The following is a 72089-nucleotide window of genomic DNA, read 5'->3' on the forward strand; positions in this document are numbered from 1 at the left end:
CTTCTAAACCACCACTTCCCATTCTTCCCCCTCTCAAACCCCCAGCAATCACTCATGTGTCTCTCTCTCTGCATTTGCCTATTCCGACTATTTGATATGAATGGAATCATATAATATGTGGTCTTCTGTGTCCAATTTCTCTCACTTAGCATGTTTTCAAGGTCCATCCGTGTTGTAGCAGGTCTAAGTATTCATTTCCTTTAATGGCTGAATAATCTTCCACTGTAAGATTTAGTACATTTTGTTTATCCCCTCATTCATTGTTAAATATTTGGGATTTTTTCCACCTTCCTTCAACTATTTTAAAGCAGTCTCACACTGGTAGTGACAGAAGGAAATCTAGGAAAGACTACTTTACAGCAAAATGAACAGGTCATTAAAAAACAACCAAGTAAGGGCGCCTGGGTGGCTCAGTTGGTTAAGCGACTGCCTTCGGCTCAGGTCATGATCCTGGAGTCCCGGGATCGAGTCCCGCATCAGGCTCCCTGCTTGGCAGGGAGTCTGCTTCTCCCTCTGACCTTCCCCCTCTCATGCTCTCTCTCTCTCAAGTAAATAAATAAAATCTTTAAAAAAAAAAAAAAAAAAAAAAACAACCAAGTACATATGGAAACACAGCATTACTGAACTTGAGCGGAAGCGATAGTCACAACAGAACTGCAAAGATTCAAATACGGGAATTATCAAGTGTAGACTATAAAAAATACATTAAAATTAAAAAAAAACTTTATACAGTGAGTTGGGCTAACAAAACATATTAAATATATAATAATATAGTTAGAAAGTAGATAAAGAACAAATGGAACATTTGAATGAAGATGCATAACATTCAGGACACTAAAACAAGATAATATCAAGTACCTGAATAACATTCTACATTTTAGGGAATATATTTATTATTTTTAATTTCCTGAGATTCTACATGTGATGTTTTTCAAAATATTATTACTCCTTAATGCGTGTTTGATGTTGAGTTCCTAACCGATCATAAAATTGTTCTTAGGTGAAAGTACTAGCTGCTTTATAATATTCAGCTTCTCAAACCTATTTCTGGAATGTGTTGTGATAAAAGACAAACATGATTTGTTTATTTCATTCTATGTATGCCAGAAAGATCCATGGAAGGATGTTGAAACGGAGTGAAACCCACTAAGGCCTAGAAGCAGCTTTGAAATATTAAAATCAGTGAAGTCAGATAGCTATTAAAGCTTACCTTCATCACCAAATATAAACATGGACACAAAAACAAGTGAATGAAATTTAACAGACAAGCAAATAAGGATAATTCAGGATGTTTTTAAAATTATGACGGGGCACCTGGGTGGTTCAGTCAGTTAAGTGTGCAACTTTTGATTTTGGCTCAAGTCACGATCTCAGGGTCATGAGATCAAACCCCAATTCAGGCTCCACATTGGGCATGGAGCCTGCTTAGGATTCTTTCTCTCCCTCTCCCCCTCCCTCTGCACCCCCCCGCTACAGTCTACCCATGTGTACATGTTCTTTCTCTCTCTCAATAAATAGACAAACTTATGACAAATATCTTGAGATGATTTATTTGACTACTTCTTCCAAAATGTAATCCTGAACCTCTTCCTATTAACTGTGCACAAAAGGCCAAATCACATGAACAAAAAATGAAAACTTTAACCTATCTCTAGACTGCTTGTCTCCAGAATGCTAAATACCCAGATGATTGATATCTGCATGGTTCATATCCTAATGCATATGCACAGCCTATGGGAATTTAGGTAAGTATTAAAGGAGATTTCAGGGAAAAACTTCAATTTTCATCATCAAATTACTATAGCAAGATATTCCAAGATATGATAAAGGCTTGGGTAAAAACTGGTTATATGTTAGTCCCCTACTTAAGGAAAGAAATATCAATTAATTTCTTATCTGACCAAAAACTGTATAGAATTTATGTTAAACAGAAATTCAACAGAAATACTTGAATATGGGCAACTCCTCGTTTTGCAGGGCATTGTGTTCATTGAAACTCACGCATGCGTCCTCCCTGAAGCAAGGACTGCCTGTATTCTTAGCTCAGTATTTTGCACAAATACATGTGTGCATTCACCAAGGAGCAAAATGCAACAGTCTCACTATATATGGGCAAGTCATGGAACTCTTTGAACTATTTAACATACCCCTTGTTTTCCCAAATACCATTCTGTTTTTATAAAATATGGAGGGAAGAATGGAATTCAATTTGTACTCAGTTACACTGATTAATAAAACTGCTGTTTTTATCTGAGAATATTATTCTGGGGTCTATTTAATGTGTCCGAAAAGACACAGATTACCACATAGCACTTTCCATGAAACTTAAAATGCTCATTCCGGTGAGCTTTATTTTATACTCTGAATTCAGATAAGTATGTTCTATTCTGAAATGCTCTTTTGAAAAGGACTCTACAAGCACAAACAGATGGATTAATTACATTGAAAACTGACATGTTAAATATGAAGTTAAAGCCAAACTTATGCAAATAGAAAATTTATCATTTAATACCCAATTGAATCTAAATGAATTCTTTTTTACTGTCATCAGGTTTCAAAACATTTCAGGCATGGGATAAGAGACATTTTATCTAGCATCATATAAATCTGAGAAAATAATTTTTCCTTCCTTTCAAATTCTTGAGAAGAGTCAATTCCTATTTGTAGACTAACAATAAAAAAAAACTTTGGGATAGAGACTTTTTTTTTTTTAAAGAGGAAGTCAACGTAAGGAGGAAAACATAGACCATTCATTTCCCCAAATCAGCATTTTCTTTTCCAAACCTCATTGTCCTTATCTCCTATTGCTGGGAAAATAGCAATTACGGAGTAACAGAAGGTTCCCTTTTCTCCAGAGCACTTTCATAGGCAAAGTCACCAATTAAAAGTATTGCCAGATTTCAAACGATATCATAAGAGACAAGTCATTTTTTTCTTTCTCGTTTTTATAAATCAAAAGGAAGGAACATAACTATCTATTATATGCTGGAAATTTATTAAATTTCTCTACTTATAACTCACTTATTTGCAAAACTATAACTACAGCTACGTGTAGCAGAAGGCAGTGTCATGGTTAAGAGCACAGACATGGGGCCGGACTGCCTCAGCTCACATCCCAGCTCTGTGATTACTGCTCATATCACTTTGGGCAAGTGACTTAACTACTCCATGCCTCAGTGTTTTCATTAGCAAAATGGCATGACAGTTCACATCTACCCCTAGAGAGTTACAAAGATTCAATGTGCTGACCATGAAAAGCATTCTGATGAGCACAGTAAATGCTTGATAAATATTGCAAAAATAAAAATAAAACATAACCACAGAAGTCTGGATGATGACAACATTGTTGTAGGGGGACAGATTTCCAATTTAATTTTTAAAGAATCTTCCTATTTATTTCCCATTCTATGGCCGACCTGCCTCCTCCAAACAATTCTATTTGGGTAACAACAGGGCAGGTCCATAGTTTGCCTTCTCAGCAGGAAGTGAGCTTGAGAAGAAAGCGAGGGCACACATCAAAATCCACAGGCAGTAGTGTGAATTTGTAGATGAGCTCTTTATAAAGGCTCATTGACAATTTCAATTCGGAGACTAGTCCTTATGCACTGACCCAACTCCTCTCTCCCCACACCCAAAGAAGCAATTAATTCCTTAGGAAAGAAAAGAGCAGCATCAAAGCTGAGCCATGGTCAAGGGAAATGGAACTATTTTAAAGCCAAGTCTAGAATTGGAAGTCTTACAGAAAACCAATTAAAACAAGACTTGGAGAATTATTTAAACACATTTGTCAATAACGATCCCACATTTGCATATGCAAATTCGAGAACTCCCTTATGAACATATCAAATGTGAAAACTTCTTTCTGTTCGCAATAATGCCAGTAGTAATAGTAATGGCTGCAAATTGTTATAGAGCAGCATTTTGATAAACCCTCCATGTAGTTTATTTCATTGAATTCATAGAACTTTATGGGGCAGTAACTATTAAACCTTATGGCATAAAGATTTTAAGTGACTCATCCAATGGCCAGAGTCCAGGTTTGAAATCAGATTCTTCTGACTTCAGAGTCCATGTTCTTAAACCCTGTTCTACAGTCACTAATTTTGATAAATTATTTGCTTGGTGTGATTCTCCTTGCTGCAGAAATGATCATGGTGCCCCTTCTAACCTTACTCAGACACGAGAGAATTCAACTTTCTTTAGGAGGGTACCTCTACCTGAGGCATTTCTAGGACATATCTCTGCCTTACCAGGAACCTAAACGAGAGAACTGGGTTTATTGTCCCTCTAATTTTATTCTTCAGATGTCAACCATGTCTTTGGACATAAAAGAAAAGGAACTTTTGAAATAATTTCCAAGGACTTCCGATCTTTTTCACTTGCTAGAACTTTCAAGTACTAAGATTTGAATTGTGTGTCAGATTCTCAAATCAGATGTAAAAGCTATGAAAGCCTCAAACAGCTTTCAAGATCAAGTTGAGAGGCTAGATATATTTGAAGGGGAAATGACATGTATTCAATTTTAATGTTGGAATTGAAGTTATTTAGACGTAGCTGAGGTGGTTAGTCACAAGGTTTGTGTGTGGAAAACAGATGAAAATATTGAGTCCATTTTAATACTGAGAACATACGGACTAGCTGGAAAATTTAATGGAGGCATCTTTCTCCTGGTTTTCTTCCTTGTTATTATATTTCAAGCAACAGCTCTGTCCTGCCAAGTCATCATACTACACTGAATTTAGAACTCTTATGGGCACATGTTTTCAACAGAAAGATTCCCTTACCATAATATTAGTAATTTCAGGCAGCTTATTTGAATGTCAGTGGAAATTTAGGGTGCCGCAACAATATATTGATTTCCAAAAGTAGAAATGTGGTTCTAATATAACCGCTCACAAATATTACTGCCGTTCTCTCTTGGTCTGTATTTATTTTTGAAAAATGAAAATGATAGTTTTATTTTAGCAAGAGCAAGTATGGAAATCTTTAATTTAAAAGACAGTGGTAAATCTCATGTAATTGCTTCAGCATTGAATTTAACACTGAATTTTCCTTGTGAACTCATGTATTTAAATAGATGGGTAGAGTAAGACTCTCAGGGAAAGTTTTTGGAGATGAACCATATTGTCCCCATTTATCCAGTAAGAGAGAAGGTAGTTATATGAAGGGATGCAACGTAGGTACCCCTGGCCCAACAGAAACGTGCTCGGTGGAAGACAGGAGGGAGGGCACTAACGGGAGAAAAGAGAAGTTCAGGAACTAAATGCGAAAAACAATTCACTGTTGAGGAAGAGGAGAGATGTATAAAAGCAATATTTTTCTGAGCCTTTGCTATATAGCTCAGCCCAGACAGTTAATGCCAATTGCAAAACTGGCAGATGTTACATGGTAATCGGAGAACAGAGGGCTTTGCATTCGTACGGGTCTAAGAAGCTTTATTTTGGGGCCCCTGGGTGGCTCAGTTGGTTAAGCGACTGCCTTCGGCTCAGGTCATGATCCTGGAGTCCCTGGATCGAGTCCCGCATCGGGCTCCCTGCTTGGCAGGGAGTCTGCTTCTCCCTCTGACCCTCCCCCCTCTCATGTGCTCGCTCTCTCTCATTCTCTCTGTCTCAAATAAATAAATAAAATCTTTTAAAAAAAAAGAAGCTTTATTTTGCTACTTTTACTTTGTAAAAGTGGTATATAATTTTAAAAATAATTATTTAAAAAGGCATTTTTTTCAAAAAATAAATCATTTTCTTTTAACTAATAAAGCAAAACCTTTTCATAGGAGAAAATGTACATAGAAATATAAGAAGAAATAAAAATAACCATTTGAAACCTACTTTCAGAGATACACAGTATTAAGAATTTTGTGCACCTTCTAAAATGTGTGTGTGTCCATATAGGTATATGTTTGTGTGTCTATATGTTTATATAAAGCATGAGTTGGGGCGCATAGGTGGCTCAGTTGGTTAAGTGTCTGACTCTTGATTTCAGTTCTGGTCATGATCTTAGGGGTGTGGGACGGAGCCTAACACTGGGCTCTGCACTGAGCGCAGAGGCTGACTGTCCCTCTCCCACAGCTCCTCACCCTACTTGCATGATCGCTCTCTCTCTCAAATAAAGAAATAAATTTAAAAAAAAATAAAGCATGAGTTTAAATGGAAATGTGTACAGTATTTTATAATTAGCTTTCTGTAAATATGTTGGGAATATTCTTCCCTGAGTTATTTTTTCTTTAAAACTTAATGTCTATCTGTAGAACAAAGAAGAATTCAAATTCTGACCAACTGGACCACCTTTGTTCTGGACCAGTGAAGTGGCTGGAGGTGCTGAAAAGACATAAACCTTAAGGGGAAGAAATCTTGTCATACTAGGTTATCATCCCAAGAAAGGAATGATGGGCAGACCAGAAATATATTATACACACACTGGATTGTGATAAAAATCCAGAGATGATAATGGTAAGGAATAGGAGTCATTATTGCAGCATCTCTTTATCCACACATTTATCTAACAAGCTTTCTTTTCCTAATATATAAGAGATATTCAAAACACAAACAAAAGCCAGACTGTCTGGGTATGAATCCTACTCCCTGAGTCTCAGCGTTCTCTTCTATAAAATGGGAATGATTAATAGGGTGTTGAGAAACTCAGTGAGCTAAAGTCCTTGGAATAGTGCCTGGTGCAATCCACGTATTCCATAAATTAGGCTGTTGCTGCTATTGTTGTGGTCAGATTCTAAAACTGATCACTGTATTCTGATTACTTGGAACTCTCCAACAATTTTTTTCAAATAGAATTACCTTCCTCAGGGACAGGAACAATAAATTAGTTACCACTGTATGCTTGGCTTTTATCATGGCTATCTCATAACGGGCACAAAAGCAAACAAGCAAAGAAAAATCCTCCTTGTACCTGTCTTGTCCTCTAAACTTTAGTTCCTTCTACGAGCTACCTGATAAAATCCTTTGATTAAGTGTTAAAACAAGTTAGCCAGGGTTGGTTTCTGTTGTGAACAATTAAAGAATACCAGTTGTCCCACTGACTCAGATGCCCCCCAGGCAAGAACAGATCTCAGCGTTCCTTGAGGAGGAATGTTTAGAGGAAGTTTTGTTATTTGGTCAGTTCCTAGGGAATATTTTCATATAATGACCGTGTTTCCTTCAAGATAGGACCTCAATGGTGGGAACGTGAAAAATGAAAATTCATATAATGAATCAATTCTCATTAAAACCTAGTCTCTGGGTTCCAAACTTTGTTTTATGCTCTACTAACTGTGTATCGCACAGCAAATCATGAAAATTCTCAGTGCTCGATTTCTTCATCTATGAAATTGGGGAAATAATAATGCCAACCTCACAGAGTATTGTAGGTATGTAATGTGCGTAAAGCGTTGCCGGAAACAAGAATTCAATCAATTCTGGGAATAATAATGTAAGTAATGGTTAATAAGAAGAACAGTCTAGTTAGTATCAGCTCTATGTTGATTTGGTTCTATAAAGAACAATGTTAGTGGAGCTCAGTGAGGACCCTGAATGAGTGGGTATGCTGCTAAACCCAAAAACTACCCTGATTGAACTTCCGTTATTACCAATACACTTTAATTAATGCTTAATTTTGGAGGTAAAAAATTAAATATAGTAGTCATTAAGTTAAATTTGAGTGATTGAACTCCCCTGCTAAAGGGCAGAGTTTATGATACTGGCTTAAAACAGCACTAGTTGGATCCTCTTTCTTATTTAAGAGAGAAAATGTTAAAAAGTAAAGGATGGATCATTTGTTCTTTGGGTGTTGAGTTTAAGAGGTTCTTTACAGATTTTGGATACTAGCCCTTTATCTGATATGTCATTTGCAAATATCTTCTCCCATTCTGTCGGTTGTCTTTTGGTTTTGTTGACTGTTTCTTTTGCTGTGCAAAAGCTTTTTATCTTGATGAAATCACAATAGTTCATTTTTGCCCTTGCTTCCCTTGCCTTTGGTGATGTTTCTAGGAAGAAGTTGCTGCAGCTGAGGCGGAGAGGTGGCTGCCTGTGTTCTCCTATAGGATTTTGATGGACTCCTGTCTCACATTGAGGTCTTTCAACCATTTGGAGTCTGTTTTTGTGTGTGGTGTAAGGAAATGGTCCAGTTTCATTCTTCTGCATGTGGCTGTCCAATTTTCCCAACACCATTTGTTGAAGAGACTGTCTTTTTCCATTGGAAATTCTTTCCTGCTTTGTGGAAGATTAGTTGACCATGGAGTTGAGGGTCCATTTCTGGGCTCTCTCTTCTCTTCCATTGATCTATGTGTCTGTTTTTGTGCCAGTACCATACTGTCTTGATGATTACAGCTTTGTAACAGAGCTTATGATCCAATCAAGAAATGGGCAAAAGACATGAACAGACATTTTTCCAAAGAAGACATCCAAATGGCCAACAGACACATGAAAAAGTGCTCAACATCACTCGGCATCAGGGAAATCCAAATCAAAACCTCAATGAGATACCGCCTCACACCAGTCAGAATGGCTAAAATTAACAAGTCAGGAAACGACAGATATTGGCGGGGATGTGGAGAAAGGGGAACCCTCCTACACTGTTGGTGGGAATGCAAGCTGGTGCAGCCACTCTGGAAAACAGTATGGAGGTTCCTCAAAAAGTTGAAAATAGAGCTACCATACAACCCAGCAATTGCACTACTGGGTATTTACCCCAAAGATACAAAAGTAGGGATCAAAAGGGGTACATGCACCCCAATGTTTATAGCAGCAATGTCCACAATAGCCAGACTGTGGAAAGAGTCAAGATGTCCATCGACAGATGAATGGATAAAGATGTGGTATATATATTTACAATGGAATATTATGCAGCCATCAAAAGGAATGAAATCTTGCCATTTGCAATGACATGGATGGAACTGGAGGGTATTAAGTCAATCAGAGAAAGACATGTATCATATGACCTCACTGATATGAGGAATTCTTAATCTCAGGAAACGAACTGAGGGTTGCTGGAGTGGTGGGGGGTGGGATGGATGGGGTAGCTGAGTGATAGTTATTGGGGAGGGTATGTGCTATGGTGAGTGCGGTGAATTGTGTAAGACTGTTGAATCACAGACCTGTACCTCTGAAACAAATAATACATTATATGTTAAAAAAAAGGAGAAGAAGAAAATAGCAGGATGGGAAGAATGAAGGGGGGAAATCGGAGAGGGAGATGAACCATGAGAGACTATGGACTTTGAGAAACAAACTGAGGGTTCTAGAGGGGAGGGAGGTGGGGGGATGGGTTAGCCTGGTGATGGGTATTAAAGAGGGCACATTCTGCATGGAGCACTGGGTGTTATATGCAAACAATGAATCATGGAACACTACATCAAAAACTAATGATGTAATGTATGGTGATTAATATAACATAATAATAATAAAAAAAGATATTAAAAAAAAGTAAAGGATGTGCAAGGAATACCAGTGAATATAAATAAAAAGAAAATGAAAATAGGAGTAATAATACTACTAGCAGACAAAGTGAAATTAAAGAATATAGCAGTAAGCTGGATAAAGAGGGATGATATGAGAGCTAAGGAAAAAGAGACAGAGAGAGAGAGAAACCTAGAATCAGACTCTTAACTATAGAGAACTGATGGTTACCAGAAGGGAGGGGGGCTTGGGGGGGGATGAATTAAACAAGTGATGTGGATTAAGGAGTGCACTTGCTGTGATGAGCACCAGGTGTTGTATGGGAGTGATGAATCACTACATTGTACACCAGAAACTAATATTACACTCTATGTTAACTATACTGAAAATAAAATAAGATAAAGGGACATTATGAAATGTAATGAGACATAATTTATAACATAGATATAACTAATACATCTGCATTTCCAGACAAGCTAACTAATATTTAAATCAAAAACCATTTGTTATGCACAAAGAACTTAATAAAAAAAAAGAGAATTATAGTGGGTGTTTTCAATAGCCCTCAAAGAATTAAACAGATATATTAAATAAAAAATAAGACATGGAACTGATTAATAAACTTACTTAATAAATATACAGAGGTATTTTTATCCTTCACATAGAGAATATTTGTATTTTCTGTGTCCACAGACTATGTTTAAAAACTAACCATTAAAAATACTTAATACATTTTTTAGAAGCAGAACTCTATTTTTCAGGCTACTTTAAAAAAAAATCATAATCTAATTCATGTACCCAATGCAATTAGATATAGACAAAAGATGATCAAAATAATGTTATATTTAAAAACTAAAAATTATTATCCAAGATAATTCTGGAATATGAAAAATGCATTCTAGAAAATACTGACACAGAATAGTTCATCACAAACACAGTGGTTTAATGAAAGCTCTTCTATTAGCACTACTTATGGCCTCAAATGCCTTCATTAGTAAAGAAAACAGATAAAAAGTAGTTATGTAGCATCTTAAGAAACAGTAAGAGTGAGATGGAAAAAAAACAGAGATACACTTAAAATTAAGGAAATAAAAAAATGGAATATTAAGTAGAATGGATACGTAAATCTGAAAGCTGGTTCTTGGAAATGGCAGGTAAAATAGACGACCTTCTTACAATTACCATCAGAGCAAAAGTATATATAAAAAATAGACATGACTAGGAATGAGAAGTGGAACATATAACTGTAGATTGGGGAGAAATTGAACGAATCTGAAGGCACGACTGCCTGAAACTCCATGACAGCCAATTAGAAATCTTAGGGGAAAAAATGGGTGATTACCTGGCAAGACACAAATGAACAAAGTTACCCCCAAATAAAAAGGATAATCTGAATAGACCCTTTACCCCAGAAGACATGAGAAGGTGGTTAGAAATGTGCTGTGAAAGAAATGCCCAGGTCCAGATGTTCTCAAAGCTGAGTCTTATCTGTCTTTCAAGGACACATACTGTTAAACTAATTCAAGCCGCAAAAAAATATGGACATTCCCCCCAAGTCATTTTATAAAGACAATTTTGTGTTAAAACCAAAACGTGGAGAAGAAGACACAAAAGAAACAGAGCAAAACTACAATATTAACTAGCTTTTAAAGAAAGATGCAAACTTCTAAATAAAAGGTAAGAAATAAAATCCAACAGTGTATCCAAAACTAACACAGGTGATCAAGCGAGTGACTTAGTCTCAGTAAAGTCTATCACATAGTCCCTCAATGAATTAAAGGAAAAAGGAATGTATGATAATATTCATGGACTGTGCAAAGCTCTTTGATAAAATTCAGTAGCCATTTCTAATGAAAACTCTAAATCAAATAGGAACAGAAAGAAACTACTTAAATAAGACAAAATGTATTTACCATGACCCAACACAAGTGCTATCTGAAAACCCTTTCACCTTCAAGTTTTTATTATGCCATTTCTAACTTGTCCCACTGAATTTCTGTCCCCCACCCTTCTCCCTTCCACCTGCAAAGGTTTATCGCGTGCTTATTCTATTTCAGGCACTGTGCTGGGCAGCAAGTTGGAGAAATTAAATACATAATCCTGAAAGAATTATGGAAAACAAGCAGCACATGAAAACAATACAGAAAATGTGGCAGACTGGGGGGTGGGGGGGGCACACGTTCAAAAATACAGATCAAGTCGAACTCAATTTTCTTTCCTGAATCCAAGGCAAACTGAAATTTCGCTTTAAGCACATTACAAGTGAAAACATTTTCTACAAATAGGGTCACTGATCTGCTAACAATGAAATGATCTCTGGTTTTCTCACATCTTGTAATAAACACTCTCCAACCCAAACAAAAAAACTGTCATAGCATCTCACCAAAGGGAAGAAGAGGCATTTTCTACAGCATCTCCACATTCCCTGCTCTGCTCTGGGGCTTCTGATAGTTTGCATTTAATTAGAGCGCCCTGAAGTGACTGCAGACAGGTGAAGCCACTATTATGCCGCTGGGAGAGCTGACAGACAGCTTCAGGAACGTTTAGTTAACAAATCATTACTTAGTGTTTGTAAGACTTCTACCTGAACCCAAACAGAACGTGGAACTGTCTTGGAAGAACAAAGCCCTCCATTGTAAACCAAACCTTGGTAAAGGCAGCTAGGATCAGCAGGGAGGGGAAATCAAGTAATATATTCAAATTGTATATCTGAATAGTAAGAATGTTTTTCTCCGCTCAGAGTAACAAATTTGAAATCATTAAAAAAAAACCACAACAACAATGGAACTATGAACGATAGGTCTCTGCTTTCTGTTAAGGTCAAGTGCTGCATTTGTTATAGAAGTTGAACAACAGTAAAAATGCTCATGGAAAAAAAATATTAATAAACCGTTTTTTTTCCAAAGAAACGACCACGTGTGTGTTCCGTAACTCTTGTGGAACGCAGGCTGCGGTTTTGGGTTTGGTTTTGTCACTGAGAAGAGAAAGGCAAAGTGTGAACATAATCCCATCGTTGTGATTTCTTAACTTTTGCCCTGTTCCAGATTCTTTCATCTTCATCTGCTAATTGCCAAAGCCACAAATAGGCAGGGGAAGAGAAGGGCAGGGCTGAGCCAAATGCAGAGCAGGAAAAAAAAAAAAAAAAAAAGGTCAAAGCAGCAGAGTTAACTATTATTTTTCAAAGACTACGTGAAGCATTGCAATTCTGATACCTCATTCTTGTGACAAAAATTGTAATGAGAACAGGAAATGGTACCACATGAATCCATTGTCCTGACAATGATTTAATGAGAACGGGAAATGGTGAGGGCATAACTAATTCGTATTATGATCCTAACGTTGTCATCTTGTGGTTCTGCTCAGATGTCGCAAAATGAAGGATGTCAGACATCAGCTGGGAGAGCGCAAGGGAGAGCATGAAGACGGTGACATTGTGTGCTTGAAAGTAATGGCAGAGTGTGTTAGTGATGGAGGGGAAGGCCTGGGAGGGGCAGGAGCGGGATGCAAAGCATGGAGTCCATCTGCTGAATGACAAAACAGGAAGACATTCAAAGGTGCTATGGATGCCAACTGAGGATAAAGACCGGCACATGAGGCAAAGTCTGTGATGGAAAAGCTGAGACAGGAAGAAGCCACGGGATCAAACGAGGACGCACAAAACAGGTGAAACCTGCCCAAGCTGGAGACTTTGGTCTTATCTTCTCTTGGAGATATACAAGTTTCTTGGGCAACAGTTGATTCTGCAGTTCTCATACACTACTTCTTTTCCTCCGAGCCTCTAATTTAAACAATGCATTTTCTAAATGAAGCGATCCAAACATACCCCATCCCAGGCTATAAAAGCTCTGGAACGAAGTGGTCAGTGGGAGAAGGAACGTCATTCAACTTGATTATGTTGGTGGAAACCAGCTTGTGGTCTGTTAGGATTATTTAGAATGTAAATCCTGCAGATAACAGAAAGTAACTTATTTCTGGTTAGCAAAGTTTCACCCATTTATCTTCATAGTAACTCAGGCTCTAGACAATTTTGAGTAAAGAATTGTCTCAGGACTTGAGACTTTGGTGCACATGCTAATGCAATATTAATCGTCCGCTTACATTTAGGGAAACACCTTACCGCACAAGGAAATAGTTAAGAAATTAACAGGAAAACTGATAAATTAAACTTCAGTATGCACTTGCAAGTCTGACTTGTTCCCCAAAGTGCTCCCTAGTCATTTAAAGCGGTTCCTTAAAAATCCCTTGGTAAAGTTGACCTTTTTCCAGGCTTACCACAGGTGAATACCCCAGGCGAGAGACAATAACAGGCATGAGGGATATTGAATAATATAAACTTCTTGGAAATTAAACTACATTTCATTAATTATAATAGCGAGGTAGCATAGTAATCATGTTCCATATTCATTCTATAAAATGATGATGATGATAAAGGGTGGTGTTTTTTTTTTTCCGTTCAGTTTTTTTCTTAGCATCTTTTATTTCGATATAATGATAAAGGGAATATGTTTGAAGACGAAAAGCAACTTGAATAAAAATGAAAAGTACTGTAACTCTCTCACCACCTAGTCAAAAGCCTTTCAAACTAAGACAAATGCCTCTAAGCCATTAGAAAAAAATTATTGCAAACTTATGTGTGCCTAAGCCCCCCTACTTTGCATTTTGATTCATATTTAAAATATTGATTCCATCAAATGGAGGAACAGTTAGTGTCAGCAAGAAGATGATGGAGAAAATGAAGTCAAAGGGGAACAATGTAAACAGTGGATTTATTTATTTACCCTTAGGTGAAGGTGCCATATTTCACTTACATTGAACATTTATTCAATTTATTTTATTAATTTAATCCTCCTAAAGTACTACTTCAGACTCTGATGCAATTTCAGATCAAACAGATCACTGCGTACTTGTTGAATTCATGGTTAATGATACATGAATTTATAATCCAGAATGATTCATAATTGAGCGAGCTACCTTATTTTACGCCCCTATTATAGGAGAGGTTCAAAACGAAAGACTATAATGTTCAAAGAAGAAATGTGAAAGATACTGTGGACATATTTAATGTCCATATTTAGGTTCTTGTTCATTTATTATGTGGCCATGTAAGCAGTGTCAAACGCTGATGAGAATTTCAGTTTGACCCGGCACAAACGAAGTAAGCAACACACGGTATTTCATCCATTATGTCCACTTTCATAATGAAGGATTGGTTCCATAATACTTTTTATTCAATCTAATGTCAAGGTCTTAAAAACAAATTTTGAAAGCACATAAGAGGTTCTTTTAATAGCTGTATTTAGTAACAAATGACAGATATCTATTAATGCAAGTACATCTTATATAAAATATTTTAATATGGATTTTAAGTGATAGTATATTCTTATTAACATCAGGTGTAAATTGACATATCACAGCAGGTCTTTTAGATGAAAGATCCATTTAGCTCCATCTTCAAATTATGGATTGATACAATATCCTACACCATAATGGTTCCAAAAGTACTGTTAGTGCTATGTATTATTCATGTTTTCAGGTGCCATTGTTTCAGATCATAATAGAATGTCTCACAATTGCGACTGAAGTTGATAATGAACTGACGCAAACTACCTAACTGTAGGATTTTAATGGGTCACCTAGTTGGCCCTCAGGACATATGGGAACTATACCCACGTCAGAACATGACATGCTAAAATTGGAGAAAATAAAAATCCTTCAGTCCTGAATGATCTACTCCTACCACATCAGTACAGTATACTTGAGATGATATTTTTAAGGGTGCATATAATCATCAGGTATGATGGTCATCGTGGGGAATTTGATTTGTACATTAAAATGTTTAGCTGAATTAAAATTGTATGTGTTTCAGCAGAGGCCAATATATTTTCCATTAGAGGTAAGACAAGTTATACTGTGTAGCTGCGGAACCTAAACCCTGGGAAACTTGCTTTCCGAACTTAACTCTGCGTCCACAATCACCTGGATATCTTGCTCATGTGCAGATTCTGATCCAATACATTTGGGGTAGGGCCTGAGATTCTGCATTTCTGACAAGACGCCAGCTGATGCTGATCAGTGAACCAGCCAGGCTGCAGAGAATCACCGGGGACATCCAAACACCTACTGGCTGCTTTGGGATTCCCCACTCTGTGGAAAATACTTCCCTAGCATTCACCATTTCATAAAGATGTTTCACTGACATAATTAACTAGAAATTCTTGTAAAGGGTTGTTTAGCATAATAAACAACTCCATCTTTGGCACCCACTTTTGGGGATTATCTACTTTATTTCTTGGGTTTAATACCCAATAAGTGTTAGTTTAAAACAAATCCTTGAGTGAGCTCTATTCTCTGAGTGGGTCCAATGATAGTTAATTATCAAGACCTTATAAGGCGGCAGATCTAATTATTGGCAAGTGCTTCCTAATTTAGCTGATAGCTGCTATCCTGCAATAAGAAACTTTGCTTCCAGTTTTGTGTTTTGGAACTGACCAAAATTAAATCTAACCCCTTTCTCTATGTCAGCATCGCTAATATTTCATGGTAGGTGGTTTTTAAATTTTTCTTTATAACATTTTATAAATTAATTTAGTTTTAAAGATTTTATTTATTTATTTGAGAGAGCGAGCAGGAGCAGGGGGAAGGGCAGAGGGGCAAGCAGACCCCCTGCTCAGTGGGGAGCCCGATGTGGGGCTCGATCCCTGGACCCTGTGATCATGACCTGAGCTGAAGGCAGATGCTTAACTGACTGGCAACCCAGGCACCTCTATTTCTTTAATTTAAAATAACAAAAAAAATTTTTTAATAGAATACCTTCTCTTGGTTTAAAAATTGGAATGAATCCGAAGGTACTCTGATGTATACTGTGGGCACCGAGTTTACCACACCGTGCCTGTGATTTAAGAGCAGCTGACGTTCAGCCCCCACTCCCAGTCACCAATCCACGAGGGTTCCTCTCTCATTGCTGGGTGACCCTGAAGGGCAGTTCACATGGTCTGCCAGAGGTTGCCGCAATGGGTGGAGCTCCAGTTGCTCTTGTGGTAACCTGTTCAACCATTCATAATCTACTGCTTCCTTCTCCTGTCTGCTCTCCAAGTTATGCTTCCTGGGAACATCTCCTAGAAAGCTACTTGGATGAAAATCATCACCTCAGGGTCAGCTTCTGGGGGAACAAACTCAAGCCGAGTACGAAGTAGAAAGTTTCCCTCCAGTCCCTGTCCTCATCCTCAACTCTGCTCAGTACTCCCCACCCCAACACCCAATAGATAAGTTACATTTTTATTTTCCTTCCCAGTGTGAATCTCTAAGCAAATATAGAATGCTACTCCTCTCTTTTTATATAAAATATAGCAAATTATACTCACACTATTCTGCACCTTGTTTTTTTTTTTTTTCACTTTATCTTGGAAATCTTTCAGTTATAGTACACAGAGTTCCTTCTCATTCCTTTATATGGCTGCATGATGTTTCACTGTATGTAAATGACCAGCTGGTCTAAACCTCTTTTGCCATTTCTTTTCCAGCTTAAACACCTCCATTTTATTCAGTTACTATTGAATGACAAAGTTTAATCATTTTATGATCTCTTCTGGCCACAAACCAATTTATTGATGTTATTCTTTTTTTCTCCTAAGATTTATTTGAGAGAGAGAGAGAGAGAGTGGGGGAGGGAGAGAGAGGGATAGGGAGAATCTCAAGCAGTCTCCCTGAAGAGCATAGCGCCCAACACAGGGCTCAATCCCACAACCCTGAGATCATTACCTGAGCCGAACGAGTCTGATGTTTAACCGACTAAACCACCAAGGTGCCCCTATTGATGTTATTCTTAAATTATCATACCCCATATTGCACAGTTATCTTATGACATATGGTATGAAACAGAATGGTTGAATATTGTGAATATTCCTCTTTCTGGAGACAAAAATAAAGTCTAATATAGCCTGTTCACATGGTTACATGGTAGGGTGATAGTGAATTTGTAAATAGGTAAAGATCTTAAGGCCTTTTCATTCATCCTGTATTTATATAATTGACTTATTTTAAACATAGGTCTGGAACTTTTCCTTTTTATGTCTATTATATGTCCATTGCTTCAGCTCTATGTCCTCATTCATTTTGATAACACAATTATTTGCTTCTACTTACTGAACATTTAATGTGTGCCAAGCCCTGTAATGTGTACTTTCTGTGTATCATCATTTATCACTTTTTTTTTTTAAATTGGTATATGGGTCAGTCATTTTCCCCATTTGCAGCTGAGGAAACTGATACCTGCTATCTTTATGTAGGTTGTTGGTAAAATCACACATTACAATCTGACTAGGGGTTAGGCCATGAATGGATTTCTATAGAGAATACTCTCCTGTTACATTAGTCAAAGTTCTCCAGAAAAATAGAGCCAGTAGGAGAGAAACGGATAAAGATACAGATATATATGAGGTGATTTATTATAAGCATTGGCTCATGCAGTTCTAGAGGCCAGGAAGTCCCACACTGTCATCCACTATCTGAAGAACCAGGAAAACCACTGGTATAACTCCCAGTCTAAAGCCAGAGGCCTGAGAACTGGGTTGTTGCTGGTTAAGTCCCAGAATCCAAGGGCTCAAGAACCTTGAATTCCAATGTTGGAGGGCAGGAGAAGATGGACGTCCCAGTCTAGAAGAGAGAGAAGGAATTCACCCTTCCTTTGCCTTTCTGTTTTATTGGGCTCTCAAGGGATTGAATGACGCCTACCCACATGGCTGTGGGCAGATATTTTTTACTAGTCTACTAACGCAAATGCTAACCTCTTCCAAAAACAGCCTTGAAGGCACACACAGAAATAATGTTTTACCAGCTAGGTAAACATCCCTTAGCCCAGTCAAATTGACATGTAAAATTAGCCTCACATCTGTTAAGCAACGATCAATAATCAACATGCTTTAGATAATCATCTTTCTCAAAGTTAACATTCTCTATGGGTATGATTATATACTTTTCACCATTGCCCAGAAGAGTATCATGGTTGTGAGAGATTTAAAAACAGTCACATAACAACAATAACAAAATCCAAAACACTCTACTGTGTTAACTTTTTCTCCTGGAAAGAGGGATTTGATTGACATGACTCGTTGTCATAACCTACACTGTGGACTACAGAAAAATGCTTTGCTTTCCCAATTTTTCAATCAGCCACTTCAGGAATGGGTCACCCAATTTTGCTAGCTATCTGCCTGTTTCTAGATTTTGGAGAGTTATAATGTGATTTACTCATTTCTGGTTTTCCAACACTTCTGCCATCCTGCAGCATCCCTTACAGATGACGGAGGTAGGTTCTAGTATTATGAACACAAGTGATATCCTGGACAAAATCTATCTGAACTTTATGACAACTCACTTTACAGAAACCCATGCAGTCTGTGACGTCCCCCGGGTCTCATGCTTGTTTGTTCCATTTGAACCCCATTTCTGGTGGAGGAAGTGAGAGATAGAGGGCATCCACGAGTTTGCTCTCTCACTGTCATTAGTTAATGACCCACCATCGGCCTCATCTCTGTCCAATGGTTCCTTTTCCTCCAAACATTCCATAAAAAGTTTCTTTTGAAAAATTATTTTTAGAACATTTTGAAAGCTTCAGATAATTACTTTTTTGACTTTGGCCTTTCACATACATGACTCTTCTGTTCCATGTCATCATTTGTTTGAGTCTTTTTTAAAATTTTTGTAGTTATTAACTCATTGCAGATCATTCTGTGCAGACCTATTATTTCTATTTGCTATCTTGTAAGAATTTAATTTATAAAAACCTTCCATTGCTTACATCACCTTTTCCATCACTAACCAGGGAGTTTTACGCATCATTTCCAGCAAACTGAAACCTTTCCCTGATCTAGGTTTATGGTTCTGAAAATTCCCTTTTAGAATTTTCTGAAGACAACAGATAACTGCTACAGAGTGGGAAGCAAGAGGATGTCTGGCAAGCAGTACCCTGCCCCCCTTAATATGGTATTGGCATCAAAGCAAAACTTGTGCATGGTTTTAATATCTAATGTTGTATGATCTAATTTATGATAACCTGAAAAAATCTAAATTCGCAGTGCAATATAAAATTATTATTTAAGTCTCACTTTATGAAAAAAAAAATTGAAAGAGTGGAAATTGTCCCAAATTTTAAAATTTCATCAGGGACTACAGTTTAAAAAGGTAGTCCTAGTAGATTGTGTTTACATTACTTCCACAAAAGCCTACTCACCCAAGCACGTGAAACTAATGATGTACTATATGTTGGCTAATTGAATTAAAAAAAAACAAACTTACTCACCCCCTTTGATGCCATCATTTGAAACACAGTGGGGTTTTACATGACTCTGGTGCTGGACTTTAACATTCTAATATCAACTATGATTTAAACATACTTTAAGCTATTTTACAATAATCCATGTATCTTTAATTAGCCACATATCTTTATTGACTCATCTTCATTTCAAAAATCTTGGAAGTATCTGTCCTCTCATCTATTCCCCTAAATCCCCCTTGGTGCTGAGACCACCCACCCCTTCTCTAGTCCCCCATCTTTTCCCCCCCATCCCCACTCTAGGACAGCAAGCAGCTTTACTCCTGTTTGTTCAGTACCATGGCTCCTACTGAGAATGACATCAGAATAATTGTTATATGGCTAACATAATTTGAAGGCCATCTACCTGGAATCTATGATTAACTGAACTGAGTATTTTATTCCTGGTGAATTTAAATTATACAGTAAGACCTGGTGGAAAGACAAGGTTTGACCAAGTAGTTGAACAAATGGGCTTCATCCATTCACTCTAAAGTCTCCTTTAAAAATGCTCAAGAAGATAAACACGACTTCATAGCTATCCGAAGCCCAAATTGAATTTCTAACAACTCCATCTTTTAGGCAGAGAGGTGGCTAAGCAATTCTGGTTCTGTTAACCTGGTAGAAAAACAAGGTCCTCACTAACGTGGTGGAAGAATAAGATGCATCTTTTATTAGAGACAGAAGTTGTGCTGACCAGCTGACTCTTTTCTGAGTCACCTAGAACCAGAATCCTACCTTCAATAGCTCCTCTGTATAAATTCATTATAAGGTCATGGGAAAAAAATTACATCTACAAAGATAAATGGATATATAGTCCGGTGGGATGTTTTCATACATTACTACCAGTCAAGGACAGATTATTCAAAAATAAGTAAGGATGAAAGGATTCAAATAACATTTAAGAATGTTGAGTGAAAAACCATGTACTAAGGTTCATATGTTATATAAAGCCATTATTTTCTAAGCATTCAAGATATTTAATAATACCTACTCAAAAATATATAACAGACTGAAAAATATTAAATACATTCTTCAAACACATGGTAAAGGATATAGCCTCTGAGTATAAAGTGAAATTAATATTAAAAATAAACACTCTAAAAACTGGATATTAAAGAGCAATCTATCCCTCTCCACCACGCCAAAAAAACTATTGGCCTAAAAATGAGATACAAATTATATATACTATTTTGGAGATAATAAAAATGAGACTGTTATTTATAGCATTTTGTGAGATCCACCAAATATAATCTAAGGAACAAATGTAAAACATGACATTTATATTTAAAATATAAAAAGAGACAATGAGGCAGATTTGGCCTGTTGGCCATAGTTTACCTACCCTTGTTCTAAGAGATGACCTTGTTAAGAGGCACATAAAATTTTAAGAGATTGCTTACCCTTAATGAGAGAAAACAAAAGTGTACAGGAGATGAAAGAGCTGACCTTTTGTCAGCACTGTTCTATCCCCTTTCTAGCCCAGTCATGAACCTATATATTCAGTGATAATAAGGCATTACCTCCCTGCCAGACAAACCCAGCACCATTTCCCAGTGGGCCTGCATAAAGCCTCAGAATCCTTCTCAACCCAGTTCTCTAGGCCACAAACAAAAATGACAGACAACATGAAATCTATTTGCCATCCCTGATGTTCTATACTCTTCTTAGAGTCTACCATCCAGAAATTGATCAAGTACTTTGATGTGACTGGGATCTCACAGAATAGAGAGGGACCTTCACCTTGCTTTACCTAAATTGTTGTAGCCTAAGGTCATAAATTTTCTTGGAATCGCATCATGCCCTTGACAAACATTAAGCTAACAATCACCTAAACCTTGAAGCCTTCTCCATAAGGTTGCTATTAAGCAGCATCTTGAACATTTTATACTTCATAATTCCCAACTTCAACTTATTGAAATCAAATTAGCATGCCTTTGGAGATTTTTGCCAATCAACATGGTTAATAACAACGGTCTTAAACAGGATCCCTTAACACACCATTTGAAACCGTCTTACTCATAACCAAAATAACCATATTTTAAATTACCCTCTGCATCAGGTATTGAGATCTTTGGAATAATACTTATATTCAATAATACTTATGTAATATTTACACAAAAAGTACATTTTTTTAGAGTTTATAGGAACTTTTTTTTTCAAAACCATATCCTTGGTTTACTAAATTAAAAAATAAAGTAACTTTAAGTTTGTTCTAGTACCTTTGAACTTCATGCATGGACTTCAGCCAGAATAAGCTTTAGGCAAGTAGAGCTTTCAAGGTATTTCTTGATTTCCAACTACATCTCTTGGTTGAACAGAATACCTGTCATCATGAAAGATAAAAAGAATGTACACACAATTGAGTTTCATAATGCTAAACAATAAAAAAGGTCAGTTATTGCTGTAATACAGCTATAAGACATTAAATACTATCAGGAGAGAGCTTTGAAAAGTTACGGTGGTATACAAATGTAAGGAATCATTTTTAACAAGTATTTGTTGCCTTAGGGTGGACGAGGTTACTCCACCTATGCATTTCTAGAACAGAGATTCTATAGTCTTTAATTTTATTATCTGTAGTCTTTAATTTTATATAGGCTTTAATTTTATTATCCCCTGATTCTATAGTCTTTAATTTCATTATCCCCCGATTGTATTTTCTTCATTTTCACTTGTTTTTTTCAAAACATAATTATTTTCCTTCTAGGGCTGATTTTCTTGGTGAAAAACATGGCAACACATTGGTAAACTCTATTACGATAACAGAATGCTTTCAATACAGTAGTCTACTTGGATATATTCTTATGCAGGGGTCAGCAAACTCTTGGGGTCAGCGAATAAATATTTTAGTCTTGGCAGGCCAAGAAGCAAGGTCCTAACTCTGAGCAACTGTCCTTACTGAAATAATAATAGTCTTTTTTACATGCTACATTTCAATATGTAAAAACCATCTTGGCTCACAGACCATTCAATAATAGGTGGTGGGCAAAATTTGGCCATTGTTTGGTGACCCCTGCATTAAGGTATTGACCATTAAACAAAAATAAGATCACATTGGATATTCATCCAAATTTGCAACTAGTGACTTACATTTTGTTTGTGTAACAAGATAGAGGACACAGTTCAAAAATCCCCTCCATTTTTTTAAGATTTTATTTATTTATTTGACAGAGAGAGACACAATGAGAGAGAGAACACAAGCAGGGGGAGTGGGAGAGGGAGAAGCAGGCTTCCCGTGGAGCAAGGAGCCCAATGCACGGCTCAATCCCAGGACCCTGGGATCATGACCTGAGCCAAAGGCAGACGCTTAATGACTGAGCCACCCTGGCACCCCTCACCTCCATTTTGACCACTGAAACTTCATGTGATAAGTTGCCTTCTTTCAACTGAAAAAAAAATTAGAACCCAAAAGATTCCTGTTCTTTCTCTTTCAATTAACAAATATTTATTGCCATTTCCATTTACCAGGCTGTGTGCTGGGCAACAGAAATAGATATTAAGAACAATACCATGGGGACACCTGGGTGGCTCAGTTGGTTAAGCGTTTGCCTTCTGCTCAGGTCGTGATTCCAGGGTTCTGAGATCTGAGCCCTGCCTCCAGCTCCCTGCTAAGGAGGGAGTCTGCTTCTTTCTTTCCCTCTGCCCCTCCCCACCTCTTGTGCTCTCTCTCAAATAAAGTCTTTAAAAAAAAAAAAATACCATGAACCTAACTAGACCCTAAATCCATTTAAAAACTGTAACATTAATAAATAATGCCTCCTAGTTCATATAAATTTAAGTATAGGTCTCATGAAGCAATATATAACAGGTTTAAACATGTCTTTTCATAGATTCCACAAATGAAACATGAAATCCTTTCTTTCAATTAACCTTCAAATCTGTTTCTCCTCCTACACAAATAATTTTAATATAAATATCTTTAAGAACTTTGTAATAAATAATCATGCAGCCAAAAGCTTAATACACATGAAGCTCTTTAGTATTCTAATGAACTATAGAGTAAATGTCCACTCATAGCTTAAAGAAGAGTAACATTGCATTCTAAGGTAGAAAATATAAAGAATAGTGACAAGTTCCCCAAAGCAGAAGTTTTATTTCTTCTCGTTCAAAAAAGAATTAAACTGGTATCTAAAAATGTAGAAAAAATTCTATATACCCTCAGGCATCCTAATTTGTCACTGAGACTAACTGTAGTGGTAGTTTTTCATGTTTTCTGGCTACATGACACATTTCGAACATTTCTCCTGTATTGGAAGAATTTCTCATTTTGGGAGAGCTGCATCCCCACAGAAGCAGTGGAAAAAACATGTTTTCTCACCTCTCTCTCAGATCTTGGTTTTGCCCACATGAGATTTCACTTTGGAAGAAGCAACATGGAGAAACCGGGGCCATACATACAGAGTCCATTTTCTCATCAGAGTAGAGGCTTCTGGCTCTCAAGGACAAGAGGGTGGAAGTTCTAGAATCTCACACACAACAGCAAGCCATGGCAAATGAAGCTTGGTGTCCATGCTAACTGGCAGTGGCTCTTCTCAGGAATCACTCCTTTGTATGCTTGGGTGGTATTCCTTGCTTTGTAGTCTCCAAGGCTAAATGCTCTGGCCCTTCCTGTGAGGTCCCTAACTTCATTTGCCTTATGTTACTGTTGTGGGTTGAATTGTGTCTCTACAAAAGATATGCTGGAATTCTAATCCATGGTACTTGTGAATATGACCTTGTTTGGAAATAGGGAGTTTGCAGATGTAAAGTTAAAGTCATGGATCATAATCCAATATGAAAGGAGTCCTTATAAGAGAAAATAAAGGATACATGGAGAAGAATGCCATGTGAAGACACAGAGACACATAGGAAAAATGCCATGTGACAATATAGGTAGACATTAGAGGCAGCAGCAAGCCAAGAGATGCCAAGGATTGATGGCTACTGCCGGAAGCTGGGAAGAGGCTGGAAAAGACCCTACCCAGAGTCTCAGAGGAAACATGACCCTACTGGCACCTTGAGTTTGGACTTCCAGTGTCCAGAACTGTTAGAAAATATGTTTATACTGTTTTAAGATACCCAGATTGGGGTATTTTGTTATGGCTGCCCTAAGAAACCAATACCGTTGGGTTCCTCAGAAGGCGAAACTAAGACAAGGATTTAGTGCAAGTGATTTTTTAAGAAAGTGCTCCTGGAGAATCCAGCAAGGAAGGAAAGAAGCATGACAGGGAAGGATTTAAAAGCCAAGTAAGTGTGAGATCTCAGATGAAGTCCTAGCTGAAGTCCAATCCTGCAAGAACTCCAGAATTTAAATTACAACCAGAATTTGTCCTAACTGTAAGCAATGGAGCTGACTTATATATTCCCTATGAGGGGAGGCAGTCATTGGCTGAGGGCCACCCTACCTGACCTAATCTCCCTGGCACTTCAGGCCTCCTATGCATGTTGGCAAAGCAGCAACCATAGTTTTGGAACAGGCATGTGAAGAAAGTTGCAGGTGCCAACATTAAAAAAAAATTTTTAATGGATTATCTGCATATAAACACACAGAGTTAAAGGAATTTGAGGGTATTTGAGCAAAGCATGGGTTATATCTACTGTATCATTAATAAATTTCTTTCTTTTTTTTTTTCCAAGACTTTATTTACTTGAGAGAGAGTGAGAGAGAGAGAGTGTGAGCATGAGTTTGAGTAAGAGCAGAGGGAAGGGCAGAGGGAGAAATAGGCTCCCTGTTGAGTGCAGAGCCCAATACAGGGCTCGATCCAAGGACCCTGAGACATGACCTGAGCCAACACCAAGAGTCGCTCACTCAACTGACTGAGCCACCCAGGCGCCCCAATAAATTTCTTCTCTACTCAAGCTTCCCTGAGTGGAGTCTGTTGTTTGCAATTAAAACCAATCACTAATATGCCACCCAACAGAACAAAGATCATCGGTGCTTTTTAAATGTAAAATAATAGCTCAAAGTCATTCATCTTTTAAAACAGGTTCCTAAAATGTAAAAAAAAAAAAAAAGCCCAATTTTTATAAAGCAAATTATGTTTTAAATGCATTATGGGAAACTCAATAATGAAATAAAAACTTGTGAAATGTTGAGTAAAGTGAAGACTATTTCTATCAATATTCAAATATCAATTCTGACATTACATACTCTTATAAACCTACTCTTATCAACAAATATGTCACAAGTACCTCTTGTTAGAGAGCACCATTCTTGGGACTATAAAAAATATAAGATTTGCTTCCTGTTTTTCAGGGGTTTATAAGCTAGTATCCATAGGCTCTTTGGCCGAGTCACTTAACATTTCTGAGCCTCAGTTTCCCTTTCTGTGATATTAATATGAAACACAATGGAAATCATCACATAACTTAAATAAATACCTTTTGTGAATGTAAACAATTATATAAATATAATGGTATTAAGAAACACATAAAATATGGTATATACAGTAAGTCCCATAGGAATTCCAAGTGGAAAAAAAAAAAATACCCGGTTCACAAGACCTGTGGAATTCTAATGGCGGGTCTATTCCTTTCAAAGATAAAGGTGCACTGAACACTTGTCACTGGGTTCAGGAAACCCTTGATCCATACGTCTAACACTTAAACGTGTATCTGCCGATTTTAATTCCAAATGCATCAAGTGAAATCGTACTTATAACTTACCTTCCCACAAAGCTTGCCTGCAAGGAGACAATGTGCCAAGGAAATAACAGGAATGTCTAAGACCTTGACAATTAAATTTATCACAATAATTTGAGAAATTGGTATTCTGATGAGTAAGCTTGTGTGTCATGAACTTGGTTGATAGAAATTTGGCCTTAAGAGATGACTCAATTCTTAGTGAATAAAATCAAGTTTGTGAGATTTCAAAGTGATGACCGGGCCCTGAAATGTTTTCAATTCACTAAGATACCTAGGTCATGGCTTGGCAAATAGCTGGCATCTTCTTTCTTGAAATTTTTATGCTATTTATTACATTTTAAATAAAATAAGTGCCATGATTTTCTTTAGGCTCTTGAGACTCGCTTTAATTAAATCTGTAGGAAGCCTATAGAACTCAAAAAGTAAAACAAACAAAAATATCCGTCTATAGAAAAATGCTCATCAATTCTGACAGCTAGTTTGAATGCAGATAGTAGTTTTATGGACTGCTAGTCTCTAAACCAGAAACTATACAAACCTCTGCATTTCTTTCTCTTTTGGAAAAAATCTCTTGTTAGCTGATATTTGAAATGTGTTTATGGTAATTTGATGCTTGTTTGTTTTTCCATCTATTCTTAGTATAAAGGAATGGCAGGAATTTAAACACTTCTCTTTTTTTTTAAGGATTTTATTTATTTATTTAAGAGAGAGTGAGCTAGAGAGCGAAAGGAAGCACAAGTGAGGGGGCAGAGGGAAAGGGAGAAGCAGGCTCCCCCTGATCAGGAAACCTGACATGAGGCTCAATCCGATCCCAAGACCCTGGGATCATGACCCAAGCCGAAGGCAGACGCTTAACAGACTGAGCCACCCAGGTGCCCAAACACTTCTCTACTTTTACATGCAGGCAAACATCATTGAAAACATTTCCATTCAAGTTAAGATAGTATGTGGATATTCAGGCCTGGTCCCTCTAGCCTCCAAAAGAGGATTATGTACTTTCTTCTTTTTTCCTTTTTTTTTTTTTTGTAATATCTGGATCACATTTCCTCTCTCTTTATCACTTCAATTCTCATTCTCTTTCTCGAGTCTTCAATCTCTATGAACCCACAGACCTGTCTTTTCTTATCCATGCACACACAGGTTTCTCTTTGTTAGAAAGGAAAGATAAATAGAGCAAAGGTGGGAAGGAGAAAATGGGAAGGAAGGACAAGACAAAGGGAGGAAATAAAAGAACTGGACGCAGTTCACTTTTAGTCAAGCATGAACACATTCCTACATGAAAAAAAAAAATTCTTCAATACTGCTACATGCAAGACTTTGGGCTGGGTGTTGAAGAAGTAAAGATAAATTAGATAGTAATTTTCTACCTAATAGAGCAGATATCATAGATTTATGAATAACCTAACACAAAGTAAAAGACAGACAAGTTCTGTAAGAGAGGCATAGACAAATGACCATGGCAAGGGAGAAAGACGATAGCCACTTAACTGGGGGATGCAGAGAACAGAGTCTCATGGAAAGACGGCACTAGGAGATTGGCCTCTCAGGGTAAGATTTGCTTTTCCTTCCAATTTCTCCAATCAGTTTCACTCCACAATTTTTCAAGCAACTTCTCTAGGTCCACTTCCTCATTACTTCCTAGCTGATTTGCCTTCTACTCGTACTCCATCCCCAATCTGATCTTTCAGAGAATACTTGTGACACTTCTGCTTTCAAATCCCACATTTTGCAGAATTTTGTTTTTTAAAAAAATTATTTTAAAAACAAAACTAGCTCACTTCTTAACTTCCCTAATATGACATTATCCCAGGTGTCTTCTCACCTTTGAGCCAGGCCACATACTCTAACTGAAACTGTTTTGTGATACCACACACCACCATCAGTATCAGGAATTTACCCATCTGAGAAGTCTTTAAAGATCTACTGTAAGACATGATTCAAGACTTGTAATATTTTTATAACTTAAATGTGATGATGGAATCACCTTTAAAAATCTTGTTTTTTGATCTATGCTCGCCTTCCACCAAGACTCAACACATGGAAGCACCTTCAAAAAGCATATTCTGCACCAAACTACATTAATAAGAAAAATGGGTATTTTACTAAAAATGTTGAAGGAAGACAATAGGATTTACATTGCTCTCTACCCTGGAGAACCATTCCACCCATTGAGTACTGTTGTTTTTCTAATAAAACATCTTTCATTGACTGCTTCAGGCCCCCTTTTCTATAGACAAAAATAGAAGATTAAATTATCTTTGTAAAACAGAATGAAAATTATGTAAAGAGTCAAGATGTGGTCCCATAACAAAAATAGAAGATTAAATTATCTTTGTAAAACAGAATGAAAATTATGTAAAGAGTCAAGATGTGGTCCCATAACTTTAAGAGTATAAATTAGAAAGTGAAATATGATAGAATAGGTAGAGAGAAAAGAGGAATACTGGTATTATCATCTTCTATCACTGGGGTGTTGAGAATAGTCAATCATCATAAAATGGTGATTCAAATACATTATTTAAAGGTACAAAGTTCTTTAGAGGGCAAAAAAAAAAAAACCCATCAAAAATTGGTATAAGGGGGGAAATGGAAGTTAGCAGGGTAGGATAAGTGAGGTAGTGTAATTTTCTCATCTTTTATGTCCGATATTTTTTATTTAAATTTGGTAAGTTGTGATATAGTAATTAAGCATATCATTTAGCTTTGGGAGGCAATCGCTCCAAAGAACTACACAGGAAACCATTAAAAGTGATTTCCTCAGTAAGACTGAAAGTACTAAGGAGTGGGGTGGCCAACTGCTGCTTGCCTTGTAAGCCCTGTGTCCCATTTGATTTTTTTTTTAACTATGTGCATGGATTCCTTTATTAAAATTTCACAAAGGAAAAATGTATTGGGGAAAATATTTTTAACATCAATTACTCGAATGAATAGTTTTGATATTTTTTGGTTGAAAGAGCCTTCCCTAAAATACAGATCATTTTATTCTTAATCTAACTAAACATATACTTCCTTTCCTGCTAAATCTAGGTGCTAGTAGAGGTAAGCAGATTCAGATATAAAGGTTTAATTAAGAAATAATGGGAGAACCATCTTCAGAGGGACACTGTTTTATTTAAGAAATTTTTTTTTCAGTGTGAATTAGATCCATTTAAAAATATTTAGCTTCACCTGCCCAGTGCAAGGGCATCATTTGAGAATCCATGTCCTAAATATTCACAACTGGGTTTGTCTCGCCTAAAAATAGAGACCCTCTATTTCATCAAAATGCATGCCCCTGTGGGTGGTGGTTTGTGTTAGTCTCTCCCTGTGTTTCCTCTTTTCTTCCCTTGCTCTATGGGGCGTTCTAGGCTGTCAGGCAGTTTGTGCTCTCATTGCTTGCCTGTTTTGTTCCTTTTTTATTTCCTTTCCTTATTCAATTACTCTTTCTCTGTTTGCCATCCATGTAGCAGCGCCTGAGTATGTTTTAAATTGTTACATTTAGTGAACAATTTGTTATCCAGTGCTCTAAATTCAAAAAGTAGATCAATGTACTGTTTTTGTACTTGTTATTAAAATAATGAGGGCAGGAAGGAAGGAAGGAAGGAGGGAGGGAAGGAAGGAAGGAAGGAAGGAAGGAAGGAAGGAAGGAAGGAAGGAAGGAAGGAAGGAAGGAAGGAAGGAAGGAATAGAGAGAGAGAAAGAGAGGACAAAGGGAAGAAGCTACAAATACAGGTAGAAAGAAGAGAGACATCTTTACCTTCCCTGAAGTAGCCCTTATTTAATTTTTCCCTTTGTGCTTCAGAGGCCTTCATGGAAAAGAGCTACCACAACTCTAGTTGACATGGTCTAAATATTCTGTTTTTAATCCCAGGGTATGGAGAGAGCGTTTTTTTTTTTTTTCAGCTTTATGCAGGTATAATTGACAAACAGAACTGTAATGTATGGAAGGTGCATACTGTGATGATTTATATATGAACTGTGAACTGATTCCCTAGGGGATGGAGATGTTGACAAAGATATTGAACCAAATATTAAAAGACAGGCCATTCTAAGAGAGCTAAATCTTCATTTTTCAAAGCTGGGGTAACTTGAAAATTCAAGTTTGGTCAGTGAAGACGGAATTTTTAAGCAAATCACTACCAACATCAGGCAGGCTGAACCTCTCTTTTGACAATTTTCTAATGATATAGTTGCCCTTTGGAGAACATAGATCTTTAGACATACTCTCAGGTGCAAATAGCCTGAACACAGATCCAGAATCCTAGTATGGGCAGGGACTTTAGGAACAGCCTAATCCCGTAACACAGATGAAGGATCCGAAGTCCAGGGACATTCAAAGATTTGCCTGTGTTACAGCTCAGTATCACAAAGAGGCAAGCTATGGAAAACCAACCCATTCAAAACTTACTGAACTGCACACTTAAAAACGGGTGTATTTTATTTGATGTAAATTACATCTCAATAAAGTTAATTAGAAGTCAATGTTTTCCCTTTCTGTATCATGTCTTTGGCTTCATCAGTATGCTATCGAATATTACTTCATTCAACATGTATATGCCCCAGAGACTGTCCAAGCCCTAGGAGTAAATGATGAGCAAAACAGATAGGTTGCCTGTCTGCATGTAGCTTACAGGCTACTGGGACAGAGACATTTATCAAAGAATCACACCAATGAAATGTAACTATGCTGACAAGTGCTAAAAGGGGAGTGCTATGTGTTCCAATAGCAGGTAGTAGGGATTTTTGATCTAGTCACAGAGGTCAGGGAGCCATCCTTAGGGGAGGAATCACTGAACTGAGCTCTGAAGACCTATTGAACCTGGGACAGAGGTAGCGTAAGAAAGTGGGGAAACACATGCTCCAGGCATGGGGAAGAGCATACTCAAGACAGCCACTTTCAAAAGTTGAGAAGACACTTTCAAAAGTTAGAAGACATGAGGAACCCAGAGAGTGAGGGAGAACATGGTGAAAAAACCTTTAAGAGTTCTGTTAAGAAAAAGCTATGTTAAGCAAGGTTGTGTTCATATCATAGAATTGTAGAGATCAGATGATCCAAAATAAAATTATTTTTGTTTAGCATTTTGACCAAAAGTAGTTAACCAATGAAGCTAATTCACTGAATGTTTCTATCAATGATGTCGAAAAACCACAACAAACTGATTTGACAAATTTGAATAAATTCCTTTCAATTCATTCTGTGGCACACAAGTACTCTATTAAGGGGTACATTCCTCACAGCAGCTGTTTGATTGCTTTAACATACTTATCTGAAAAACATTCTGTCTTTGACTAAAATAGTAAACTTTAATTGATTGTATTTTTTACTTGAATGAAATACCCATAAACACCAATAACTGGAGTAGCTGCACTTTATCATACAATTAGTCAAGTCAATGAAAGTTGAAAAAAATAAAACCAGTCATACTGGTCTATGGGTCACTTTTAGAACAAAATTTTAAAATGGTCACTTTTAAACCAGAGGAGCTAATTAAGCTGCCTGTTGGGAGGCATTGATTGTTGAGATTCAGAAGCCCAACTCTAGAACATCAGCTGGAGCTGGGAAATGTAAAACCTGGAGGCAGGATTGCCCAGCGGTTAAGAATCTGAGTTCTGGAAGTTTAAAGATCTGATTCTACATCTGGCTATACCACTTTCCAGCTCTGTGACCTCAGACAATACACTTAATTCCTTAATTTTGTAATCTGGTAGTTGAGGACAATGATAATTCCATTGCAGATTGCTTGAAAGATGAATTGATGTGACATACTTATCGAATGTAAATATTGACACTCCTATCCTCACCATTATGATTAGGTGATATAAAGTAGCTCTTCATAGTCAACAAAGTTAACAGTCTACAACATGGGACTCCTTGACATCATCTCACAAATCGGTCAATTTCAACATCAGATGAAGTAGCAATCTATGTGGCTATGTTGCCAGAAGTCAAAATGAGACATCTGTGCAATTGTTGGTGATCAGTAACTATCTGGGTCAGGTTCGTAGAGGCAAAGAATCCCATCTTGGGTAGGGATGTGAACATTCCCTTACACAGCTTTCTGAACACTGGCTAGCTCTCTAGACAGGTGGGAGTACTCCGGGTCTAATCTGTTATAAGGCTTGTTTTAACAAAGGTGAGAGGCTATCATAGATCACTGTCTTCTATTTTTCCATGCTAGAATGCCTTTGGAACAAGATGTTTTATTTTCATGGTAATTTAATCATTAAATGTTATTAAACAGGGGTTATAAAAAAGGACTTGTTCCTTAGGAGCTGGAAATTAAGGATTTTTTTTTGAGCTGCCCCTCATTCCCCTTTTCGTTGTGACCTTGGGATTATTTAGCTATTCTATACTCTAACTTTTTTATGCAATTTGAGAAAAATGCCACTTTTACAAGTAGGCTGTAAATTCCTAACTAATACTTAAAGCATTCTTTAGCTCCTTTCATCTGAGAAAATTAAAGTAAATGAAAATATTTCATTATTAATAATCTAATTCTCTTTGAATCTTTGATTAATACCATTTTAATATAGGAGATTTTCAAAATTTGGTCATATTCTATATAAATTTTTGAGGGTGGAAGCTATATACAAATAGATAAATTTGAGTTAAAGCCTATTCTCCTAAGAAGATCTAAAATGCACATAATGCCTCGCGAATTAAGCATAAAACAGCAGGTGTGGGTATCAACTTCCATCAAAAACTACTAGTATATTGCTATTTTAAGGATTTTATTTTCATTAGTGGTGAGAGAGTCACTTTTATATTTTTGAAATTTTCAAAAGTGTACAGCATCCTTTGATTCACTTCTCTTGAACATAAATTGTGGTTTTGTCAAAGAGGCATTGTGTATTTGCTGGAGATGGCGCACTTGGGCACAGATTGTCATTTTGGATTGGTGAAGATTTTTTTTCCTAAATCACTAATTAGAGTGTACTGTGAAGTATTTCTCACCACCATACTCTTTATGATGCTCTGTTAAGGCTTTAAAAAATACGGTGATTTAACACGAATGGATATTTTCAGGGAATCTTAATGAACACTGACATTTCAGTTGGACCTCATTTTGTTAGCGTCAACTTTCTTCACATCCTTCTATTAAATGTGTAAACCTACTAAAATATAAGGCACATTCCAAAGGGAGGGTCTGAAAGTGTTAAAAAGAAAGTGTCAAATACGTTATAAAGTTCTGCCACTGAACTCTGCATTACCCTTCCCCTTTCATATTTTCCAGTTAACATGCACGCAGCTGCTCATGCCATGTAATCAACTGATTGTTACACAAGCATTTTCTAAAGCTATGACAATCTCAGATTTATGAGGTCAAGAAGTGCAGACTTAATCCATTCAATAGCTGCAATTTATCGTCTGATTATAATTGTATACACAAACACAGTAATGATTTAGATGACATAGTGTAAAGATGAAATCCGTTTATTTTAAAAGGGTTTCTAACCTTTAAAATATGTTGCCATGAACACCTTTCAATGTCCGCTTTTAACAACACAATTATTATTGTTTTATTGATCAGGGTTTTATTACAGATTTGACACTTATATTTCATGCTAATCGAAAAAGGTGTAATTTTTCTGCACAATTTTAACAAGAATATGACTGTAATTAATTATATCACTATTATGTTTTCAGTGTCTAGAAAGAAGTGCTTAATTTATCACACATGTCTTCTACAGCATATGGAAACCTCTTTTAAAAAGACAGGGTGCGTGCTCCTTCCAGAGATGATAGGATATGACATAGGCACGATATTTATAGATTTCTGCTGCCATGCTGACCTGGTTTTATAGTGACAGCTCTTCTGGAATGGGACTGTACATTAGCAACTTAGATAGCCAGGGTGGCACCCAATATGGCCATCGTTTGGTCTAGTAACACTAATTAGTGGTCATTCCCTAATGCCTTCATAGATCAAGAAAACAACCTGCAGACAAGGCCAAAGTGGTGTGTTGAGTAACACTGCAATATATATTTCAGATATTTCTTCCACTTTGCCACTTTTAACAAATGACTAAATGTCCCTTGCCAACATACTTAGCTATGTATGGCAGTTTTGTTCATTTAATACTTACTATTATACAACATCACTGGTTGTCAGCTTAGTACATACCCTAAAATATGCACACGCGTGTGCACACCACACTTATGTATATATGTAACATTTATATTGATCTTTAGTTTATTGTTAATGATCTTATTACTTTTCTACAATATCATGGCTCTGTTGTCCCAGAGAATTGGGATCTGTAGAATCTCTACATACAGCAGTATAATTTATGTTTCAAACAAGATTTTTAAAATAATTTGCATCATATGCTAATAAAGCCAAGCTTTTTCTTGTTCAATTTTTATACATCGTTCAATAACCACCTTATTAAATCACATAAATTTACATTTCACTTTCCATCTTACCTGCATATATGAACTACATTTCATTATATACTGCTGTCCTATAGTCATACCATTAGAGTTTCTATTATATTAACCCATAAATTCTAATTAATACATATAATTTGACACATTTAATATTCAGATACATGGTTTTGTGTTTCCTAAAACTCCTTACGTATCATAAGGTTTGATCTATCTCTATATCTCTTTCCTAAATTTTCAGTGTGATGCTGATTATTTTAGCCTATTAGAAATCATTTGATTTAAGAACCTAAATGGGAAGGCATTAAATATTTAAAAGAATTTATAAATATGAAATTCTATACTGAACATTATGTAGAATGGTTGAAAAGTATATAATATATTATAAGATGGCAAATGAAGTAAAATCAATAGTTGAATTGGTAGCGTGTTCTACTGTAATTAAACAGCCATGCTCACTTGCTTTTCTGCCATACTGTTTTAAATAGCACAATCCCAATGGAAAAACACAGGCTAAGAGTTTTTCCTCCACCTTTGAAAGAAGTCAATCAATATTATTATGATCAATACATTTTATCTTTACCAGAATGGTGAGAGAAAAACATCACAAATAAAAATGAGCATTTGCTACTAATTCAAATTTTAAAAGACATATTATATGTGTTCTTGCCACATGTCATCTTAACAACACTCACAGTTTTTTATTTTTTATTCAAAAAAATTTTTTCCTCATCACCAAAACTACAGTTATAGTATTAGGTCTGGGTTTACTTGAAACTTTGGATGTTAAAAAAACCAAAAGCAACAAACAACAAAAACAAAAAGGCCCTTTGCTTTCTACTTTATCATTATGCTTCTGTTTTTTAAGTCTGCTGTGTTGTCAGTGAACCTTGAAATCATTAGAAATATACAGCTGAAACAGTAGAAGGATTTGTAAAATGTTCATTAATGGTCTCATACATTCAACAGTACTTATTGAGTACCCACTATATTCTTCACACTAACCTAAGCCCTGGTAAGTCATCAGTGAACAAAACAAATAAAACAATAAAGATCCCTGCCCTTACAGAGTTTATGTTTTAGAATGGGAAATATAGGCAATTAACATATGGTAAAAAGTAAACTACATAGCAGGTTAGAAAGTGAAATTGGTACGGAAAAAGAAAAAGGAAAGAGGACCAAGGAAGTGAATGGCCAGGGAAGGGTGAGGTTCACATTATAAATAATATAGTCTGGGTAAGAATTATTAAGAAGGGGTCACCTGAGGGAAGATTCCAAGGAAGTGAGGGAAGGAGCCATTTGATATCTGTGGGGATAATGTTCCAAGCAGAAGAAACAGCCAGGGCACAAAACAATGTGGAAGTACTTCTGGAATGTAGGATGGTCAGTGAGTGCTAAGGCTGGAACAGAAGTGAGAGTTGGGGGTGGAAGAGAGAGGGTAAGAGTTGTGGGGGCAGGTTTGAGAGGTAAGGAGGAAGAAAGCAACATGGGGTTGGTCACTGGTGTTCTACTCTGAGTAAGACGGTGGACAGAGCAGGGAGTAAGGTGGTGGGTGTTGAGCAGGGAGGAGCCTGCGCTACTCTAACATTTTGAGATCATGTAAAGAGGGTGTTGTCATGAGGGCAAGCTGTCAGGAGATATGCATGGGGCAGGGAGATGATGGCAGGAATCTGGTGAAGAGAAGAGGGAAGTTCAAACCAGGCTCTAAGCAGTAGCACTGTGATGGAACACAACCTGGGCTTATTTTAACATCATTCTTCACTGTTGACACATACCTAAATGCTTAAGTACAGCTATCTGGAAATCAGAAACTATTTAGGTAATGCTTCTGTTTTCAGATGAAGATCAAATTCTAGCGAAAGGACTTTCTTAAAAAGAATAATTTATACAAAATTCTTATAGTTTCCTTTTTCTGTCCCTCCTAGCCAAAATAATTGCTTCCATATTATTCTTGTTTCATTATTTGCAAAAGATACTACCATAATATATAGTATTATTTATTGAAGATTTTCTTATTATCTCTGAATTTCCATGTTCTTTGGGGGAACTGAGATGATTTAAACAGATCTATGGGCTACCAGTCGCCTTCATAACCATTCATTCATTCCTTCATTAAATATTTTGAGTACATACTATGATCCAAGCACTGTTCTTGGTAGTTAGGTGTTAACACACTTGGATTTTAAACATCAACACTTATTTTTATTTAACATGTACTTTCATCCTGGTTCACCTAAGGTGATCTCTTAGATCCTTTATTTGTAGCATGCACTATCCCCATTTCACACAATGTGTTTCTTATTGATTCACACCTGGAAACAAGTTGTAATAGAAAATAGAGAGTTTCTACCCTTAGACCCCAGTACAAGAAGGACACACATGTCTCACCATCATATAAAGCAGAAGGGATAAAGGCCAAGAAAGAGCCTTGAGTATAGTCCCATGGCAGCAAAGAGGTTTTGAAGAATGAGTTGGACTCTGGAAGCCAAGATGAGAGAGAGAGAGAGGGAGAAATGGAAGGAGGGAGAGGGAGAGAACATTCTCCTTACTACTGCCACAAGATGGGAATGGTGATAGATACCTGCTGTAACACATACACCTTGTCTTCTTTTCTACCTTGTGATAATTTCTGCTATATTAGGTTTAGAGTATGTTTGTGGTATGGCTTCTTCATGGCTGAAACTAAATACATGGCTGAAACTAAATACTGCTGTATTGAGACACAGAAGTTCTTAAAAATCATCACATTGTGCAAATTCGTACAATAAAGACCACAAAGTTTATGTGGAAAATAGTGTTAGGAGTGCAACACTCAAAAACAATGATGCATAAAAATTAAAATTAAAATTAAAAAAGGAACATAATAAAAGCAATGGCATAATGGTGCACATTTAAGAAATACAGCAATATATGGGCACCTGGGTGGCTCAGTTGGTTAAGCCACTGCCTTCGGCTCAGGTCATGATCCTGGAGTCCCGGGATCGAGTCCCGCATCGGGCTCCCTGCTCGGCAGGGAGTCTGCTTCTCCCTCTGACCCTCCCCCCTCTCATGTGCTCTCTCTCATTCTCTCTCTCTCAAATAAATAAATAAAATCTTTAAAAAAAAAAAAAGAGGGCGCCTGGTGGCTCAGTTGGTTAGGCGACTGCCTTCGGCTCAGGTCATGATCCTGGAGTCCCGGGATCGAGTCCCACATCGGGCTCCCTGCTCGGCGGGGAGTCTGCTTCTCCCCCTGACCCTCCCCACTCTCATGCTCTCTCTATCTCATTCTCTCTCTCAAATAAATAAATAAAATCTTAAAAAAAAAAAGAAATACAGCAATATGACAATAAACAGGACACTTCACAATGGAAACAACAACTAAAGTTTGCTCATGGAAGCAAAATCGGTGTTAGAAGGGGTGCAGCTCATAAGTTATTATGAATGGTGGACACAGTGTTATCTGGAACTGACTGGAATGTTGTAACACCACATGTGAATGGGTGTGGTGTGTAACACACGAGGTGAACGGAGGCAGAGGTTGAAGGTATGCCTGTGTGTGCATTTTGTGTATGTCTATGTGACCTGGTTTAGCTGGGTGTACTTCTTGCATTTACCTAATGTATCTTGCTGACAAAATCACACACGTGCAAATGCAAAATTCACATTTTGCTGAATTCTCCCCCTGTATATTATTCGTGTTGTAACAAATCACATTTTCAAAACAAATACTATAGCAGAACTGCTGTAGCTCGCATTGGTCTTGAACTTAAGATTTAAATAAGCCTTACCCAGACAACTGGATTTTAAAAGGCTTGAATAAACCCCCTTAGGACTGGTGCAGGCTTATATGAAGGATGGTACCTTTGGTTGATGAGAAAATACTGCCCTTACCTCCAGCGGTTCTGCCTAGTGAGCAGAGGTAAAGCTGGATTTCAGGTCTAGCTGCTTCTCAGCCAGAAGGATAATATGCTAAACTAAGATGAACTCTGAGAAGTTAACAAGCTAAAAATTCACTGATTGCCTTACCAGAGGTTCTAGGGTTTAATGTTGATGTTCTGTTTCTTTTCAATTGCTATAGTTGTTTGTTAAAATGGCTTATAAATGAGTCCATTCTGTCTAATGTTTAACAGCTCCAAAACACTATTGTTAAAAAGTTCTAACCTATTTACTACCATTTCATCATCTAATGATGATAAAGAATCCCATTAAAAAGAAGCCCAGAAAAAAAAAAGAAAGAAAAAGAAGCCCAGAAAGAACATAAAAAGCCAAAACCATAAAAGAAAAAAAAAGAGAGAGAGAGAGACCAATAGGACTTGATAAAAAATAAAATTTCTGCTCATGAAAAGATAGCTTAATTGAAAATGTATTAATGCACAAACTATCACATCAACAGGCTAAAGGAGAAAAATCATATCATATCAGCAGATGCAGAAAAACATTTGACAAAATCCAATACTCGCTTATGATAAAAACTTTCAGTAAACTAAGAATGGGGGCAACTGCCTCAACTTGATAAAGTAACACCTATGCAAAATACCTACAGTTACATTATACTTTGTCATGAAAAACGACATACTTTTCTGTAAAATGAGGAACAATGATATCTCCTCTCCCCACTCCTATTCAACATCATACTAGAAATTCCAACTAATGCAGTAATGGGATTAAAAGTATACATAGTTGGAAGGAAAAAATAAAACTGTCTGTTCACAGATGCTAGAAGTGTCTATGTTGAAAATCTCAAGCCCCCAATCCCAAAATTTCTGGAAATAATATTCTATTATAGCAAAGTTGCAGGATATAATGCTAATGTTCAAAAATCAATTGCTTTCTTATATGAACAGCTATGAACAGTTGGAATTTGAAATAAAAAATGTAATACCATTTATATTAGCACTGAAAAAGGAAATACTTAGGTATAAATCTGACAGAATATGTATAAGATCTACATGAGAAAAACTGCAAAGCTTTGATGAAAGAAATCAAAGAGCTAAGTAAATGGAGAATATTCTATGTCACAGATAAGAAGACTCAATATTGTTAAGATACCTGTCCTTCCCGACTTGATCTATAGATTCAGGGCAATCTCAATCAAAATCCCAGGAAATTATTTTGTGGATATCTACAAAATGATTCTAAGGTTTATAGAGAAAAGGAAAAGACCCAGAATAGCCAACACAATATTGAAAACAAACTTGGAAGACTGATATTACCTGACTTCAAGACTCACTGTCAAGCTATAGGAGTCAAGACAGTGTGGTATTCGTCAAATAGATGAACAGGTCAATAGAACAGAATAGAGAATATAGGACTAGACCCACACAAACCTAGTCAACTGATATTTGACAAAGGAGCCAAAGCAATTCAATGGAAAAATGATAGTCTTTTCAACAAATAGTGCTGGAGAAATTGGATATCCACATGCAGAAAAAAGAAAAGAAAAGAAAAGACGTAGATACAGATCTTACACCTTTCACAATTAACCCCAAATGGATCACAGACTCAATGCAAAACTATAAAACTCCCAGAAGATAACACAGAAGATCTAGGGGAACTTGGAGTTTTTAGATACAAAACCAAAAGCATGATCCATGAAAGCTAAAATTAGTAGGTTGGACTTCATTAAAATTAAAAACTTCTTATCTGCCAAAAGACACAGTTAAGAGAATAAAAAACAAGGCACGGAAATGGAGTGAATCTTTGCATAACATATATCTGATAAAGGACTAGTATCCAAAAAAATCAAAGAACTCTTAAAACTCAACAATAAGAACAATTGTACTAAAAAATGGACAAATGATCTGAACAGACACCTCATCAAAGATGCAAATACAGATGGCAAATAAACATACAAAAAGATGCTCTACATCTTATGTCATCAGGGAATTGCAAACTAAAATAACAAGATACCATTACATACTTATTAAAATGGCTGAAATGCAAAACACTGGAAACACCAAATGCTGGCAAGGATGGAGAGCAAGAGGAACTCTCATGGCTGGAGGGAATGCGAAATAAAACAATTGCTTTGGGAGACACATATACAGGCATATGTGTATTTTTTTCCATGGTACATATATTTGACAAAGGAATTGTATGTAGGTATATAAAGAACTCCTAAAAAGCAATAATAAAAGAAGAAGAGCGTAAAAAATCATGAGCCTAAAACTTTTAACACATACCTCCTAAAAGGAAATATATTAGGACCAATTGTCATTTGAGAAAGAATCCACAATGAGTTAACACTTCTAACCCACTTGAAAGGTTGAAAAAGACTGACAAAACCAGTTGTCAAGAATATGGAGAAACCAAAACCCTCAAATACTGCTGATAGGAATGTAAAATGATACAACTTCACTGGCAAACTGTCTGGCTATTTCTTACAAACATTCGTGTCTCATGACCACCATGACCAAGTAATTCTACACTTTGGCATTCATGTAAAAGATAGCAATACATGTGTTCCCACAAAGATTTCTATCTCAATCTTTCTAGCAACATTATTCATAATAGTGAAAAGTGGAATACATTGTGGTATATCTATACAATGTCTAACCATGCGGGGATATGGGATGAATGAACTACTTATACATGCAGAAATATGCAAAAGTATCAAAACATTCTGTTAAGCAAAAGATGCCAGAACCTAAAGAACACATATTATGTGATCTAGATCCATTTATATGAAATCCAAAAACAAGTAAAACTAACCCATTGTGATAAAAATTAGATAATCATTGCAAGGAAAATTGCCTGGAAAAGAGCATGAAGGAAATTTCTAGGAAACTTCTTTATCTCATTTGGGGTGATTATTATATGGATGTATACAAATGCCAGAACTCATTGAACTGAACATTCAAGACCTATATATTTTATAGTATGTTAATGACAGCTAAATAAAAATGCCCAGATGCCAGCACAATAAAATATATTCACATGAATTAAAATGTTTCCTACTATAGAATTTGGGCAGACCCTGTTCCCAAACTAATCATTTTGGAGACAGATTGAAATATTTTATTATATTCCTATTACTCTCAAGGATTCTTATCCTCAGAGAATTTCATTCTATATTAAAACAAGCAAAACTGAATATCCCAAGAGAATCATGTAATGCTCCAAAGTATAAGAGACAAGCGTACGTTGTACCTGATAGGTATCTTACGGATTTTATTTTACCCCAAACTGAATTTTGTAGTCAGTAATGCCGTATTTCTGATCAATTCCATTACCTTAACATTTGAAATTTAAAACTCACAAGAATTAACAGTTCATGACAATTTTATTTCACTGAAAAGGGACACTTCAGAAATTTAAAACATTTTGAGCTTTTCTGAGGACTTCATATAATTTTGTACTTTTTTTGTTCTTCTCATTTGAGCTTTTTTGAGGGAGTTTCTATTCTTTTCAACAAAGAACTCGATAGACTGTCCAAGCTATTCTCTAAGAAACCAGGAGCTCAAAGAAAAATTCAGTAATCATCCATCCATATCCAACACTGAACAGCTGAAATATATTCTCAAGTGAAAAAAAAATTGAACGGGAGCCCAAGTAACGAATTAAATGAGGTACCTTCTTTGTTGAGAATCCTGGTGGAATTGTCTCAAAACCAAAATGTAAAGATAAAATAAGAATGAGTAGAAATTATAACTATACTGTGATAGGCACAAATGCAAAACCCTATTTAATAGTTGATGTCAACCAAATTCCTGATGATGATGAGACGAAGGTTTTTAAAACCTAACCTTGCCTGAGTTTGTGCCTAGTGGATAGCCATTGGTGCTGTTATGAACAATAAAAATAATGGCCTTTATTCTCCTGAATTCAAAATTAGAAAATTACAGTTTAAGACTTGTGTTGCTCTTTTGATTGTGTCAATTCAAGGACTCCAGTTATGGTCTTCTGCGTACTCCGCCTGGCTACTTCCATTCAGGTCTCAAAGTCAATGTCCTTTTTTCTAAGAAACCTTTTTCAACCCACCCCGCTCCTTCTGCACTTTCTCTTCTATGTTGATATCAAGTCACAATGCTCTCTTAACAACTTGTATTTTTCAATTCAACTTACTGTGATTTTAGTTACAGAACTAGCATTGGGAGAATTTATTTATTGTATCTCCATTATTTACTCTTTCGAAAGGTCCGTAAGAGCAGGGAGCATGCTTACCTTGTTCAACACTGTAGCATCAGTCTGTGGCATTGTCTAATTACTTAATATTTGTTGAATGAATTAATGAATCAGCATCCTAAGATAAAAGGGGGACTTATATAAAGCCTTCACAAAATTCTACACTAGTGACCTATCACATTTTAAAACTACAGTATCACCACTGGCAAAAATCCATTAAATTACAAGTTTGGTAATGTATGGGGATTAACATAAGAATAAAAAAAAATAAATTAAAAAAAATTACAAGTTTGTTTGGTTTTTTTTGCACATAAATATCCAATGGTGCCAGTGCCATTTATCAAAAACACTCCATGGTATTGCTTTGTACATTTGTCAAAAGCCAGTGGTCTATCTACATGTGGGTTGATTTCTATCCTCTATTCTTTTTCATTGATTTATTTATCTGCCTTGAAGCCACTTTGATACTATTTTGATTACTGATTCTTGAAATCAGATCATTTTATTTCCCCAATTTTCCTTCTTCAAAATCTTTTGGCTATTCTACGTCCTTTGCATTTCTATATGAAGTTTATAATCTAGCTGTCAGTTAATTTCTCTTTCTTTCTTCCTTTCTTCCTTCCTCCCTCCTTCCCTCCCTCCCTCCCTCTCTCTCTTTCTTTCTTTGACAGAGAGAGACACAGTGAGAGAGGGAACACAAGTAGGGGGAGTGGGGGAGGGAGAAGCAGGCTTCCGCTGAGCAGGGAGCCCAATGCGGGGCTCGATCCCAGGACCCTGATACCATGACCTGAGCTGAAGGCAGAAGCTTAACCGACTGAGCCACCCAGGCTCCCCTCAGCTGTCAATTTCTACACAAGCCTCCTAACATTTCGAATGGACTGCATCCAATCTATGGATCAATCTGGGAGAACTGATCTTGACAATATTGAAGCTTCTGACTTATGAACAAAGTATTTATCTCTATTCTTTTAAGTTTTTGTTACTTTCTCTCAGCAATATTTTATAGCTTTCAAGGTGATGATTTCTCACATATTTGCTCAGATTTGTCCCCAGTATTTCATATATTTTTATACTATTGTAAATGGTATGATATTTTTTAAATTTTATTTTCTGACTGTTCATTGCCAGCATTTAGAAATACAATTTTTTTAAATACTGATATTTTATCTCTCAACCTTGCAAATAAAAAATGGAAGTCTATGTTGATTGATAAAGATGTCCTTGAAATTAACACTGAAATAAAGACATCCCACAAATACTTCCTAAGCCAGGACTTTATAACTTGTATGAATAATAGAGATCGTTAGGGTATTTTTAAAAATTTTATTATGTTATGTTAATCACCATACATTACACCATTAGTTTTTGATGTAGTGTTCCATGATTCATTGTTTGCGTATAATACCCAGTGCTCCATTCAGTACGTTAGGGCATTTTTATGAGAGTTAATTTCTGGATGTTACTACACTTGTATCATTAAAACATTTTGTTCAGCATTTTTGCCTAAGTGAGAAAATATGGGCTAAGTACCAATGTAAACCTCAAAACTTTACAAATACCAAGTAGTAGACACAACTACCAAATAGCATTTGTTTTTTGTTTGTTTGTTTTTAAAGATTTTATTTATTTGTGAGAGAGAGCGAGCACACAAGCAGGGGGAGTGGCAGGCAGAGGGAGAAGCAGGCTCCCCACTGAGCAGGGAGCCCAATGTGGGACTGGATCCCTGGACCCTGGGATCATAACCTGAGCAGAAAACAGACGCTTAACTGACTGAGTCACCCAGGCATCCCAACAAATACCATTTGAACAAATGAATGGAAGATCAAACCTGAGCATAAAAAATTCAACTTTCTGCTACCACAGATTTAAAAATGTGCTATTCCATCTTAGAAATTCACGTTAGAAGGCTTTTCCTGTCTTCAATCTGATCACATTATACAATTAACAACCTGAGTCACATGTTTCATTTTTGTCTTAAACCTCGTATGGACTGAGTGGTCATTGGAGTAAATTTCTGAAGAAGCTTAACTTTCACAAATTATTAAGATCTTTATCATATATACACTTTTAAGCAAAAGTAAAAATTTTATTTCACAATTACTTTGGACAATCTGACTATAACCTATATGGCAAATTTTGAAAGGTGATCTGGTGGTCAGATCAGTTGCTCAACTGATCATGTGTGTCTTCTGGATGATCCAGCTAGTTAAGTAGGTTCAACTTTCTTCCTATTTTCACATTGATGCTTTCTACTGTTAAGTTCTCAAAGATGCTAAGAATCCAAGGCAATAGATTTGTGCTGTTCAGGGCATATAAATAGTTCCACTATCCTGTGAGACCTTCAGTCTGTGAATGGCTAAAAGCTCTGTCTACTGACATGGAAGTTATTCTGACAGTTTAAAAAATATATATGTGTATATACATATATATACACATATATATACATATTAGGGGGAAAGAAATGCAGACCACACCCTTTGCCACACTTAAGGAGAAGCAGCAGGAGAGAGGGGAAGAGGGGGAGGGAAACAAAAAGCAAAATCCTGGCCCTTTCAACAAAAGTTGAGCAGCTTCAGAATCCTCAACCCAAGCATCCTAGTTTTCAATATTTTGAAATATTTCACAGGGGAGAACTCCTCAAGGTGGGGCACTTTCTCAAAATCATTTAGTGTCCTCTTCAAATCTCTGCTTCAGGAATCACAGCGGTTGTTTGCAATACACTATTGTTTCCCATCAAAGATCTGCTCTGTTGAATTTAAGGAATTTGGGGACAGGCACCTCTTCCAAGCTGTCACATTTGGTTTCTTCACGGGTCAGGCAAATGGTCAGGATCAAAGGACTCGGCCTTGAGAAACAGCCTGTTTGATGAGACGGGACAACAGGCTTGCCAAGTTGCTTACTATTTGCCACCATGGTTCCATGTTCAACAGAACAACCTGATGCTACTGAATTAATGGGTGACTTATGAAGTTTGAGCAAGTAGTTATCAAATGAAAATATCCCAGATGCAATATTTCTAAACCTTTCTTTCAGATCAGTATTGCTTCTGTTTTTTTTCTTTTTCTTTTTTTTTTAAGATTTTATTTATTTATTTGACAGAGAGAGACACAGCCAGAGAGGGAACACAAGCTGGGGCAGTGGGAGAGGGAGAAGCAGGCTTCCCACTGAGCAGGGAGTCCGATGTGGGACTCGATCCAGGGGCCCTGGGACCATGACCTGAGCTGAAGGCAGATGCTTGACAACTGAGCCACCCAGAAGCCCCAGTATTGATTCTGTTTTTAACAGCAACGATATATTTAGACCAACACAGGTTCCTGAGAATATCACTGAGTTTAAAGAGCCCTGGCTGCAGATGGCATAGAAATAATTTCAAAAATATTTCTGTTGGACCTGACCCCAACAGAATGATTTAGAAATATTTCCTTTCAAATAATGTGTAACTACATTTTAGAGGTTACTCATACTGAATCCTCATATAGGCCTCAAGGAACAGGAACTATTTCTTATCAGTTCGTACCAATTGCTCAATTAATGTTCTTAGGTATTTCCACCCATTAGCATAGAAAATAGACAACTTGAAATCCGTCACTGGCCTGCTGTTTTAAGGGAGTATATTAGCAAAATTTGAAGGCCTGCTAGGGAGGTTCTTGGTTCAATTTCTCTTATGCTCCTGAGGCTGGGTCTACTAAAAGGGAAATGTTGGAGACCATTAAGTGTAACATTCTTGTTTGACAAATGAAGAAGCTGAGAACTGAGAAAATTATGTGACCATATTCTCCATGCTTATTCCAAATAAGACAGTGACTTTAACACTGATCTCTTGACATATGGTCTAGGGCATTAGTTAGTAACTACTAATATAGTAATTGGCCTCCTGCAAAGTTCTTTGTTCTTCTACTTTTCTTCCTTCTCCTCCTTCTCCTTTTTCTTCCTTGTTCCCTTAGTTCAGGGGTTCTCAAGTGGGGGCAATATTGTCCCTCAGGGGGACAGAGGGCAATGTCTAGAGACATTTTTAGTTGTCACAACTGAGGAGGGGGTGTTACTTGCATCTGGCGAGTAGAGGCCAGGGATGCTACTAAACCTCCTTCAATGTAGAGGGCAGCCCCCTCCCCTAACAAAGAATTGTCCAGATTGAAATGTCAATAGTGTGGAAATTGATAATGCCTGTTCTAGTTACAGTCTGTAGTGATTAAAGGTGGGTAAAACCTAGGATTTTTTTTTAAATAGAACCTTTATATTCTTGATGACCTCTTATGCATAACCCTAATATGCAAATAAAAGCAGTGTTCTCTTAGACATTTGGATATTTATTTTATGAGCTCAAATCCATAATTTTTATATATTATGAAGTCATGCAATGGAAGCCACAGTTTCTGTGTGACATCCAATGTGAAAAAATTTGACACTTAACCCATTTTAGTCGATTTGAAAAACTATATAAAAATAGGTTTAAAAGTAAAACCCAAATCAAACATTTTTAAGATTCCTAAATTATCTCCACAGAGTACCAGAGTTCTGTGGACCACCTTTTGCTCTGATCTGTTTGTTATAAACCCCAAATAATATATTTTGGGTGTTAAGATAGGATTTGTCAAAAAGTAAAACACAAGACTTTTATACAAATATAAAATGAACCTGTGTCAAAAAAGTAATGAAATAATGAGGAAACCAGTAAAACATCATAACCGGTTCAAAGGAGATTTCAAATAACACACACAAAGTTAGAAATGTTGACATGGCAGAACTAGGTACTATTCCATGGGGCAATAAAATGTAGTATCAGGGGCCATCTTTTCTACAGAATAGAAATTTTATCTCTATTGAATAAAATTCATTTACTTCATTATGAACTAAAATCATTGCAACTTAATCTCTATCCCAGTAGAGTTGTAAATTAGCTTAGACGATAACCCATCAAAGGTGCATACCCCCATAGAGTCTAGTAATCCCAGACCAGAAAGGTGAGCTCAACAGTGCCCAGCACTCCAATGAAAGATACCTACTAATCTCTCTTGCCCATTTCCCATTCAGTCCTAAAGTTTCTGTATTATGAAGAACCCTTATAAGAGTTAAGAATCATTTCCAGGTTTAACTTAATGATCTCACTCCTGCATCCTGCTCCACCTAACCCCCTAACATACAGAGCACTGTTGCTAAGAAGCCCGACACAATTAGGTCAGCTGAGCCTATACTTTTTAGACCTCCCATTATAGGTAGAGAAGAAAATGTTAATTAGTTAATGTAAAAATAAACCAGGAGAACACGTTTTTCTCACTGATTGCCTGACTGTTTTCTAGTACTTACAGCTGAGAGGGAAATTAAATTATCATCACTGATTGGAGGTTCAATGCTTGTTTTTATTTGGGGAGCAATCTGGAGACGGAGATGCTATTAGGTAGAAAGGTAAAATGTGATCTCCATGTCGAGTGCTCGGCATGCCTACCTGGAAGGATGCAACAGTATTTCTAGAATTGAAATTCTTACAGGTAATAAAACCACGGTGGTCCTATTTCTCTATGGAAAGGCAAAGAAAGGGCCCATTTTTTCAAACATTTAATCTGATTAAAAGAGAAACCAATTTGTGCCAGAAAATTTGTAAAATAGAGAAAAGCACAAAGAACAACACAAAATACACCTGTAAGTCCCAAACCCACAGATAAACATTGTTAATGCATTAGTACAAATTTCTTTACTTCTCTCTTTCTCTCATATCATTTATCTTTCTTTCTCAGTCTATTGTTCCCCCTTTTTTTATATGCTGAGATTTATTTAAACAGTTCATTTTTAGTACATGTTGTATACATAATTTTTAGCTTGCTTTTTTATGTAATGATACATCTTTTCCAATCCCTAAAAATTTTTTGCATCTCCATTACAAGCGGGTGTGTGAATTCTGTTTTAAGTAAAACATGAATTTTATTAAAGTTTTATTAAAAATTACAAAAAATTTATAATTGCTTGTTTTGATGTCTAATCTTGGAATATATAAAAAATATTGGGATTTTAAAATTTTAATTATTGTTTATATAGATGCCAGAAGGAAAAAATACATACTATATTAATGAAATTTCAAAAATGATTTTGTCTTAAACTTTCTTAACTAAATCTTTAGCTTTATTATCACCCTTATTAGAGTTTTAATAGATGGAGCTAACAGAAGTGAAATGAGAAAGTCTTCTGTTTGTTATGTAATTTACAGAAATTGTTATGTAAGTTGCACAGTATAATGTGGATGTTATTTCATTTTCTGAATTCAAATAAATTTGTTACCCAAATAACTCAGATATGCTTTTGTGTTCTTGTAGTTCAAATTCCATCATCTGAAAGACTTGTTTTTTTTTTTAATCAGAGATTACTAATAGGTTGTTTAGAATAAAATATTGATTAACATAAGAAAAAGGTAAAATTCATAATGTGTGATATTTAATGAAGGTCAAAACTATTGTCAGATTCTAAAAACAGTATTTGGTGTTGATTATCTCTTTATTAGAGGTAAACCTGATGTTGAGGGGGTTAGGAGTGAAACAAGTGGAGATTGAGAAACATAAACTAAGAATAACAAAGAATATTTTTCTCCCTTTATGCCACTGCCCTCCTTCATAGTACAAGTTTTCCCTCATACACGCTTTATTAAATACACAAAGTGCCTCAGATTTTTTTCTACTTTCTTAGTTGAACACTATACCTTAACACTAGCACAATACTGAGAAATGAAGAGTTTTATAATTTTTAGCATACTAAATACAGGGTTTATCTTTAGTTCACACTGACTCTCCTTTATGGTATTTGTGGGTTGCATTTCTTTAATGGACCAGGCATGAGTCAATTCCATCTAAATTTTTACTGGTATAAAATACTGGCATAATTTATTTTAATCAATGTAGCCCTCAGCCATTTCAAATATCTTAAGGGAAAGGAATGGAACTCTCTAGAGAACAAGAAAACTGAAAAGTGTGAATCACCTACATTTCTCATTTACCCATGCTAATTAAGACCAAGCATTTGAAAGTTACCATCTGAAGGAAAATTAAGCCAATTAACCCACTGATGAAGATAATTTTCAATATTCTATCAAGAGGCAAAAATCTTCACCAGCCCTTCTTATTCCTACTGTGGAGATAATTTTCAAACTCTCTGAGCGCTGAGAACTGAAACGAGTGTCATGCCAGTTCTGTGGGTTCTAATTGCAACTTTTATTTAAATTCTGATTTTCTGCCCCACAGCTCAATTTCTGATTGGTTGGACCTGATTGCTTTCCTCCTTGATTAGATTTTATTTGTAGGCCCTTGGAAACTTGCATGGATGAACATTCTCTGAATTTAGAGGGAAATCCTCCTAAGATCTAGCTTTTCTATGTCAACTGGCACATAAGAACCACTAGAGGTTCTTTAGGAAAGGGATTAATTTGGGAGCATTAATTACCAAATAATTATAGCCTATGTATAAGTGACTCATAAAGATGTATTTCCAGATCTAAAGCTGTTCTCAGTTAATACATTTCTCTTTAATTTCAGCCTATGCAGCATTTGGTCTTTTATTGTTTTTTCTGTGCCCTAGAGTCAGCTAGTATGGCTAGCTTAAAAAGACACATTACAGTAAAAATACCTTTACTAACTGAAAGCTGAACAAGTTATTTTGCCCATTTCTTTGTAAGATTTTTTTGCTTTGGGGAGGGAGATTGAAATGATTAAACGAGATTTATATATACCAGGAGACTTTTAGACATAAATGAGAGTTGTAATTATTATTTATCCAAATACTTAAATACTTTCAATATTTTAGACAGCAATCAACTGATTTGCACAGAATAAAATAAAAATTGTTATTTTACATATGGCCCTGTTCATGCTTTTGTTGCCTGCAGGCTTTTGAGTTTATAGTCCATGCTGTAGGTTCTCCATCACTGACACACACTTCCACCTTGTCTTGCCTATTTCCAGCACAAATAATTTTGGGAAAATGTTAGTACCTTTCTTCCATGAGGAAAACAGCCAACCATCTGTATTTAAGCTCCCATGATCTCCTCCTATATGTTATTTCTGGAACTAGATCATCTTCAACTCGCCAAACACCAACAAGAAGAGAAAATAATCCCATGAGTCTCCTTGGAGATAGAGGTAAGACATTTTAGATTATTTTTTTTAACACACACAAAAAAATTTACAGCAAAAATCTAATTTATATACATGTAATATTTTTCTAATACATTTTTAAAAGATTTTATTCGTTTATTCGAGAGAGAGAAAGAGAAAGAGAGAGCATGAGCAGGGGGAGTGGCAGAGGGAGAGGGAGAAGGAGACTCCCCGCTGAGTATGGAGCCTGACACAGGGCTCCATCCCAGGACCCTGATATGAGGACCTGAGCCGAAGTCAGACACTTAACCAGCTGAGCTATCCAGGTGCCCTTATAATACATTTTTTAAAAATAAAAAGCACAAGCAATTTGTAATACTATATCAGAGATGTTTAAGTAGATTTTAAGAAAACTTTTTCTTTCTTTTTTTTTAAGATTTTATTTATTTATTTGAGAGAGAGAGCACGAGCAGGGCAGAGGGATAGGGACAAGCAGACTCCCCACTGAGCAGGGAGTCTGACGTGGGGCTCTTTTCTAGGACGCCGGGATCATGATCTGAGCTGAAGGCAGATGCTTAACCGACTGAGCCACTCAGGCATCCCAAGAAAACCTTTTCTTTAATATTATATCATATGCAAATAACTGTATGCTTCATTCAACTATATTTACCATTAACAATAATATATTAAGACAGTGGTTCTCATTGTACATTGAATCCGGGAAAATACAGATCAAAAGAGAGTCACCCTCCATTTTAATCAGAGCACAATGATATCATGGCAACACAGTCTACCAGTACACTTCCAGAAACAAATGATTCCTTCTTCTAAAAACATTCAGTGAACAACTTTGACTTTGTGGTGTTTGGAATGTCTACATGCATGTCTTTCCTGCTTTGGGTGTTATAATGGAATCTGTGATCCTCAATGCAAACAATTGTGAAAGTACAACAAAAGCCACCAGGCACGTCAGAGAACATGTGGAACAGCTAACTTTTCTATGACCATTTATAAGTCAGTTAGCTTGTGCTACCTAGGACATGGACAATGAGCCACAACATCCAGGTATCTTTCCCCAGAAAGGCTCTTCATAGAGGGTCTAGGCCCCTCTTCCATCTCTCCTGCTTCTCTTTCAAAGAGTTTTTGGAGAACTGCTAGTTACTTTCTTCAATGAGGAATATGACAATAAAACAAAACCAAAGAACAAGCTCTGCTAGGTATAACACCATTTTACAGAAAGTATAATTGTGGTAGGGTTTCAACACATAAGGGAACCAGGTTTCACTTCCTATATAACCTATATCCTGGAATTGACTTCATCAAACCCTTCTTCCAATCAGTGTCAGGTTGGCAAATACAGGGACACCTAGTCATGGCACTAACCTGAAGGACTGATCCGACAGAAAGAGAACCATTTGGGGGTAGTAACTATGTAGTAGCTTAACATGTGAAGGTCACAAGTGAGCCTTGTTACCTTCATGTATTATCTCACTGCCTGATTGAGGAGTTAGACCAAAGAATCAGAGTCTAACTCTTGCGCTTGGAGCGCAATTGTAGTTTTTCATTATTCAAGAAAAAGAGGATACTTTTGACTTGGGCCATCGGAGAGACAAGAATATGTCCTACTGCAAAATCTTAATGGTGAATATCAAAAGCATGTTCTGAAAAATCTGAGCATGTCTTGTACTAGGTTGCTTGGAAAGAGACTCTTGCTCCGGAAGTTGCCTGCAGAAGTTTTATGGAGAGCATTCTTGAGAAATATACTTGGAAAGCCCTGAATTAAAGAAGGACTCAATCAAGGTCCCATTTTAAAGACAAAGTTATATAGTGGCTTCAAAGTGGCCATTGCCCTAGGGAGAGACTATGTAACACACACTTCAGTAGAATTTTAACTTAACACTTTGCTCTGCCTAGTGCTCCTTAAGTTAATACATGATAATTTTAAATTACTCCTAAACCAATTTCCCCTGACGTCTTGGTTCTAGGAAGCAGGCTGACCAAGTCCACTGATGACTGACATTGACAAAGGGAGCAAATACTCTGAGGGGTAAGGTCTTCCTATCCTGCAAAGGATGTTGGGTTTTACTCCAGTGCCAAGCTATTTGATGGCTTTGTTCCAGGTGGCTGCCTGGAACAATGGGTAGAAAAATATTCTGAGGCTGGGACTGGGCTCCATAGAAAAGTGGTCTCAGACTATTCGTGCTGTCTGTCACAAGAGTTAGAGGGGGAAATGGTAGGATTTATGCCAGGTATTTTTGCTATTCCTGCTCTGGCTATAGAGCTTCATTTTCAAAAGCAGAGCCCTTGAGCAGTAGCTTATCTAACATGAATTTCCTGGGCCCATGACAAAATTCAATAGCTCTGTTAGCTTATTTACATGGGCATTATCAAAGATTACAACTAAAAAGATTTAATTCTTGGCCTGTAACTTTCTCATGGAAAATTCTTATGAATTTCACTCAATTGAAAGGAGTTCTTCCTGGTGTTATATATCCCTTTAAACAGTTTAAAATGAAGGTGAGGGGTGTGTGTGTGTGTGTGTGTGTGTGTGTGTGTGTGTGTGTGTTGGGGGAAGAGTATGTACCACACAGATGAGTAGCAATTCTATTTAAATCAGCCATAAAATTATATGTCTGGTTAAAAAAAAGAAAAAAAAAAACTGACCAAGCTCTGCACAATACATGCAGAAAAATCACTTCATACTGTATTTAGATTGATTTGGATGACAACAGAAGTAGAAATGTAATGTAAAATGCCATAACTTTTACCACCCATCCATGAGTAATACACTACTAAGATATAGCATATTTACAGTAGAAGAAGGAATCCAGATTTGTCCCAATTAACCTTGTAACTAGATGTACTCCAGTGCTTATTAATGACAGTAATGAGATGCAGACAAGACAATGCATTAAACATCATTGGCATATAAATTAAATTCACATACAGTTTAAAAGGAATAGGTACCTTTATGTACTGGACACGAAGGGAAATTATTAAGAAGCTATTTCATAAGAAAAAGCTAATTAGAAAGAAAATTCAATACTTTCTCTAGTGCTCATCTCCATCAGTGTTGGAAACAAGTTTGACCACGAACTAAGAAATTGTTCCCATTGAAATTACTGTGCAAGGTATGAAATTAATTTTATGATTGTCCCAATGGAAGCTACAGTAGCTACAAATACTTATATGCCCATTATCATTTTCCTCTATACTGGCCTACATTTTAATTTGCTTAGGTTTCTATCTAAAGCTTATGAATAATTTAAAATAGATCTTTTGCTGTCTTTACAGCAAAATAATGATAGATAGAAGAACAAGATAGACATTTTGCTGTACACAGAATCCAAACTCAGTAGCAAAAAAAAAAAAAAGTGAAATATATACAGGAATTGTTTTAAAGGGTCATTTGTAAGACTATATAATAAAGGGCTGCTCAGGGTCCAACATTTAACAACGTGACCCTGGTTTAAAAATATTTGGTAATTAGCTAGAAGGATTCCAAATAGGATCGGGGTGTTCTATGATAACTCTTCAGAAGATTGTGTTCCATATCTTAGAAAGAGAATCTAAATTTTTCCAGAGCTTCTGACAGTTGAAATCTGATGAGGACATTGACCTCTCCTGACAGGTTTTAGAAAATATTAGCATATTGAAAGGCTGAAAACAAAACTGCGTCTTCCCAATTGTCACAGACTAACAACTACTGCTTTCCCGCCTCACCCCGATCAAACTAAACACGAGAGCCAGTCTTACAATAGCAGCAACCAAAAAGGAGGGGGAGCTCCTCCCACTCACCTATGTAATAAACATCAAACAATCAGGTTGGCACTGACATTAAGTACAAGAGTGTCAGTGTCACCATCAGAAATCAATCAAAGACATTTTTCTTTTGTGAGCATTTTTTGTTTTTTTTTTAATTCACAGCAACTCAGAGAACCAAAGAGGAAAAGCAAGCTTCTAAACAAAAACGAAATTAGTAACAGCAGACCCATTGCCAAGGGCAACATGCATTTGACAGAAGAGGAGATGACAGATGAGTCCTCATTCTCAGTCTAAATTTTGTCTACAAAATGAATTCATAATATCTTAAATATTATCAGGCATGCTTTGCTCACCTTTGTTCTACAGAACGGAAGGGTGCTGTGTTGGCAGAAGTCAACAGAGGTGGAATTTCCTCCTTTTGCCCCCCTGTAATCCTCCCCATTTACAGTTGACAGTAATTACTGTAGTTTGTCTATACCTCCACCAGCCCATCCTCTTCAACTTCTCTTTGTATTCATGGATCTTTTTCCCTCTCCTCTTCTTGTATCAAGTTAGTTGCCATTGTCTAGTTTCTGCCACTGGAACCATGAGTTTAAAAAAAAAAAATCACTTGAAATACTCTTAATCAAAATCATGCTTACTTTTTAGAATTTCTTTCTTTGAAAAATATTTGTTTTCACAGAATTCAATTCGAATGATTTCATTTTTTAATACTAGAGGTTGTCAGGGTTCATCTAGTGCAACCTCCTCATTTTATAAATGAGAAAACAGATCTAGAAAGGTTATGTGGTTTAATCAAGGTCACATTAAATATCTAACATTGGCATAGTTGCTAAAAAGTGTTTAGCAAACTGTTTTCAGTTGTATATTGTACTGTGATTTTGAATCTCTCAAAACCTCATGGGAAAACCAGGCATTAGTTATCACCACTTTATAGATTAAAAAAATGCAGGCTCAGAGAAGGGAATGAATTCACCTGAGGTCACACAGTGACAGCCTTGCTGACTGCACGTATAGCCCTATGGTATGCCACCCTAGTATCATACCACAATAGGTAGGTTATTCATAAAAACAGAAATTTCCAACTTTATATTCCATTTAATGGTACTTTCATTGTCATCATTTCCCCCCAACTCCAAAATAAACTAATCACCTTGGTAAAGACTACCATTTCATTGTATTTACAAACTCTATGAATCTAATTTAAAAAAGGGCCAGGGATTACTTCTCAATACTTACATCAGGAGATGAGCTGAAGTGACCCCATGATAATGGGTTTATACATGTTATTTGACCAAGGCAAATCAGTCTTACACTTTTCAAAATTTGTGCCCCTCACACAAGACTTTACAAATGGTCTAATGATTAGAAACTAGAAATTTTCAGAGAACTCTCATTAGAACAAAATTATCCAAAACAAATGTAAGACAGATATCAAAAACTATTCTGGTACTCTACTTATTAAGCTCTTTGCTACAAAAGACTGGATTCTCCCTTCTCCCATTTTTTTCTTTGCCCGATAAGCTTCAGAACAGTTTCTATAAAGGACTAGCTAGAAAACAATATCGAGCTTTCAAGCACACTATGTTTAGACAGGCTGTAAAGGTAACAAAAGGTACAATTAACAGAAGCTACCGCAAACTAATAATGGCAGAGCTATTTATTATTGAATCATCTTCCTCTAATTTTAGAAACTGAAGGACCTTCATTCCCTATTGTCCACATTTTAATTAACGCCTATTATTTTTCTCTAAATAGTGCCCTCTTTTGACATGCTATTTATACACACAATTTCTGAAAATATACAGAATATGCATGGCAAGCAGAATCCCCACAAAATGTTTTGTAAGAAGTATTTGGGTTCTTTTTGTCTCAGGAATGTCTCGAGGACAAATTAGTAGTTGTGCCTTCTTGGGGGTATTCAGCTTTCAGTTTCTTTTTATGTAATTTTAATATTTGATGTTGTATTTTGATTACTCTGCATACATTTTCTGCTTCTGCGATTAATTTGGCTTCTGTAGGACAGGCTTACAATAAGGCACTTCAGTTGGCTGCTGATTGGACTTTTTCTGGTCCTTTTCAGGGTGATTTTTGGACAGGGTGACTTTTGGACTTTGGTGCTATTACACATAGAGAGTTTTTGAAAGCTTATTTACATAGAACAACTGATATAGGAGTATTTGTCTAGGCTAAATGAAGTGTAGCTTAAATTTCTATTGAAGCAATAAAGTTCAGCTTGACATAGGGAAAGAATGAAGACTGGACTCCAGGGGCACCTGGCTGGCTCAGTAGGTTAGGCATCTGAATTCGGCTCCGGTCATGATCTCAGGGTCCTGGGATCAAGCCCTGCATCGGGCTCCCCATTCAGTGGGAGTCTGCTTGTCCCTTTTCCTCTGCCCCTCCCCCTGCTCTCTCTCTCTCTCTCTTTCTCAAATATTAAGTAAAATCTTTGAAGAAAGACTGAACACTGGAGCAGATCACTAAAGAAGGCTAAATAATCCATACTATCTAGAATTATAGTGCTTCCAAGGTTTGGGTAGAAGCTTCAGAACATACCAAATATTTGACATTTCCTCCATTTGTTTGATATTTTGATTCTTTCTCAGTTTTCCTACATTAAGAAAAATAAGTTTTAAAAGGCTTATTTTTAGGATATTTCTTAAGAAATGCAGAACCTATGTTTAAAAAAAAAATAACCTGCCAAGTTGAAGATGCTATCATTCCTCAAGTCAGCTTTCCAGGTCTCAATTTGCTTACACCAAGTAGCACCCCTCTGTGCTCTGGTGGGACTGCCTTTCTAAGTCAAGCTTGCCTTGGTCCCAGTGTGGCAGGCCCCTCCTCCAGAAGACCAGCATGTCTCTTGACCAGAGAGTTCTGTAGAGCCTCAGTTCTGGTGGAGTTGGTGTCAGGTCTCATTTCACAAGCAGGCCAGAGCACACCTAGTTTAAGTAGCCAGGAACAAATGCTGTCCACAGTAGGCAAGGAGAGTCTCTGCAGATGACTGGCCTGAAGGATAGAGCAGCCACAACACAACAGCAGAGCACCTACAGCACACACTGGAGGACCCCTTGAAGCACCAGGCCCTGGACACCAAATGACATCTTCTTCCTAAGGCCATTACTTTCAGGAACAGGAGACATAACTGGCTCTTCAAACACAGAGAAAGAGGCAGAGACATAGACAAAATGTCAAGACAGACGAATTTATCCTAAATGAAATAACAAGACCATGGCCCAAGATCTAAGTGAGTTTAAGTAACATGCCTGATGGAGAATTTAAAGCAATAATCGTAAAGATACTCACTGGGCTTGAGAAAAGACATCAGGGAGACCCCTACCACAGAGATAAGAGTTAAAAAATAATCAATCAGAAATGAGGAATGTAATAAATGAGATTGGAAACAGGCTTGATGCAATGAACAGGAGCCTGGAAGAAACAAAGGAATGAATTACTGAGATAGAGGACAAAATAATGGAAAATAATGAAGCTGAACAAAAGAGAGACGGGCCTCAATTATGACTTGAGATATCCTGTGGTTAGTCAAACCATGTGTGTGTATACATATATATGTAATATATTTTAAGTATAAAATATATCTCTTTTTGCTATCACCAAGAGAAGGAAGGCACAAGCATACTGGTGATAGGTTAAGAACACCTTTATTCAGCATAATAATTTAAGTTCCTTCATTCAGGATGTCACCAACTGCTCGATTCAAGGTGTATAAATGAGGCTCTATGGGCTTCTAAGAAGACACAAACCCACCAGCTCTATTCTGTTTTATCTCTGCCATGTCACAGTAGGCCATCTCTCGGACATCAATGCAGGCAAAGGAGATACTGATTTTTAAACACCATGAATGTGCTGTTGATCTGTGCTACTTAGGTCTTCATCAGAATCCAAGAAGCAGACTTTCTTGTACGTTATTTTACATCAAACATTTTGCATCATTTGTGACTGGATGCACAAAGGTACCTCTTAGTAAATTGCCAATTCTTCATATATTTTATATGTTCTTTTGCCTTGATCACTTTTCATATATCAAAACTTTTCTCTAAGTTTAAGGAAAAAGTGAGCATCTAGACAGTTCACGCTTTTGTTTGTTCCAAAATCTATTTTAATGATCAAATATTTTGTTAAACGTGCCATGTAATAAGAATTAGTAAACATATCATTACAGGAAGGTTGTAAGTCTGGTATTTTTAAACTAGGGTGGGTATACTATATATTATGGTCTTGAGTCCTACACTCCATCACATTTAAAGAAATCTGTCTGATCACTTTGGTGAGATAAGTCCATAATGGTTAATATGTTTTTACATATTCAATTCATGAAGTTTAACTGCTTCTTTTAATTTCATCAGTGTTGAATTAGTCCTTTAAAAGCTTCCCCTCATTAACGTTAAAGGAAATTGAGAGGAAAAATGAATAGAATGGGTTGTGAGATCATTAAAATTATTCAAAACCAGGAGGAAATGTCCTTCTTGCTTCCAAACATCACAAGTACATTTTGTTAGGTATTTCATGGTATATACATTTTCCATCATTACAAAGCATAAACAAAATCATTCTCACCATGTTATACATACTGTCATATCCATTTAACACAAGAACCAAAGCTTTCAATATCTAGAAATAAACAACAACAACAAAAAGGTTTTGATTCTGTTAACAGGAATGGACATGCTGAATGTTTCTCATCTAATGTTACTGTGGGCAGAGGAAAGCTCTGAATGAAGACTTTTCTATAAAATGAATTCTCTATCGACAAATCAAGAACTAGTTCATGTTTTTAAAATTCTTACCTCTAGAAAGACTCAAATCTAAGCCACTCAAACAGATTGAATCTGACAAAATGTAAAAACCTTCTCTGAAAATAAACACTGAATCTCAGTTAATCTGCCTCCATTTTAGCCTCAACAATTCTGCAATATTCTGGTCTCTGTTGGCTTTAAAGTACGACAATTGTACTACCTTTTTGGTCTGTAATTGTACTATTTTATGTAGATCAATGGTGAGCTTCAAAGGAAAGGAAATCCAGTTCCAGAGATGGAGAGACAAATGTTCAACAGTGATAAAGAATCGCAATGTCTCTGCCTTCTTAGTTACAACAGTGAAGGAGACAGCGTTTGGGCCCTCAGCAGGTACAGATCCTAATGAGTGGTTACAATACCAAGAGATTTTAGACAGAAAATGAAAGGTGCACATTTCTTTGGAGTTTCTGAGAAAAGAGACATTATTATTGGTGAAGTCATTCCTAGGCCTTGCCCATCTGAAAACAAGCCTTGGTAGTAATTTTTCACATCATGGTCACTATTTTTGTTTTATGACAGTGGGGACAGGGTTAAGTTATAATTTCACAAGTTTCTTTTGTGGCTTTGTTTTAAGCCACAGCCTCACCAAACTTAAATGTTAGTCACCAATTATAAAATTGTGGAGCTTGAATTTTATTGACCCTTCACAATCCTCCTTACCACATGGAAGATTCTAGAAAGTCCTGTAGTTGAGAAATCTGTTTTGCCTTGATTATCCCGGTGTCTAACTTGTTTGTTTCTGGATCCCTTATTACCTTTCTAAAGTACCTTCCTTTTTTTTAAGTTTATTTTTTTTAGTAATCTCTACAACCAGTGTGGGGCTCAAATTCATGACCCAAGATCAAGAGTCACATACTCCTCCGCCTGAGCTAGCCAGGCACCCCCCCTTCTCAAGTACCTTCTAATTAGACCTTTGGGAGTCATGTTCTAAATGCATCCTGGAAAAAGGACTATGCTTTCTAGGTTCCAAGTGTTCACTGTCCACGCCTTGTTGTTTTAAAAAAAATATCCTAGCTGATAAGAACCCTGGAAGAGGGATGAGGGACTAGGGGTGAGTGACAGCTAAACATCAGGACCGAGGGTTGTGTCATCCTCTTTTGCTCTAGCTCTAGCTGTAGAACAAACAGAATACCTGGTTTACCAGAATATGGCCTTTAGCTTGGTGGAGTACATTTTGAAAATACTAGATCATTACTGATCTGTTAACTGTGCCTTAAAATGATCTTTGGTCCCAAAGTATCTTAATAACACAGACTACCCCCTCATTTTATAGAAGAGGAAGCCAAATGTCAGGAAGGTGGAATGACACAGACAAGGTCACACAGTTAGTTAGGGGCCATTTTGTAACCAGAATACATGCCTACATCTTCCATGGTGAGCACTCAAACGTTTAAAATTTTTCTTCAATTCTTTTCTAGTGTGAAAGAGCTTAGTCTTTTGAAAACTTTTTTCTCTTTTAAGTGACTTTTGTTTCGTGTGGAATAATTTCTGCTACATGTGATATTTAAAATTTAATTGTATTCCATGAAATTGATTTCCAAGAAAATTAAAACTTCATTCCCAAATATTTACAATGCCAATAATGTATCACAAAATCTATTTTTGAGAAAATGTCACAAATAGTGGTTGGTACCAAGACTTATATTGGCTCATCAGACTATAGGTTTACAGCAAGATTCTCAATTATCTGGCCATTTACATATAATGTTACAACATTGTCCTTGTTCTGTTGTCTTAATGTCTTTTGTTCATCACATCTATTCTTTGTTCTCTTTCTCTTCTTTTCCTGTCTTCTTTTAGACTGAGTTTTGTTTTGTTTTTTTTTCTTTAGATTCCAATTAATCTTCTCGATCAGCCTCTTGGCTTTTTTAGCTATACATATTTGCTTTATTTCTTAATTGTTGCTCTAGGATGACAGTGTGCACATTTAACTTATCACCATCCACCTTCAAATAAGACTATATCATATCATGTATAATATAGTCTTCCATTTTTTTCTCTGATCCTTTGTGCTTTTATCATAAATTTTATTTCTTAAGTTTTCTTAATACATTATTGCTGTCCTTAAACGATTAACTTTCAAGAAATTTTAAAAGCCAGTAAAGCAAAGTGTTTTACATTTGCTTCATAGATACAATTTCTGGGCTCCTTTAGTATTTCTTTAAATTCTCTCAGATTTCATCAGTCTAAAAAAATTACAGTACTTTTATTTTTAAGAATATCTTCACTGGATATAGAATTCTAACTCAATCATGTATTTCTTTCAGCACTTTAATGATGTTGTTCCATTGTCTTCTGGTTAGAGTTATTCCTAAGTTCTCATTAGTAACAAGTCTTTGCTCTCCTTTGTTTAATACACCTTTCTGCCTGCTTTAAAACAACGTTTTTCTTCATCATTGGTTTCTAAAATTTTATTAAAATGTGCCTGGGTATAGTTTTGTGTTAATCCTGCTTGTAGTTCATTAAGCTTCTTGGCTCTTTGAGTTTATACTTACAAAACGTGGACAAATTTTGGACATAATTCCTTCAAGTATTTTTTCTGCCTCTTGTTTCCCCCTTTCCTTCTGAACTCCAACAGGTGTGTTAGACTGCTTGATACTGTCCTACAAAGCACTGGGTCTCCATTTATTATTTTCATAGTTTTTTCTCTTTGTGCCTAAGTTTGGATTGTTTCTATTCTACTGCAATGTATTCAAGCTTGTCAGTTTTCCCTCCATAGTGTCTAATCTGCTATTAAGCACAACCAGTGAATTTTCTATATTAGTTATTTTCATTCCAGAAGGTGCATCTGGCTGTCCTTTCATAAATTCCATTTATCTACTTTTATGCTCACATTTTCCTTTAAGCCACTGAACATATTCATGGTAGCAGCTATCTCCAAGTCCTATCATCTCTGTCATTTCTGGGTCTGTTTTTATTGAATGATTTTTTTTCTCTGGTCATGGATTACATTTTTCCTACGCTCTTTACTAGACTATGCATGTGAAGTAATTTTTATCAGATTGTGGTAATTTTTAAATTTTGTTGAGTATTTGGATTTTGACTTCTTTAAAAAGCATCAAGTTTTTCCTTTTTTTTCAGGCCAGAATTAAGCTTTATCCTTTGGGTCTTATTTCAAAATTTTTCTAGGGCAGGTCTAGAATAATCTTTAATTTAGGGCTAGTTTAGCTTACCTACTACTATGGTGTGACCCTTCTTTGATATCCAGTAAATGTCACAGTTTTAATGAGGTTCTGTCACTTTACTCGGTTGGAATTTGAATGTCTCCCAGCCTTGTGAGTGCTCTGGGAATTGTTCCACTTAAAACTACCTGGCAGTTACTCTTTCATCAGTGTTTTTTTTTTTTTTTTTTTGCTGGCCTCAGGGATCTCACCCTGCACATGAACAGTTTAGTATTTTGCCAAAGACTCAAGGTGACCCTTTATAGATTTCTGGAGCTCTTTCTCAGCATAGTTCCCTTCTCTCCTGTATTCCACTCATCAAACTCCAGATGTTTCAGGTTCACCAAACTCTGAACCCTGTGTCCTCAACTGAGGGAGACTCTTATGCTTTGCTTAAGTTCCCCTCCCTACACTGTTGTCTGGAAAGCATCTCATAGAGAAATCCAGGGCATTCATAGGGCTTGCTGGCTTTTTTTCTCTTCTCTTAGATCACAGTTTTGTGCAGCATTTTATCTCATTTCATTTCTTATATTTTGTTCAGATCTGGCTTATGACTGGAGCACAAATCTAGTACCACCTCTCCATCATACTTAGAAGCAGGAGAGAATCATACTTATTTAATAAGAGAATATCTAAACTAATTCAAACTGTATACAATCCTTACTGTGATTTTTATTCTTATGCTCGAATCCCAAGAAGATTAATTATATCAAGTCAGCAAAGCTCCTTCCCATCTGGTCTTCTCTGTCTACAGGGTATCTCTGAATCTTGACAAGATCAAAACTGCCATATGGAAGCATATCTACAAGGGTCTAGGTCAATATAAGGTTCATTAATGTCTTATATGGGTTAAATTTGATGCATAACATTCCTTGGTCTCAAAGTCATATATAATGAGTTATTTCTCAATTGCATGACCTTAAATATCAACAAATCCCCCCCCCAAATATAAGCAAGCATTGCGATAATGACGGTAATGATATCAGGAAAATAAGAAACTATTTAATATCCTGAGGACTGCATGCTAAATCAGCTTAATAGGTAATAGCAGTAAAAAGTTTTAATCACTCAGATATTTAAGATATAACCAAAAAATTCGTTCACAACTCATGAATGTTTCAATAAAACCACTATTTTGAAAGTTGATGAAAAAAAAACATCTGATACTGCTTCCAAACGTGGACCTCGTATTTTGAAAACTATAAGCTATTTGTCAAAATCTGGAGATTTTTTATAGACACTAAAAGTGAAATTTGATAGAAAGCATAGCAGCTGTTCTAGGTCAAGAAAAATCTTTTAGCAAATGTAAGGAAGTTTCTACTAAAATACACACACACACACACACATCTATATATGCATTATATACACACACATACACATATGTGTACATTTATCTATATATCTTTATCTATGATCAGAGGATCCAAATGAGGACATTTGGTATCCTATTACAAGATTTCTTTACAGCAGGAGTCAGCAAACATTTTATGTAAAGAACTCTATCATGAATATTTTAGACTTTGTCACAAGTGCTCAACTCTGCCATTGTAGTGGGAAAGCAGCCATAAAAAATAAGGAAATGAGTGGGTGGGGCAGTGTTCCAATCAAACTTTATTTATACAAAAGGTGGTGAGCCAGTTTTGGCTTGTGAGTAATAGTTTGCCAGTTAGTGATCTATAGTACAAGAGAACCAAAAGCCTTAAAGCCACTTGAAGATAGATGCCTTATGTAGAATCAGCTTTGAACCATTAAGACAAAGTTTTGTGCCCATCTCTTGTGTAAGCACAATATGGAATTGGTAACATTCGAGGGCTTAGAAATCAACCCAGATGCGTATCTATCTGTTCGCATTTCAATCCATTTGTGTGCTTGTTTCCATTTTCCTTTTTGGCCCCCACTCCTGGCTTTGGGTAGTTGTTTGGTCTCTCCAGCAATTCTCTAGAAAAAAATTTTTACTGGGTCTCTCTTCTCTGGCTTTTTTCTGCTCTGGAGTACTTGAGGCAGGATACTCAAACAAGATTTTGTCTCTGTGTCCCAAACCTTGGATAGATCTACCTAGAGCAAGGTGTAGGGTGAGCATATGAACTCTTAAGACTATCATTTGAATTTCACAGATTATTATGCAGAATAAGGTTATCCAAACCATCTCTTTTTTTCTGCACCTCCCTAAACTAACTTCAGAAGCAAAATGAAAATGACTTATGAACTGGGCATCTGTGACTATAAATTAGAAGTCATGGCTTATACCAGGTTAATTAGGGAAAAATGTCCATCATACACATTGTTTGTAATTTTGAAATAAATACTTTTAAGAGACTATATTGGATATTCCACCAGTTTTATTATTTACAGCCTTCAGAAAAATATGCCAACCTAATCCATGTATGATGAACTTCACAAAAAAATGAGTTGTTGTGAAATTGTAGTTAAGACAACATATATAAAATGCCTGGGACAATACATGGCATATGGTAGGCATTCCAACATTACTTCCATTACTGTAACATATCAGACATAGGAAAAAATACCTCCTGAACTCATCCAATTCATTAAAAGAAATGTATATTTTCAGATGGTGTTTTAATAAGATGTATTTTATTATTCCTCAGTTCAAGTTCTGTTACCCTAGAAGGAATAACAACTGCAATTACAAGGAACTAAGACACTGGCAATAGCCACGCATTCGCCTAGAAGGCACTCTATATAAATATACACATTACCTCTACAGAACAGATCTGAGGTGATGGATCGTATTGAAAGACAAGCACATAATAGACCAACACTTTAGCAGAGGGTACAGGGTCCCACTTTTATGTAACCCGGAAAAATGGGGCTGGTTAATCATCTGTTGAATTTTAGTAAGCACGAAAGACATACTAAAGAAATACAATTAGAGAGAGGAGAACAAAAAGTGCTTTAGCCAAGGTTTATAAAAATAAACTTCAGTATAAAGAAGAACCCTGTAAATGTTTGCTCATGACTTTCTTCAAAAAGGCAAAATAAAATATTTAATAATCTCTTTCATATGGCATAATTTCACTAGTTTTTGCCTTAGGCAAAAGGAAGATTTTTGCCAACGAATTTGCTTTGAGCTTTTTCAAAAAGGAAACCTAAGCTAAAAAGGTATATTTCTTTTAGCAAGAAATAGATCCTCAGACTAAATCTTAACCACATTTTCAATAAGGTTTTTGAATTGCAAAAAAAGTGAAAATAGGAAAAAAAATTCCAGAAAAATTGGAACAAAATTATGGAAAAATTAGAATTGAGAGTTAGCAAAAAATTTTTTCCTTGGAAAATAAACTGAACTGTGCTTCTATTTCATTTTCATATTATTCTGGGAAAACAGTACACAGTAAAATTATGACTGAATTATTTTATCCAGATTACTAAGGATTATCTTGTATTCAAAGAATATTAATGAGAATCCTTTAACCCAGAGCACTTGAGACTGCCTTATTTGAGAATAGGGCAAGAGCCTACATTGAAACATGCATTCTGGAATTGTCTAGAATTTCTCAAGCATCACAGAGTTCAGGATTTACCTAAATTATTGCCTAATCTAGAAAATAAATTGTAGATATTCATTTTGGCTTTCCTATCTCGAGCTATATAATGATGAAGACTATCCAAAAAAAACCTTTGTTCATTTGGGCTCTACTAATTTGTAATGGGAGACAAATGTTTTGCCCAAGGGGAGATTACAAATAACTTTATATAAATTATGAGTGTGAACAAGAAAAGAATTTGGCTTTAAGAATGAAGGGAACAACCCTCAGTTGCTGGAGTGGTGGGGGGTGGAAGGGATGGGGTGACTGGGTGATAGACATTGGGGAGAGTATGTGCTATGGTGAGCACTGTGAATTGTGTAAGACTGTTGAATCACAGACCTGTACCTCTGAAACAAATAATACATTATATGTTTAAAAAAAAAGAAGATAGTAGGAAGGGAAAAATGAAGGGGGGGAAATCAGAGGGGGAGACGAACCATGAGACTATGGATTATGAGACATAGGACGAACCTATGAGAGACTATGGACGCTGAGAAACTGAGGGTTCTATAGGGGAGGGGGTGGGGGGATGGGTTAGCCTGGTGATGGGTATTAAAGAGGGCACGTACTGCATGGAGCACCGGGTGTTATACGCAAACAATGAATCATGGAACACTACATCAAAAACTAATGATGTCCTGTATGGTGATTAACATAATAAAAAAAAGAATGAAGGGAACAAATGTAAAAGAAAAAGAATAAAGAGTAATAAACAGCTTACAATACTGGTGGGCCATATTTTGACATTAATCCTTAACTATAATATAAAATTATATATCCTCTTCAGAGTTTCTTTTTTTTTTTTTAAAGATTTATTTATTTATTTGAGAGAGCGAGAATGAGAGGGAGCACATGAGAGGGGGGAGGGTCAGAGGGAGAAGCAGACTCCCCGCCGAGCAGGGAGCCCGATGTGGGACTCGATCCCGGGACTCCAGGATCATGACCTGAGCCGAAGGCAGTCACTTAACCAACTGAGCCACCCAGGCGCCCCTCTTCAGAGTTTCTTAATGACAACCCTCTCTAACCCCCTCCAACATTCTCCTAGCTTAATGTTTTCCAAATCACAGTGACTCATGTACCAAATTCATAATTCTTGCCATGTCTGTATGCAATGTCTACTAATTGTAATCAACCTGATTTTTTTCTTGATTAGATGGATTAAAAGAAAACTTATTATCACCATGAAATGAAGGGTTTGGTGTTCCAGTAATATTTTGAATACACATTAAAATAAAAATAGTATTAAAAATGCTTATCAATATTATCACATAAAATCATATGCTCTGCTTACCCCAAAGAAAAACTACCTATATTAGAAATATATACTTTGAATGAATGAGAAAACTGATATCCATGAAAATGTTTTTATAATTGTAAACATTTTGCTAAAATGGTATTAATAAACATATTTTTTTAATTGCATGGACTTCTAGTTGGTCTACAGCCTGGGGGGAAATCTAACAGTAAAGAATAATCAACTCCTTTTATTATCCACTATCATATTTACTGGCATTTTATCAAGCTTTTGACTTAACTACAGTTTATTCACATGATAACTCAATGGTTTTGGTATTTTTGCCATTAACCACCCCCCGCTGCCTTATTTTACTGATGAAAAAAAAAAACAACAACTTGGGTTCAACGAATTTAAACAATTTGCTTAGAACGGATCAACTGGAGTTGGCTCATTATCTGTCCTATTACAAAGCCTCCTTCTAAAAAACCAAGACAATGAGGACGTCGTGGAATAGGAGTTGGTGGGCTGCTTATTACAAGTAAAAACATTTCTGTCTCTATTTCCATTGTAAATTTCTCAAGACTGAAGTCACAAGATTCATATATTGTCTTTCAGATGCGTCTAGCTCTAAAACAGAATTCATCTAAGCCTCACATTTTCAAACGATCACTAAAAGATGAATTAAGGTATATTTCTCATTAGCCCAAGTCCATTTTTTTAGTCTATTAACTTATTTATAGGGAGGACTTAGTTTCACAAAGCAATATAAATCATATTTTGTCACATGTTCATAATTTTGGAGTTAGGAAATTTTGGCTCCCAAAAGCCATGAGGCTGACAGATAGCTGTAGTAATTCCAACAAATCTATATTTATGTGAGTCTCAGCAGAGCATCGAGCATTTACATTTTCTACCACACACTCCCTATGTTGTTGATGAAGTGAAAAGTCAAATTTGAAGAGATGAGTATAAAATTTACAGGACATCTTTAGGATTTCACAAATGATGAAGAGTAAGTTCAGGTCATATAAAAGCTATTTTGTAATGTGTTCTTTTAATATTTAAAAAAATGCTTCAGAAACATCTGCTATTTACATAAACTGGTCAAACAAATGGTTTAGTTAAGGATCACAAAGATGTGTGCTATTAAGAAAGAAATTAGTAATGAGAATATGCTATGTTTATTTGAACTGTTAAAAAGAATACATTGCTTTAGAAATTTCTCTTCCTGTTTGTTAAAAAAACAGGTTTGTAAGTTATGGAAACATACATGTCGGAGATACACGTTAAGATATGATCTACAAAATTATTTTGAATTCATTTCAGACGAAAACTCTTTAATTTACTGTAGTCCAAAATGTACAGAAAACCTTGTTCATTCTCAAATGAGATCAGTAAAAATGATTCTAATATAAAACCAATATGAGTAATTACCTCACTTTCTTTTCAAATGACAAACATATGCAAACCACTCATACACACAGGTAATTTTATATTTTTCTTTTCAATATGTGCTCTATAATTCATGGAATTTTTTCTAAGTTGCTCTGGTGTAAGCACTGTGTCCATAGATTTGCTTCCAGACATTTCACTTCTCGACACTGGCCACTATGACCCTTGTTACTTAACTGTTTTTTAAATTCTAGATAATTCAGTTGAGAAAAATCTAATATGTAACTATTAGAAATGAGGGGATAGGGCACCTGGGTGGCTCAGGTGGTTAAGCGACTGCCTTTGGCTCAGGTCATGGTCCCGGAGTCCTGGGATCGAGTCCCACATCGGGCTCCCGACTCAGCGGGGAGCCTGCTTCTCCCTCTGACCCTCTCCCCTCTCATGCTGTTTCTCTCTCTCTCTCAAATAAATAAATAAATAAAATCTTTAAAAAAAAAAGAAATGAGGGGATAAAAATCATAAATATTTGCTAAGATGTTAGTAAAACTAAGGAAATCAGAATTCAGAAGCCTATTCAACATTATGCTTAACAAAAAGTACAAAGAAGTTGTGATATTATATTTTGCCTAACCCTATTAGCAAGTAATAACCACATACAATGGTATGGGTACTGTGAGATGAGCTTTCTCTTCCCCAGTGTTGGGAATGTAAATGGCATCATCTTTCTCAAGCTAATTAGATCCTAAATATTAGTACATTTATACCTTTGATCCAGTAATTTTACTTTTAGGATTTTTTTCCTAAGAAAATGAAATGAAGTTAAATATATATATATATATTTTAAAGATTTTATTTATTTATTTGAGAGAGAGAGAATGAGAGACAGAGAGCATGAGAGGCAGGAGGGTCAGAGGGAGAAGCAGACTCCCCGCCGAGCAGGGAGCCCGACGCGGGACTCGATCCTGGGACTCCAGGATCATGACCTGGGCTGAAGGCAGTCGCTTAACCAACTGAGCCACCCAGGCACCCAAAGTTAAATATATATTATAATAATAATATAATTGTAGGTTATAATTATATTATCATTTTAACAATATATATTCACACACATTAATCGAAAAGTTGATTTTCAACAACTGAGAAATGATCATTCTATAGCCCCCTGAACATTTACCAAACATTAAAAATCATTTTTCTAAAAGATGAGAACAAATGAAAAATCTTCTGATCTATCAGCTGAAAATGGAATACTAAACTTAACATGTAGCAATACTCAAAATCTTGATTAAAAATTATAGATACTGCTCAACAAAAATGAACTGTGGGGAGATATATCAACATAACACTGAAAATCTCTTAGTGGTGAGATTTGTGGTGATTGCCCTTTTCTTTTTTATCACATTAAATACTGAAGAGTATATACATATAACAATTTGGAACATTTTTGTTGTCTGTTTTTAAGTAATGGACCGTAGTCCAAGTAAAGGACTCAGTAAGTATTTGCTAAATTTATGAAATTTGCTTTTCCATTTAAAGTCAAATTAAAATTTACAAAGATAAGCAAGTAGTACCATTTTCCTTTAATTAGATTATCTTCTTGAGTCCTCCTGATTTCCTTTTTCTTACCCCAAACTCTCCCCTCTCTATCCTAGCACTTAAAGGTAAGAATAAGAGATGATCCTTTTGTTTTCATGTTCCTCGTATTGACTTTGCATAACATGTACACTCTGATTATTCATGAATTTATGTTTCTAAGCCAGGTTTCTTTCTACAACTCTAGAATCATATAACCAGCTGTCCATTTCAAACCTTAATTTGGGTATCTATAGGCTTTTCAGTTACTCTATCCAAAGCCTGAAATATTCTGGTTGTGGTTTATTCACTCCCCATATCCCTAGAAGAATGCCTGAACCATGCCTTGGACACAGTAGATGCTCATTAAATGTTTGCTGAATGGATAAATACCTGAATTATTGCCCCAAGGACCTGTGAGCTTCTGCAATAGTCATAGAGCACCTCTACATGGCCAAGGATCTTTAAAGGATTTGATTTCTTGAGTACTCTACAATTATGGTTATTAGTCACTGAATGATTCTGAAAATCACTGCAAAATAATCCTATATTTTGGCCTAACCCTTTATAATATACAACGCCATTTCATATTTTTTACATCAGTCTTTCAACAAAGTATGAATCAGTCACAGTACATAATCTTTTTTTCCTGTCATGTCATAAGTGGAGAAAATAGTAATAACTGTCAGTTATTAAACACCTACTGTTTGCCAGGCACTGTGCTTCGTGCTTTGTATGCTTGATCACGTTTAACCCCGGTCCTAAATAACGTCTTTTAAAGATGAGGAAACAGGCTTGGATAAGCTTAGTATCCTTGTGAGCTAGGTGCCTTATAAGCTGGGGATAATAATCATTAGTAAGTTTAAAGAGGAGAAAACAGACTTAAAGAGATGAAATAACATGCCAGTGTCTCATAGGGGAGGCTGGATGAGCCAAGATTCAGACCCAGCTCATGCCTTTGAACACCATGCAATGCAACCTCCAAGGGAAGAACCTGACCCTTCCTGTGCTGGTCACAGCAAGAAACCAGACTGTTGACTCCTGACCTGGGGCACTTTAAACTTCACTGTAGCTTATTTAATTTTACTTAGTGGGATTACGGCATTGGAGGTATTATGTGGCTGTCTCTGCCACTCCAGGTTCCCTGAACCCATTATATTTTCCTAACCATTTAGGTGCCTCAGGGGAGGTCACATAAAGCCTACAACAAAACCATCAAATACATTTCTGGATGGATTTTGTGAACCTAAAACAGAAGATAATAACCTGAGAGCCAAGTACTTTTAGGGAGAAAAAGGAGTTTTGCTGGCATTCCTACAGCTTGGTTTAAATATTAATATCACAATTATAGAGGTCCCAAAGCATAGAATCTAAACCATAGACTATGGGTTTCGTGAAGTCACTTTCTCACCACACATCAGAGGTAGAGAACAATAAATGTATAAGCCATTAAACAGAATGGTAATAGTCATTTAAGGGCAGGTTAGAGGCACCTGAGTGGATAGTAGCAAAAAGAGAGAGGAGAACTTTGATGCTGGCAATGGGTTCCTACCCATTCCCACATTGGCTTTTGTGCTGGGGAGAGAGAAGAGTGGAATCCAGGGGCAATAATACACATTCCTGAGAGGATTAGGAAGGTTTAATAGCAATAGGGACCACTGTATCCTGTTCCCAGAGTGAGCCAGAGAAAAGCTAGGTTTCTGAGAGATCCTTAGTCCACGGCAAAACCACTAAGTAA

The sequence above is a fragment of the Neomonachus schauinslandi genome, chromosome 1 (genome assembly GCF_002201575.2).
Source record: "Neomonachus schauinslandi chromosome 1, ASM220157v2, whole genome shotgun sequence".
Lineage (NCBI taxonomy): Eukaryota > Metazoa > Chordata > Mammalia > Carnivora > Phocidae > Neomonachus > Neomonachus schauinslandi.